This window comes from Prionailurus bengalensis, chromosome B1 (assembly GCF_016509475.1).
Source record: "Prionailurus bengalensis isolate Pbe53 chromosome B1, Fcat_Pben_1.1_paternal_pri, whole genome shotgun sequence".
NCBI classification, from domain to species: domain Eukaryota; kingdom Metazoa; phylum Chordata; class Mammalia; order Carnivora; family Felidae; genus Prionailurus; species Prionailurus bengalensis.
In genome coordinates this window covers 103,175,546-103,247,634 of record NC_057344.1, presented here as the reverse complement: position 1 = coordinate 103,247,634, position 72,089 = coordinate 103,175,546, and the positions used below count along the sequence as shown (strand labels likewise).

Genomic DNA, 72,089 nt, shown 5'->3' with positions numbered 1-72,089 from the left:
CTCTGGTTTTGTCTTAATTAGTGTAACCTAGCTTCTACAAATCTACTGTGTCTCTTAATTCTACTCCTCATTCCACTCTTTGTTCTACTTAACTCTTGTGAGGACAGAGACTTTATGACCATTTTATCCCAGCACTTCTAAATACCTAACACAGATCTGATACTCAATTAATATTTGTTCAATTAACAAATAACTATTTGATGCTATAAATTACTCCTTTGATTTCACCACTCTTCTGGCTTATAATTCTCTTCTATTTCTTGGTCCTCCTCATTTTCTTTATCTGGTTTATACCCACTGAAAGTAGACATTTTCTGGGATTCTGTTTTTTCCTCATCCATATTCTCTATACACAATCATCATTCTCAAGATCTCAGATCTCACATATATTTGAAGAACTCTCAAATTTAGCCTCTCTGAACTTTTCTTTAATTTCCAATCATTATTTCCTACAATGGATGTTGTGTAGGAGACTTAAGCTGAACTTGCCTACACCTAAAGTCATTATCTCCCCTTAGCCAAAACTACCCAGTCTCCCCTACATCCATTACTGCTATCACCACCATTTACCCAGACAGTGGATTCCTTTTTCATATCTCTTGTATCTATACAAACTATAAACCTGGCACTGTAATAGGCACTAAAATGCAAATATGAAAATGATTTGGTGCTGTCTGCCTTCCAAGATTATTGTACTCTATTCAGTAGACCAAAACATAAATGCATAATTTCAATGTGAGATGAAGATGGCAATGAGGGAGGTATGCCCAGAGTACATAGGAGAAGCTGACAGCCTCATATAATAGAGGGAAGAAAGTAGTGTTGAGCAGGACACTCATTGGAAGTTTTCCTACAGGACCTCTGAGGTTTCCTCTGAGTCTTGAAGGAGGAGTACCAATTAGGTAGGCAAATGGTTGGTAGATAGAAAGGACAGTTCAGCAGTGTGTGACAAGGACTTCCATCAGTATAGGTATGCAGGAATCTTGCCTAAGAGGTCAGAACTTGAAATCAAATCTGCTGTACCTAATGTGTCTTGTCCTGTTGTTCTCTGATGGAGAACTTTTACATCCTTCTATCATCACTCATGTACATATCCATTATATAAGGCTATCCAGAGATAGCCTGTAATCATAACAATAGCTAATATTTATTGATTATGTACTATGTGCCAACCATAGGCTCTATGTGCTTTTCTTCTTTTAATTAATTCTCAGGACAACCCTGTAAGATAGGAAATATCATTATTTTCACTTTATTGTTAAGGAAACTGAGATAAGAGAGGTTTAGTAATTTGCCTAAGACACCTCTAACAGACAGTTGGGCTAAGATGTGAACCCAAGCTTTCTAGCTAGGGGCCTGTGCTCTTATTCACTATACTATATTGCCTCCCTTTTGCCTTAGAATACTTTACCTTTACTTCTACCTTGTAGGATTATATAATTTTGGTATTTGTTCATTAGATGGTATGAATATGAAAAAGGCCCAAGAGGTATCCTTTGTGCCAACATATCAAAAACTTCTGGCCCTAATTGGAAATCTAAGGGTTCAAGAGAAGGTTCTATATGCAACATATACCACGTGACCTAAATAAGGATGATCTAAATAAAAAAATAACTACAAAATATATGCAAAAATTAGCATGTTTATCCTCCTATGTCCTCTGATATTGGTCATGGATTGTGGGTTGTTATAATGAGGAAAGAAGGATGAATTTTGAGGGAAACATAATATGGTAAAAAGTGGAAAAGTTTTTTTAAAACTTATATAACTAAATGTACCTTCTTCAATGGTATCAGCAAATATCTTTACATCAAAAAATAAAATAAAATTCTCTACACAAATGCAAATTGTTTTTCTCTTCTTATGCATAAGAAGACAAATAGCCAGAAGTAATGTAAAGGAATAGAGCCTTAGGAACCATTTTTAAAATTCGATTTTACTGGAGTGTCAAGTACAAAAGATGTGGCTGAGAGCAGAAACAGAAAGAGTACCTTCTAAGGTATACAAAGCAGCTTGGGCTCACAAAATTGAGACCAGTTAAATTACTTCTCTAAGATCACACTGGTTAGGGACAGAGCAGGACGTCAATTTCAGTTTTTTTATATTAAGTCCAGTGTTCTGTCTACCATGAATCCTATATCAGAGTCCAGAAGCTGAGAACTGTAAGTCATTTTAGAAATCAAGTTTGCTTCTCCCCTCATTCTGGTTTTTAAAAATATATGTGATGGGGCACCTGGGTGGCTCAGTTGGTTAAGAGACCAACTCTTGATTTCGGCTCAGGTCATGATCTCACTGTTGGTGAGATTAAGCCCCTCGTCAGGCTCTGCACTGACAGCATGGAGCCTGTTTGGGATTCTCTCTTTGCCTATATCTGCCCTCCCCCACTCGTTCGTTCTCTCTCTCTGTCTCTCTCTGATTCTTTCTCTCAAAATAAACAAACATTTAATATATAGATATAAATGATATATAGATATAGATATAGATATAGATATAGATAGATACATGTCAGTAAGGTACAAAAGTGAAATGGCTTACCCAAGGCCTCATTAGTGACAGAAACAGGTTTCTTAGTTCTCCTGACTCCCATGCCAATGTTTTTCTGCAATTGAATACTTGCTAATCTAGGTTCCAATGTAGCAAAACTTGATTGTATGAAAAACTATGGTTATTGTCCTCATCTCTTTTTGTTCCAGAAATTTATGATGTGATTCCTTCAAAACCAAAAAAAGGGACCAATGTCATGATGTGGGGTGAAAGGGAGGATTGCTGGGAGAGGTCAGTCCCAGTGAAGAAAAGTGTTTACTACTGACATTATTTAGAATTGTCAGCATATGGTAATAGTAGAAACAAGATGTTATTTCATCAGTTTTATTATAATTTTTCAACTCAAGACAATACACCAGCTTATTGCCTGCACCTGGGATAACAATTCAAAACAATGTCAGTGGTAGAATACCCTTCCCTGAGCTCTGAAAAATACAAAAGGGGATGAAAAAGCAAATATATCCGTGGAGAAGAGTATACCAAATATGAACTGACCTCCATTTTCCTAAAGAGAAGATCCTCCAAATAAAAGATTTTGGCCACACTGATTATATAATCTTTTAGGGATATAGATGAAATAATTAAACCAATCTATAAAATATAGAATTTAACCATTTTATTACATGCATATTTATAATTGCATGTTACATAAAAATCACCTAAAATGAAAATTAACATGGCAATTTTAAAGCATTGATTTTTCCTTCACCCTTACATTTGCATGAAACTATTCAAGCATTTCACATGCTATCTTTTTTTTTTTTTTTTTTTTTTTTTTTTTTTTTTAATTTTTTTTCAACGTTTATTTATTTTTGGGACAGAGAGAGACAGAGCATGAACGGGGGAGGGGCAGAGAGAGAGGGAGACACAGAATCGGAAACAGGCTCCAGGCTCCGAGCCATCAGCCCAGAGCCTGATGCGGGGCTCGAACTCACAGACCGCGAGATCGTGACCTGGCTGAAGTCGGACGCTTAACCGACTGCGCCACCCAGGCGCCCCTCACATGCTATCTTGATATCAATGTCTTCTTCACCAAAACCACTGAATACGGTTCCTGGAGCATATCGTCTTTATTTCCTTCTAAATTATTTAAGATACATTTTCTTTGAGTACTTTTAAGGTACCAGCCCCAGACACCTTGTACAAAACAGAATTAATCATTCCCAGAAGCTGTGATAGTGGTTTTGTTTTCTTTGATACTGTAGTTGAGTATTTTTTATGGAAAATTTTACTGTGTTTTTTAAAATATTTTTTTGAGAGACAAAGACAGAGACAGAGACATAATGTGAGCAGGGGAGGGGAAGGGAGAGGGCGACAGAATTGGGAACAGGATCCAGGCTCTGAGTTGTCAGCAAAGAGCCTGACACGGGGCTCAGGCCCATAAACTGCAAGACCATGACCTGAGCCCCTCAGACACTTAAATGACTGAGCCACCTAGGCGCCCATACTGCATTGTTTTTCAAAGTGATCTTTAAAAAGCTTATTTTAGGCAATAGCCAACCTTAAAATTGTGAGGTTAGAGCCCGGGAATACTAAATCTTTGAATGTCATTGCCTCCTTTTTAATCCAATCCATAGGTGACCTCACATCAGCTTTGGGCATAGAGTTATATAACTCAGTCTCAAGCTGGTATTGAGAAGAAAGCAGTGACGCCAGTGCCATGCAGAAGGCTGACATTCAGGGTCAGTGCTGACCCTTATAGTCTTTGGCTGCATAGTGCATCTGTGCCCTTGATTGTGCAAGGATGAACTTCCAAAATAAAATTCAACCTCCTGAAGAGATGGTTTTGCAAAAGTGATGACCTGAACACCAATAAATCCACCAACTAAGGCAATCACCAATCAAGGAACATGAGTACCTACTGTCCATCCACTAATATGATAGCCCTGTGATCAGACTCCAGGTGGAGTCTAGGCCATGCCTAGGTATGGGACCAGTAGATCTGTAGAATGTGGTTAGATTCTTCTCTTAGACATTAGTTGTTCAGAACTGTTTTAATGCTGTCACATCCCTTGGCTACACATTTGGGAAGGAGCAAGTAGTTCACATTTGGCCCTCTCTGAACTTGATGGTCTCCATGTTGATGGGGGTACATAAGGCAGGCTGAGGGAAAATACAAGCTATCCCCCCTACCCCACAGGTGGGATATGTGTGACATTCCTCAGGCACTCATGACTGCCCAAAAACAAAGGAAAGGAAAAAAATGGTTAACTGATAGACATCACAGTCGTCCAGGACATGGGTCTCTATCAGTTTACAAATATCTTAGTAAATTATGAGAAAAAGGCACTCTTATCAATAGCTTAATCTCCAGAAATTTACAGACTCAGTTTCCTGGAGTCCCAACATCACCCCTCCATAGCGATATGGGGAACAAAGGAAAGAAGGAAATGGCAGATAAATTTCCTTATAACCTGCTGCCCATTGACAACTATTTGAGGCTAGCAGAGTAAAACGTTTCTCCAGGAACTCTTTACTGTCTTAAAGCTAATGCTTTGCTAGAGGGAAAAGCAATCTTAGCTTGATAATAGCTAGGCCTCCAGTATCCTGTGGGTCTTCTTTAGCATATGAAAATCTCTTTGGGTAAACCCCCCCCCTTGACTTTACCTCCCCCAACTCCCAAGTATATAACCTGTGTCTCCACAGGGTCCAGGGGAGCTCTTCCTGCCCATGGGTCCTGTCCCCATGCTTTAATAAACTCACCTTTTTGCACCAAATACGTCTTCAAGAATTCTTTCTTGGCTGTCAACTCCAGATCACCCCACCATCACTCCAAAACTTCATCAATGTGAGTTCCTCTTAATTATCAATTATTTTTCTGGGTTTTTAGATTTTCATTCTCTGGTGAGTGTTACTAAAGATCCAGTTGCACATTTGTGTAATCCCAATAATGACAAAGAAGGTTAAGTGTCGGTCTATTTTATTTTGAGAAGTGGCAAGGGTTGGGGGTCTGGAAACATTTTGTTGTGAGGATCTGCCTGAGTACAGAGCTAGTTTACAGATCACTTCTCTCTCCAAAGGTTATATATATAAAGCACTATCAAGGACAACAACAAACTACAAAGCTGCTGCTTGAAGCAAATTTTCCCATTTAAGAAAATCTTGCTTCATGCAGTTTATCAAATAAATGAGATTCAAGAGCTATATCTTGGGTTATATTTTTCTTTTTGGGAAAATAGAAGATCTCTCTGCTCTCACTTTAAGAAGATTGATATTCTTTCGGGGCGCCTGGGTGGCGCAGTCGGTTAAGCGTCCGACTTCAGCCAGGTCACGATCTCGCGGTCCGTGAGTTCGAGCCCCGCGTCGGGCTCTGGGCTGATGGCTCAGAGCCTGGAGCCTGTTTCTGATTCTGTGTCTCCCTCTCTCTCTGCCCCTCCCCCGTTCATGCTCTGTCTCTCTCTGTCCCAAAAATAAATAAACGTTGAAAAAAAAAAAAAGAAGATTGAAAGTAAATTTGATAAGAGCCTCAAGATTTGGACTAAATGAATAAAAAAAGAAAACAGATCCATGTATCTGTAGATCTAAGATGGTGTTGTGAAAACTTTCTATGTTGATTAAATTATTTACTTTTCATTTTTAGGACAGGCAGAGCATTAGAGTCAAAATAACAGGAGACAAAATAATCCTAACTCTTATCTCTAGCTCACTATAGCACCTTGGGCAAATCATTTGAAGTTGCTAGGTCTATTTCTTTAAGTGTAAAATGAGATAGTTAAATCCCAGGTTCCTCTTAAATTCTGTGAAGATGACATTTTTAAAAGTTATGTGAAAAAGACATTTGAACTTGACTGTCAAAAGACATATTCAGGATACATAAAAATCGTAAAAAGCAATAAAAAGGAGAAACAACTCACTGTTTTCACAATAGGCGAAAGACTTGAAAAGATGTTTCATTTAAAAAAAAAGACACTCAAATAGTCAATAAGCATATGAAAAGATGCTCATCTTTTATGTTAAGAAATGCAAATTTGGAACTGCAATGTGATAACACTACACCAACTAGGATGACTTCTTTTAATTACTAAGTATTGACAAAGATGTAGAGAAATTGGAACTACTGCTAAGGAGAATGTAAAGTGGTACAGTTACTTTTTTTCTTAATGTTTATTTATTTATTTTGAGACAGAACGCAAGTGGGGGAAAGGCAGAGAGGGAGAGAGAGAGAGAGAGAGAGAGAGAGAGAGAGAGAGAGAATTCCAAACACGGAGCCAAACGGGAGGCTTGATCTCAGGAACCCGTGAGGTCATGACCTGAACCAAACTCCAGAATTGGACACTTAACTGACTGAGCCACTCAGGCACCCCAGTACAACCGCTTTGTAAAACTGTAGTATCTTCTAAAGCTGAACGCATACACAAGATATGGATAAACAGATAGATGATAGATAGATGATCGTCTTATCTAGATATTATGCACACACACACACACACACACATACACACACACACAGATTGAGAGAGAGAGAGAGAGAGAGAGAGAGAGAGAGAAATGTTCACTAAATGCTAATGATGTTTTCCAGAAGATAGAATTGAAAGGAGAGCTTACTTTTTGTCATGGACTTTTCTATGTTGTTTGAGTTTTTTGTAATGGTATATATCATTTGAACAAATATTATACAGCCATTATTCTTTAAGAGGAATGAATAAAACTATATTGGTAACTTGATTAACAACTGGCCCCAGGAAGGATAATCAGTGGGGTTGGGCAATTCAATATTGGCAACAAAACCCATATGCAGCAACATTTTGAAATCCCTGCATCCTTGTCACATTTTGTTACCAGATGCACTGCTGATAATGCCCAAGGATACTGGGCAAGGATGAGCTTCAGCTCATCTCAGGGGAGTATCTGCTCCATGAGCCCATCGGTACCATCTACACCCCTTTGGCTACTCTTTCCCTACTGATCTCACCATTACACTTCTCCCAGTCACCTCTCTGTCAGCTGTGATTATGATGGACTTATTCAGCCCCTTTTGTCACCCACATTGCTTTGGACATTATGCATATCCCCATTATAAAGGCCCTAATGCAAATATTTCTTCTCCACCCCAGGCCAAGCTGAATACATAAAGATTATGGGCAGCTGAAGTGTATGATATTTTCCCCCAACAGAGGACAGCTATTGACACCCCAAATGGTAGATATTTGTCAAAGTTGATGCTATTACTTTTAATTTTGTAGTATCTGATTATCCTTCCTATCTGGGAAAAGGAATCTTCCTTTGCAGATCTTGTCAGGAGACAAGGTCTCACACCCCACTGTGAAAACCAAAAGTCCTTGGCAGCTTCTGGTAGAGCATATAGACTCCACTCTGCTAGTAGGAGCTTCCATACAAGACTTGAAATCCTGAGGGAGTGATGTAAAGAGCAGGGGCATCCAATTATACATAAGGGTAACTGCAGAGTTGAGTGTCCATGGGGTGGTGGCAAGTGTCGTCCAGGGGCAGCACCAGTGGCATTCTACCAGACCTTTCTGAGACATGAATTTGGCCATCCTCAGGTTCCCAGACTTCCTTGTCTCATGACTATTTTCCAAGCCTGATGCTTCTGTAGGCTATTTAACATGTTCCCAATACATATGTTTTCTCTCAAAGCTATCCAGATTTGGTTTCTATTGTTGGCAACTAGTAACTCTAATCCCCTTCTCACTACCTTCTTTTTTCTCTCCAGGTGAAATCTGAAGAAAACTAGTATTTCTCCTTCAACTTACTTCACTGAAGCAAGTAAATTTCAGTCATTCCCATCTCCCCACATTACCCACAACATCTCTAGTATAATTGATTTCTATCACTCCCAGATTCCACATACACTGGGTTTAGTTGAACATTTCCAATTTTTGTCTCTCATGGTCTTCACAAAATCAATTTAGAGAACAAAAGTCTAATTTCATTCTTTTGCATGTTGCTGTACAGTTTTCCCAACACCATTTGTTGAAGAGACTTTTTCCCATTGAATATTCTTTCCTGCTTTGTTGAAGATTAATTAACCATATAGTTGTGTGTTCATTGCTGGATTTTCTATTCTGTTTTATTGATCTATGGGTCTATCTTTGTGCCACTACCATACTGTTTTGATCACCACAGCTTTATAATATTACTTGAAATCTGGAATTGTGATGCCTTCAGCTTTGGTTTTCTATTTCAAGGTCACTTTGTCTATTCAGGGTCTTTTGTGGTTCCATACAAATTTTAGGATTGTTCTAGCTCTGTGAAAAATGCTTATTGCATTTAGATAGGGATTGAATTAAATGTGTAGATTGCTTTCAGTAATATAGACATTTTAATAATATTTGTTCTTCTAATCCATTAACATGAAATGTCTTTCAATTTCTTTGTATCATCTTTAATTTCTTTCATCAGTGTTTTATAGCTTTCAGAATACAGGTCTTTTACCACTTTGGTTAGGTTTATGCAGTAGGTGTCCACTCTTAGCCCCAAACCAATTCTCTAAAACATACAAACACCCATATATAAGTAGCAAACTATTGTGTTAAAATGGAAAATTCTTTAAAACTTGACTTCCTGATTGGCAATTAATGCATTTGTTGAAACTCTTTATTTGTGTGAGATGCCATGACCCAATGCCTCTGCACCAGCAATATTCATGGCCTGTGACATTTTGTTAACCTTTAGTGTTCTTTTCAAAGAACATATGATTCTGCTCTTTTATCCATTGTGTTTGGAATGTAACTTGAGATTCATCCCACTTGTAATTTTATTAGAGGATTTATATTGAGATTTGGGAATACACATATAGAATTTTCTTATATAAACTGTGGCTGAAAAATGTTGCACCAGGGGATATACACATTGTATATGTGTTTGGAATTTGATTAACTAAAAACCAAAAGTCATTCTATTAAGAAAATGTTAACCATGGATGCTGTCTGCAGGATGTGCCTATAATAGCTTGGGCACCACTGATAATTTGTCATAGGGATGATTAATTTCTAGTTGTAATAAATAAATAAATAAATAAATAAATAAATAAACGTCAACCTATATTTTCTACACTACCTTGAGGTTTTATAAAAAGGTAAATTTATAAACATATTAGTATCTGGAAATAATTTTTTTAAGATCTTCCTTCTATATTCCATTGTTTTACCAAATATTTTGTGCCTTGATTACTGCATATTAGGCACATCTATACTTGACATACAAATTCATAATCATAAAGTTAAAATCAATTGATATCACAACATCCAAGAGCCACTACCATTGTTGCATTACTTTTTCACTTCTGAGCTTCCTTAGGAAATATTCTGAATAGGAGGACAAAATGAAATAAGATCAAAGATTCAGAAGGAATTATATTCTGTCTGTGACTAACTGCTTGATTTGCCAGAGGATATAATATAGCAGATGTTTGTCATATGTTGAGGCTGCATAAACTGTGCATATCCTTGCAGTGTATGAGAATTTCCCACTGTAAAAACCCTACCTCACCTATGTAAAAGCCAGAAAATACCTCCCAGGTCTCTTGCAACCAGGAGTTAGGAAGTAAATTAGGGTCCTGCAGATTAACTGTTCAGTGCAAGACTAACAAGAAGGAAGAGCTGGGAGAAATACATTGATCCAAGGGAAACACATGACCAACATTCATGTTTTGAAAGGGTCCCATAAGAATATCATAAGCCAGCCTTAGATGATGGAAGCTGCCACCCCTTAACCTATTAGCAGGAGCACAGGATTTAAACAATGCTCCTGGCTGTTCAGTCTCCAGATCTGTCAGAGATTTCTACAGCTACATAACTCCTATTAATAAATTTATGTTCTGTTTAAACTAGTTAAAGAAGGTTCTTTTTTGACCACTGAGAATCCTGAATGAGATAAAGTTGTAAAATTGCTTACATAATGAGTTCCTTTTATTTCCCTCCTGTAAAATAAAGAAATCTATCATGATATAAAATACTCTTTTAAATCCTAGTATGTGAACTATACCTATTATAAATAATCCTTCCTACATAAAATGCCTCAAAAAAAAGCAAGTATTATTCATGTGGTGATCAATAACCATCTCTCAGACTGCAATTTTAAAAAGGAAAAAACAAATCTCACTGAATGCTGTTTACATTCATCTTCAGAGTAGGGAGCTAGTACCAACTGTTTAATTGAATTGAACTATAAAAAGAAGATTATGTGTTTTGTGTATATATTAAGCCAGTAATTACTTTTCAATAAATATTCAATTACTTTGGCACTGCATCAACTTCGCAGGGGATAATGTTTTATAACACTTAGCATCATATTTTTGTTTATTCGTGTAAATGACATGGAACTAAAGTTTATTTATTGTTAATCATCTTTGTGAGTCTCTTGTACACTGCCAAAGGGCAGATAGACACTTCATTATCTTGCTTTTGGGTTTATTGGATTCTTGAGCCCCACAATATTTAGAATGTTTTTGTAGTATCAGAAACTTATTATATATTTGTATAGATGGAATAGAATAAAAAGAAAGCTCACTCTTTTCTACACTGTCCATATTTCTAAGTCAAGGCAAAGATTCAGTAGTGATCATTTTTCCTTGACAATTTGATTTAGCATAAAAGGGACATATGTGAGCATTATACCTACAAAAAATAAATCCATATAAATAATTAATAATAATCCTATTATATGCTTTCTATCTTTATCCATCTATCAAATTCTACTGCTACCCCCTTAACTTATCCCCCCACTAGTTTGGTCAGGTTTCATAGTCCCAGACCATAGAATCTTCTTTACCTGGTTAATGCAAAAAGGAATTACTAAATGATATGAATCACTCAGAGAATTGTTGGGGGGTGCTAAACAAACTATATGGTGACTTCATTAACTATAACATACATGGAACTGGGCCTCTTAAGTAGTTTCTACTTCTGCTCCCTTTCCACTCTGTGGATTCATGTTTGAATCAGTAGACTGGAACTAGGGCAGTCCCAATAACAATAGTTCTAGCTCCTGGATTGTCACCTCGGCCCATTTTCTATTCCAGCAAAATAGATTTCCATAGTCTGTCTCTCTCTCCTGAAACCCAACTACAGATTAGTTTTGTGTGAGTGCATCGGTACATGGGATGAGCCCTAATTCATATGCAATACTCTAGCTGTAGGGGACTCTGGAAATGTTGGTTTCAGTTTTCCAACCTCTGCATTACAAAAAGAGATGATAGAATGGAGTTCAAAGGAGAATGTATTAAACCTAACCAATGGTATGTCTAATAACAACTTCCTCATGTTTCCACTGTGAAGCTAAAGTGATCTTTGAAATGAAACCCTAATATTGTTACTCCACTACATAAAATTTTTCTGGAATTCTAAAAACATTCAACCTGGGAACTCCTTAACATGGTTTGTAGGACTTTTATGATCTGACTCCTACATAGGTCTCTAGTCTCATCCCTTTATTCTCATATATCACCTTTCTTTCATCACATTGAAGTCATTATGTGGTTTCAGGTATCCCAATCCTTACATATTCTGTTCCCTTTGCCTAGAATGTCTTTCTCTCTCTTCTTTCCCTAGCTAATTACTCCTTGTCCTTCAAATTAGCTTTCATATTATCAGTTGTTCCCAAATATTTCCAGCCCTAATAATTTGTGCAGATATCTATCCACATGATCTCTTTAAATGCCCTGTGCATATTGATTTATAAGTATTCATTTCATAGAACCTTGCCCTGAGCTATTTTTCAGACTTCCATATTAGACCATAACTGAGACAAGGACTAAAATCTATCTGCCTCTATGTCTATCTGATCTCAATACTTTCCACAATGCCTAACATATAATAAGATTTTAAAAGATAAATGGAGAGAGGAACCTGGGTGGATCAGTTGGTTAAGTGTCTGACTCTTGAATTCAGCTCAGGACATGATCTCACAGTCATTGGATTGAGCCCTGTATTGGGCTCTGTGCTCACAGCATGGTGCCTGCTTGGGATTCTCTCTCTCCCTCTCTCTCTCTGCCCCTGCCCTGCTTGTGCTCTCTCTCCCTCTCTCTCTCAAAAATAAATATTTTTTTTAATCTTAAAAGGTAAATGGAGAGATAAATGAATAAGTATAGTTAAATAATAATATCTTTATGGTTGCAGGGCTAAGGAAGGGGATTTCTAAACATGCACTTAGGAATGCAGAGTTAGAGACAACAGTGTTTTCATAAAAACATATGGAAGAAGTGTTACAAATCAGTAATGTTAGTCTCTGTTTTACAGAAGAGGAAATAGAGAAGCATAGAGTTATTTTCTCAAGATCACACAAATAAAATCTGAGTAGGCCACACAAGTATTTCATTCCCACCTTCTTCCTTGAATGATCCTTGAATGATCCTTGAATGTGATGTCAAGCATCACAAAGTGTTGATATAAGCCATTCCAGAATCTAAAGAATTAGACTTTAAAAGACAGACAGGGCCTTAAAAATTTAATTCTATTAAGAATGAACTCATGTATTTTCAAGCAAATTATTTTCATGAAAAAAACTATTTTTTTCAGAGTCCTTTCTTAAAGTGACTTTTAAGTTTTACAACTAACCTTTGTGAAATTTAAACAGAATAAAATAGAGCTGTTAAAAGATCAAGTGATATAATGCATGAGAAAGGAAATATAAGGCATTATTATGATTAAAGAATGTTTCCTGGTATAACAAAGTATCTGCCCTATGCTAGAAAGTACATAAGCAATTTTAAAATAACGAAATTGCAGTTTCATAATGTATTATGAGTCTCCATATATTATGGCTTAAGAGAAAAGGAATGAGGAAAACGTTGTCTATCCTGGTAATGGCTATGATTCAATATTTCTTTTCCTAAGAAATAATTTTGCGAGCCTCCAAAAGGAAGGAAAAAGAATTTTTAAATATAACTAGCTTAATATTACTAAGATACGACACTTTAAATTGCTGTCTTAGAGAAATTTAGAGTGTGTTTAGTATCATCACCATCTGTCCAACTCTGTATTTTGACTCTTAATAAAAAAACTTCTAAAATGTCATTAAAATATCTTAAAACTTACATAAAATTAACAATTCTTAGAAAAATATAATTTACCAGAATTAACTAAAAAGAAACAAAACATGTGAACAGACATAGAACCATTAAAGGAATTGAATTAGTAATTTATAATCTTCCCACAAAGGAAATAATAGGCCCAGAAGATTTCATAGACAGTCAATAAACAGATCATTGTTATTTAATATAATATCTCAATTTCTAGCAGTTTGGTCTAAACCTTATACCAAAGCAAGACAAGGACAATAGGAGAAATAAAAATGTATCAAGCTCATTAACATAGGTGTAGAAATCTTAAACAAAACACTAGAAAACTAGAAAACCAAATCCAATCTATAGCCTATAAAATATGATCAAGTCAGGGCTAAACTGGATTTCAAGGGAAGTTGAACATTAGAAAAAAAATCTATTGTTAGTCACATTAGCAAAATCAAGGAGATAAATCATATAATCATGTCTGTAGATATAAAAAAGCATTCAATGAATTCAACATTTTATTCTTGAAAAAATAGATAGCATTCAGTAAGAGAAGAGAACTTCAATTTGGCAAATATATATAACAAAAAACAATGACAGACCTCATGCTTGGTGACAACACATTAAATTTATTGTCTAAAATTCAGAAAGAAGTGTAAAAGACACTCCATAACCTCTTCTATTCCATATTACTATAGAGATAATAACCAGCAATATATGGCAAGAAAAAGAAATAAAAGTTATTAAAATTGGAAAAGAGGACACCAAACGGTTATTATTTGTAAAGATACAGCTGTCTACAAAGAAAACTTATGTAGACATTAAATTGCTGTCAATTGGTGGAACTGAATAAATGAGAATAGAATATGGAGATAAAAAGTAATAAATAATAAAGCAAGCAGAATGAACTATCACAGATTGAGGGATGTGATTAATTTAATCACCTGGGGTTTTTAAAATATACTGTTATTTGAATAAACAAAAGAACTTAGCAATGAGATAAATTTCAAAATCAATTGCATTCTAGTATACCAATAACAGAAAGATATGCCATATAATTTGCAAAGAAATACTATTTAAAATAGTAATATAAGAATATACTTTAAAATATATATGAGAAAATACAAATTTTTATTGAAAGATATCAAAGAAGACTAAATAAGTGGAAAGAGATATGTTCAATCTTAGGAGAAACTTAGTGTTGTAAAAATGTCAATTCTCCCCAAATTGATATAAATTAAACTTTCGATGAATATTGCACAAGCCTTTTTCATGGAATATAACAAAATGATTATAAAATTTATACTAAGATACAAAATGTCAGCATAAGACAAGACACTTGTAAAGAATAAGCAAAAGGTGGCAGCAATGTATTCTCTCAAATGCCAAAATTTATTTTAAGGTTACGTTAATATAGTGTAGATTTATGTTGGGGATAAAGAGACCAATCAACTAGAGTAGAAAGTCAGGAAGATATTCACACATACATGTGAACTTAACCCATGACAGAGTTGGCATTGCAAGTCATTGAAAGAGGATGGATATTCAATAAATGGTGTTTGGACAACTGATTATCCATATGGAAAAAGATAAAGTTGGATTGCCCACACATAAAGTAATAACGAATTCTCAATGAAATTATTTTAAAAAGCAAAACTTAAAGCTTTTAGAAGAAAACACAGGTGACTATTGGTTACCTTAGTGAGAAAGAATTTCCTAACCAAGAAAGAAAAGTGCTTCCCAAAACACAAACCTACCATAATTGAATTGAGAAGAAATAGAAAGCCTGCAAAACAATAAAAAAAAGGAGTTTGAAGGAGTAATCAAAAAGCTCCCAACAACAACAACAACAACAAAAAACCCAGGACTAGATGGCTTCACAGATGAGTTCTTTTTTTTTAAAATTTTTTTTAACATTTACTCATTTTTTAGTGGAGGAGGGGCAGAAAGAGAGGGAGACACAGAATCTGAAGCAGACTTTAGGCTCTGAGCTGGGAGCACAGACCCCAATGAGGGGCTTGAACTCACTGACCACGAGATCATGACTTGAGCTGAAGTTAGACACTTAACCAACTGAGCCACCCAGGTGCCCCACAGATGAATTCTAACAAACATTTAAAAATGAATTAATTATTCTTAAACTATTCCAAAAAATAGAAGATAAGGAAACCCTTCCAAACTTATTCTATGAGGCCAGAATCCAGACAAAGACACCACAAGAAAAGAACACTACAAAACAATATATCTCTGATGAACAGAGATGTAAAAATCCTCAACAACAACAACAACAAAACCTAACAAACCAAATACAACAGCACATTAAAAGACTCATATATGATGACTAAGTAGGATTTACCCTTGGGATACCAGATGGTTCAACAGACACAAATCACTGAATACATTACATTAATAGAATACAGGATAGAAATCATGATCATCTCAATAGATGGAGAAAAACCATTTGACAAAATTTAACACCCTTTCATGATAAAAATTCTCAACAAATTTGATACAGAAGAAATTTACCTCAAAACAATAAAAGCTATCTATGAACAGCCTGTGAGCAAACTCCAAGGCAAGGATGCCCACTCTCACCACTTCTATTCAATATAGTACTGGAAGTACTAGTCAGAGCAATTAGGCAATAAAAAGGAAGAAAAGTCACCCAAATCAGATATAAAGAAGTAACTTTTTCTCTGATATATGACAGCTTATATCTAGAAAACACACACACACACACACACACACACACACACACACACACAAGAAAAAAAAAAAACCTGTGAGAACTAATCAGCAAATTCAGTAAAGTTTCAGGATACAAAATCAACATATGAAGATCACTTGTGTTTTTATACATTAACAAAGACCTATCCAAAAAGGAAATTAAGGAAATAATCCCATCTATAATAGCATCCAAAAAACAAACAAACAAACAAAAAACCTTAAATAAACATTTACCAAACAGGTAAAAAACTTGTACACCAAAAACTATAAGACATTAACGAAAGAAATTTCAAAAGACAGAAATAAATGGAAAGATATCCCATGATCACAGATTGAAAGAATAATGTTAAAATGTTCATGCTTCCCAAAGTGACCTACAGATTCAATGCAATCCATATCAAAAACCTACTGAAATTTTTTAAAGAAATAGAAAAAGCAATCCTAAAATTCACTTGGAACCACAAAGGACCCTGACTAGCCAGAGCAATTTTGAGCAAGAAAAACAAACCTGAAAGTTTCACACTTATTTTTTTTTCAAAAAAATATTACAAATCCACAGTAATCAAAACAGTATGACATCAGCATAAAAATAGATATATAGACCAATGGAACAAAATAGAAAGCCTAGAAATAAAACCATGCATATATGGTCAATGGATCTTTGACAAGAGTGCTAAGAATACACAATGGGGAAAAAATGCTCTCTTCAATAAATGGTGCATGAAAATTGGATATCTGCATGCAAAAGAATGAAATTGAATCCATATCTTTCAACATATAGAAAAATAAAACAAAATGCACTACTCAACATAAAAACTGAAACAATGCATTTCTTAGAAGGAAACATAGGGGAAAATCTTCTAGACATTGCACTGGGCAATAATTTCTTAGGCGTGACACCAAAAACAACAAAAGGAAAAATAGACAAGTGGGATTACATGAAACTAAAAATGTCTGCACAGCAAAAGAAATAATTAATAAAATGAAAAGGCAACCTACATAATGGGAAAAAAATTTTGCACACCATATCTGTGATAAGGGGCTTAGTATCCAAATTATATAAGGTATTCCTACAACTCAATAAAAAAAATAATAATAAACAAACCAAAAACAAACAAACAAACAATTCAAGTAAAACACAAGCAAAGGACCTGAATAAAGATTTCTCCAAAGAAGACATACAAAGGACCAATAGGTACCTGAAAAAAATGTTGAAAATCACTAATCATCAGGGAAATGGAAATTGAAACCACAATGAAATGTCACCTCACACCTATTTCGATGGCTATTATCAAAAAACAAGGGACAAGTGGTGAAGATGTGAAAAAAAGAGAACTCCTGTATGCTGATAGTGGGAATGTTAAGTGGTATATCTACTTTATTATATACAGAAATATATTTTATTTATTATAAATATAAATATATATTTATCAAATGTATAATATTTATTATAAACCTATATAGAAATATATATTGTGTATTATAGAAAAAATATGGAGTTTCCTCAAAAAATTAAAAATAGAATTATCATTTGATCTGGCAGTTACATTTATGAATATATATCCAAAGGAATTAAAATCTTTATCTCAGAGAAGTATCTGTACTACCATGTTTATTGCAACACTATTCACAATAGCCAAAATGTTACAAAAACCTAGAAGTCTATCATCAAATAAATGGGGTAGGAAAATGTGGTGTGTAAACTAGATATAGATATCTACACTCACACATACACACACACACACACACACACACACACACACAATGGATTATTGCTCAACCTCTAAAAAGAAGGAAATCATGCCATTTGCAACTACATGGATAGACATGCTAAGTAAAATAAGCCAGACACAGACACATACTGCATGATCTCACTTATATGTGAAATCTAACATAGTCAAATACATAAAAGAGTAGAATGTGTTTTCAAGGGACTAGGAGGAGGGAGAAATGGAGACATGTTAAAAGGGTACAAAGTTTCAGTTATGCAAAATAAGTACATCCTAGAGACCTACTGTGCAATACTAAGCCTATGACGAACAATACTGTATTGTATAATTTAAAATTTGCTAAGAGGCTACATCTTATGCTAAGTACTTTTACCACAAGAGTTAAAAAAGGAGGTGGGAAGAAACTTGTGGAGGCGATGGATAAATTTATGTCAATGATAGTGATGATGGTTTCACAGGTGTATACTTATTTCCAAACACATCAATGTATATTCATTAAAAAACTACAGTTTTTTCTATATCAATAATTATTCAATAAAGCAGCTTTAAAAAAGAAAAGAAAAAAAGTCTACCAAAAAGAAATAATTGTTAAATGTGACTATATGAAAATCAAGAACTTTTCTTTATTAAAAAACAACAAAAAAAGAGTTTTTAAAATAAACTATGAAGAGACAACTTTTAAAGCATGTATTATCTATGGAGGAATATTATCAAGATTTTATTATCAATATTATAAAGAAACTTAATAAAATTTAACTATCAAGAAACTTAATAAAAACACAAAAGGCCTATAATTTAACATGAACACATACTCAAATTCATTACTAATCAGGAAAGTGCAAATTACACTTCCCAGATTACTTAAATATGAAGTATCAGCTACAGTGGGAGGAACAGTAACTGTCACATGCAGATGGTGAGTGTAGAATTGGTATAACAATTTGGAAATTGACCCTCCTAATGACCCTCCAAAAAATTCTTAGGTAATTTTCTATTTTCTAGGAAAACTCTTGTAGATGTACATAAGGAAACACAAGAATGTTTGCAGCATCTGTAGCTGTCAACTCTCTCTTCTACAAAAAGCCTGTCTTGCCAGAATGATAAACAGATGTAAGGCAAAAAAAAGCAACGGAAAAATTTTAGCATAATCTCAAGGGTGCAGCATTATGCTAAAAATTGAGCAATCTTAGCAGACCCTGGCAATGAATAAAGGCAGACAAAGATTCTGTCAACATAATAAGGCACTAAGGTCATGCAGTAAGAGAGTTTGTGTTAGCAGAACAGCTTATTCTCCTTGTATGCTTGTCACCCTGGAGTTGGATGAGGAAGTTGTCTCTTTCTTTGTTCTCCTCTCCTACCTGCTACATCTGAAGCACCCTTGTCCCAGGTGCTCCATGGAAAAAAACAAGATGAACTGAACAACTGATGGCTCAAACCAAAGCTTGAGAAAATGAAGAAGCAGAACTGTGTGAGTGTGTGTGCATACAGAGGCGGGGTGGGGAGGTGGATGAAAACATCCAGGGCTGGGTTGGTGGCTGGAAGGAGAGAGCAGCATCTGCCCATGTGCAACTATAGGAAAGAAGCAAAGAACTCTCACACCTCTTCCTGTTTTTCTCTTATGTGTTGGATTCTTTAATAGGGAGGGTTTTCAAAAATCCTCTAAATTTTTTCACCCTTCTGAAAGTGAAAGGCATACTAAGGGGCCTTATAAACATTTCCTTTGTGGATTACATAAGCAGGCCATCACGGCTTTATGGTGCTACAAAGAGGAAATGATGCCACCTCACTGTTTTGCCTTTTACAAGATAAGGCTAGAAATAACTTCCTACTTATTTTCTCTTGATTTTTTTTTCCTACCACTTTCAGATCAATAAAATGAATGGTGGTGGTTCACAAATTTCCTATGGGAGTTTCCATCAGGTAATACTTTAGGAATGACCTCATTCTAAATAAGTGAACTTTCACCTTTGTACTTCATCTGCTCATTAGATTCCTGTTTGCTCATTCAATCAATCATTCAATTGATAATCTGCTATGTGTCATGCTCTGTGCTAGGATCATGTCCAAAGTCTCTATTCGTTCAGTACTTCAGAAACTGGCATAGCATGATATTTGTTAAAATGAACTTTAGAAAAAAATATGAGCTGAGTCTTTGTGCTATTATTGCTTCTCTGCAGAAATACCCTTATGCTCTAAATTAAAACTGATAAAAATGAATTCTATAATTCTGTGGTGTTTATTTTACCTTTCATCATTCCCCATTCCCGGCTCTCTATTGTTTTTGTAAATCTTCTATTATTATTAATGAGAAAAATCCTACTGATATCTCTTATATCACAACCAAAATTTATTTTACCCACCCCTTTCATTCTAGAGGCCCTCACATCATCATATGTGATTAAGAATGCTCCAAAGGCTCTCATCTGCCTTATGAAGGCAATTCAGTAGCAACAACTAAACTCTCATTTTGAATTTTGAAAGTTGAACCTGAGTAACATTAGATGGTAACTCATGGAAGCAGAAAATAAAGAGCAATATTTCTAGGCTACTATATAGAATTTAAAAAAAAAACCAGAAAACAACTCTGCCTACATTAATAAGTGAATTTGTCCTAAGGATATGGATATCAAGGATCAAGGCAAAAATTGAAGAACCAGCCTCAGAAAAAAATCTGAAAGTAGGCATCTCAGGAGAGTCCCAGTAGCAGGAAAGAACGGACAGGCACCCTCTAGGATGAATCGGCTCTAGCTATCCTTAGACCTTTTTGCCTCTGCTTGTAATTCATGCTTGGGGTAGGAGTTGGGTAGCAGGGAACATCCAACTGCTTCAGCTGAGTGCTTTAAATAATGTTCACCAGACTGATTCCAGTGTGGCACAGGCAGAGCATTCTATCCCTGCAGCTGCTGTAACAAATCACCACAAACTAGGTGGCTTAACACAACATAAATCCATTCTCTGGTTCTGGAGGCCAAAAGTCCATTATCAGTTTCACTGGGCTGAAAGCAAGATCTAAGCAGAGTCACACTCCCTCTGGAGGCTGTACGGAGAATTGGTCCCTGCCTCTCCCAGTAGTGTCTGGTGGCTTGCCGGCATTCCTGGGCTTGTAATCACCCCACTCCAATCTCTGCCTCCACTGTCTCATCACCTTATCTTCCCATTAAATCTCCTCTTGCATCCTTCTTATAAGGACACATGTGATTTCATTTAGTATAATCCAGGCTAAACTGCCATATCAAGATCTTTAATTTATTGCCATCTGCAAAGTCCTTTTTTACCATAAAGTAACATTCACAAGATCCAGAGATTAGGACTTGGATATCTTTGGGAGGACACTTTTTAGGGAAAAGTGTGGGTGCTGGCATCGAAAGAATAAGATAGACAAAAACTAGAATCGATCAAGATGCCCTTCAATAGGACAATGGATAAACTGTGGTACATCCTTACAATGGAATATTATCCCCAGTAAAAAGAAATGAGCTCTTAAGCCACAAAAAGACATTGAGGAAACTTATATGTAAATTCCTAAGTGAAAGAAGCCAGTCTGAAAAGGCTACATAGTGTATATTTTTAACAGCTGGACATTCTAGAAAAGGCAAAACTATACAGTCAGTAAAATCGTCTTGGTTGCCAGGGGCTCAATGAGGAGGGTGGGAGCTGGAGAGATGAGTTAGGTAAAAGCACAAGAGATTTTTAAGGCAGTAAATCCATTCTGTATGATACAATAGTGGTGGGTACATGATGTTATACATTTATCAAAACTCACAGAACTGTCCAACACAGAGTGAACCCTAGTGTAAACTCTGAACTTTAGTTAATAATGATGTATTAATATTGGTTCAGGAATTGTAACAAATGTACTGCACCAGTAAAAGATGTTAATAATAGGGGATACAGCTAAAAGACAGCAAGGGGAGGAATAATATATGGGAACTCTCTGTACTTTTTGTTCAATTTTTCTGTAAACCTAAACCTAAAACTGCTATTATTTTTTTTAATTAATTCATTTTTAAAAACATATATTGAGCAGCAAGAATAATAACAATAATAAACAGTCATAAAATCAAATCATTACAGCAGTCAATCCAGGTCTTTCCCTGATTCTGATGAGACACTGAATAAATCAGTGAATTTGTCATTGAATATCATGAGAAGATATTATGAATACCCACAGACTATAACTAATCAAAAAAGTATTATTATTTAGAAACTATTAAAGCATTTAAATAGTAAACAAGCTGTCCTCTCCTGAGTCTGATCTCATCCTCTAAAACACAATGTTAATAAAATATCATGCAGATAAAAAAAAACTCATGCAAATATCATATTCTTTCCATTCCCCAACCTACCTGCTAGAGAAGTGTTGAAAATGAAAAGAGAATTAAAGAGTTGAATGTAAGATCTGAAACCATAAAATCTGTAAGAGGTGATAAGCTCCTTGACACAGATCTGGGCAAAGGCTTTTTTGGATTTGACACCAAAGCACAAAAAAACAAAAGCAAAAATAAACACATGGGAATACATCAAACTAAAAAGTTTCTGCATGGCAAAGGAAACCATCAACAAAATGAAAAGGCAGCATATTGAATGGGAGAAAATATTTGCAAATCATATATCTGGTAAAGGATTCGTGTGCAAATATATAAAGAATATATAAAGAAATCCTACAGCTCAACAGCAAAAACAAACAAACAATCAGATTTGCAAATGGGCAGAGGATCAAAATAGATGTTTCCCAAAGAAGGCATACAAATGGTATATGTAAAGGTACTCAAAATGACTAATTATCAGGGAAATACAAATCAAAAACTACAATGAGATATCACCTTACACATATTGGAATGGTTATCATCAAAAAAATAAGAAATAAGTGTTAGAGAAAAGGAAACCCTAATGCACTGTTGGTGGGAATGCAAATTGGTGCAGCCACTATGGAAAACAGTATGGAGTTTCCTCAAAAAATTAAAAATAGAACTACCATACTATTCAGCAATTCCACTACTGGGTATTTACCTGAAGAAAATGAAAACAGCAATTCAAACAGGTATTTGCACCCCACATTCATTGCAGCATTATTTACAATAGCCAAGATATGGAAACAACCTAAATGTCCATCAATGAATGAATAAAGAAAATTTGATGGGTGTGTGTGTAATGGAATATTATTCAGCCACAAAGAGAATGAAATCTTGCCATTTATGACAACACAGATGGACTTCGATGGCATTATGCTAAATGAAATAAGTCATACAGAAAAATATAAATACCATATGACCTCGCTTATGTGCAGAATCTAAAAAACAAACAAAAACAAACAAAACAATGAGCTCATAGATATAGAGAACAGATTAGTGGTTGCCTGAAGTGGGGGGTGAGGTGGGCAAAATGGGTGAAGAAGGTCAAAAGGTACAAATTTCTATTTTAAAATAAATAAGCAATGGGGATGTAATAGACAGCATAGTAACTATAGTTAATATACTGTCTTGCATATTTGAAAGTAACCAGGATGGTGAATATTGAAAGCATTCACCATTAGGAAAAAGAATTTTTTGCTACTATGTACTATAAGAGATGTTAGCTAGACTTACCGTGGCGATCATTTTGCAATATATACAAATATGAAAACATTATGTTGTACACCTGATACTAATAGAATGTTATGTCAATCATACCTTAATTAAAAGCAAAATAAAAGAAAAAGACATAATGCCAAAAGGGAGACAAAAACAATGAATGAAATAATGGATATAAAAAATGGGCTTGAGAAATTTATAAATCGTACCCTCATTTCCAAAGTTAATTATCCTTTAACAACCCCCTTGCCCCATTCTAATATCAGAGGACTGAAGGGGAAAAAAAATAGCCTTTCAGTTAGTACATGAATCTCTAACCCAGAAATGCATGAACAGCAATATGATATTGCATGACGTAATTAGTTCACTCCCACGGTCGGGTCACTCTGATAGTCCTTCATCAGAAGCCAGAGAAGATGGGAAGAAAAAGAGTTACTGAAAAGCACCAGAAAATAAATTCTTGAAATTAGGATAATTCTGTCCAGTAAAAATTGATTGAGTAAATCATTTCTAATGATTGAATTGTCCTGGCACATTTGTGTTACTGAAATTTAAGCAAACACTAATTCTAAGCCTCTGACATGCTCACTTCTTTTAAAATGAAATTAGAGTTCCATATGCTTCGGAAAACTGTTGTATCAGTCATTTCTGTGGCCTCTGAATTATACTTTACCAATTCAGGTAAAGTATAATTAATCACCTGGGAGTATTTTTAGAGGGATAATAGTTGCCCAAAACTCATTCCAAAAGGAGACATTCATTCTTGACCTTCTCTATACAAAGTATTTTATGTACAAGTGAGATCCAGCACATTTCCTCCACAGTCCAGGCCAGATTTAAATCTGAGTGGTTACACTCTGCTATTTCATTAAAATCCTGCCAATTCAAGTGAAGTAGCACTTTCTCAAGGGAAGAAAAACAAGTACAGGGTTCCTACAGCAGACTATTTTGACATTCAATCTCCTGTGCCTGCAGTGTATTATGAAGAATACATTTTCAGAATTACATACCAAGAAATACTATTTTCAGTTCCCTCTCTTAATTCTCTGGAGTTATTATGTACATCTCTTGAAGATTGCCTCCCCCTTAATCTGCCTCACTCATAGGCAGATGCAAGAACCATTAGCCCCTAATTCCATCACTTGCCCCAGAGACATAATTAATCAACTTCTTGGTTATTTTACATTTCATGCTGTGTTAATTTATAGATATCTATTTTTAAAGCTCTCATTTCCCATCATCATTGTTCTAGCATGCCTGAGAGTATCTGAAATGCCAGAAAAAAAAAATTCTTTCTACATGGTGTATCAGAAAACACATCAGATTACATATTTCAAATGCTGTATGTCACTTGTTTATGAACACAGAGATTTCCTGGGCCACCATAGACTTTGAAAGCCTGGGCACCTCAAACACAGGCAAAAATGTGAGGTGCTGCTTTGTGATTCTAGACACAGCTGTGGTATTACTGGATGTGTGGACTCTGGTTCTCTCCATGGTAGTGAATGAATATCAGTGAACTAGAAAAAAGGTTCACGTGAAGGTCCAGTTTTTCTTCACTCTGGACCAGTAATGATATTTAATAAGCATGATTAGGGGGACACTGAGCTTCATTCTGTGGATCCTGCTCTCTGCACTGAGGGCATCTATTTCTCGCTTCACTTTCTCCATTGCTACAATTTTAGTCTTCGGTTATACCCATATGCTAAATATTTGGGTAGCCAGCACTTTTCCATTGATTTTCTGCAAAAGGCTTTGCTTCCTCTAATTCCACATTTAGAAGTATTTATTGCCTACTACATGCCTGTTCTAGACAGTGAGGATACACCAGTAAACAAAACAGGCCTAACTTTCGTCCAGTATGTTCTGAAAAATAGATGCTTCTTGCTTCCCACATTATTGCTGGTTTCGGAATCTTCCTTAAACCTGTCCTACGTCTGCACTCTCTTTCCCAGCTAAATTCCTTCCTGCATAATCCCTGTCACTGTGGAAATGTAACTGGATTTAAACTCTTTTTAGCAGGGATTTGGAGGTTTGTAATCTACACTGAAAGGAGACCTCCCTCCTTCTGCAATCATGTATGCCCCAACATTTTGTATTCATGCTATTACATGCTTCTCTTCTCTTCAAGCACTGATCCACCTCAGGAGGTGTTTCTGTCCAGCCATTGTCGGCCAACTTTCCCTACTGGCCACCCAACTGGGTTTTTCAGTTTCAAGGAGGTCTTAATATAGATTCTTGATTTAAATGATCAAATTTTGCTACATGGATAAGACATGCTTTCCCTAATTTACAGAATGGAAGTAATCCCCATGTTTTAGTCATTTCTCCATCTTCATATAGTTTGGTTTGGCAGTGCTTAAATTGGGATACATATTTGGGGTAAAGGAAGGGAGAATTTTACAAGATATCTAATCCATGCTGTTTTGCCATCAACAATACTGCCAGGTAATAATAACACACACAATTTCTGTCATTTGTTCTTAAGACTTAGGGCACTTTATCACATAAAGACAATACATCTTTGAAGATAGACTACTGTTAAATTCAAACAACCAATAGTTTAGTACCACTTAAGTGGACCAAAAATAAATAAATAAATAAAAAGCCCAACTTTCCATTTACAGTAGATGCATGAATAAATTGTGGATTTCTGTAGTGGTAAACTATACAGCAACGAGAAGGAGCAAACTATAAGTATACTCTACAATATGGATCAATTTCACAAACAAAATGTTGAGCAACAGAAGTCAGAACCAAAAAGAATATATGCTGTAACAATTCCATTTACACAAAGTTCAAATATTGACAGAACCCATCTATAGTGTTAGAAGTTAGAATAGTGGCTACTATGGTTGGGGGTTCGGGGCAGTAACTAGAAGGGTATGAGGGAACTTTTAAGCCTGCTGGTTATGTTCTGTTTCTTGACCTGAAAACTGGTTACAGAGTGTTCTTTTCCTGAAAAATCACTGATTTGTAAACTTAAAACATGTATTTCCCCACATGCATTTCATACTTCAGTAAAGTTTACAAAAATAAAACCCTCATTAAATAACCTAAACAAATTTTCTAATCTAAGGTGATATAATGATCAGCTATAGATGAGAAACAACAGATGCTACTTTAAAGATTTCTCACAACAATCCAAATAACTTGGGACATCTGCAGCAGTGAAACTAAACCTTAGCTAATGATTGAAAATCAGTGACTGTGAAGTAATTCATCCACCAAAAGCCTTTATAATAATAGTCAAGAAAACAGAAAAGTTGGATGGTGTGAAAATTAATATAAAAATGGAGGCAATTTTCACTGCCTTTTTATATTTGAAAACTAATTCTAAAATTTATAGATTAATAATTTAAGTAGCTATAGGTCTTATAATGGCATTGATCATCAGACTTAGATTAACTGTCATACATTACCCATTAACTCTAACATTAAGAATAAACTTGAAGAATGGCTGTTTTGGTGTGCAATATTATAAAAGAGAATTTAGTCAAATTCTACAGCTAAAATAAAAAAGGCTTCCAGAAAGAACATTGCTAGTACAAGGAGAAGAAACTAGAAGAACAGAGTGAGAGACGAAGAGATGATAGGAGAACAGAAGACACCAGGATTCTAGCACTCAGAGACCATGCTCAGCCTCCTCTCTTGCCACATTTCCCCTTCCACCAAGTGCACTTGATGCTCCAAATCTACCTGGGCAAATTCATTTTCCTAAACTTACTATGCTGTTTTGGCACAAAAACAGACACATAGACCAATGGAATAGAATAGAAACCCCAGAACTAGACCCACAAACGTATGGCCAACTCATCTTTGACAAAGCAGGAAAGAACATCCAATGGAAAAAAGACAGCCTCTTTAACAAATGGTGCTGGGAGAACTGGACAACAACATGCAGAAGGTTGAAACTAGACCACTTTCTCACACCATTCACAAAAATAAACTCAAAATGGATAAAGGACCTAAATGTGAGACAGGAAACCATCAAAACCTTAGAGGAGAAAGCAGGAAAAGACCTCTCTGACCTCAGCCGTAGCAATCTCTTACTCGACACATCCCCAAAGGCAAGGGAATTAAAACCAAACTTACTATGCTGTTTGATGTCAAGTGACCCCTCTTTATTACGTTTATCTCCCATTCCTAGCTACCTGACAAACATTTGCTTTTTAAAAAATTTTTTTAATGTTTATTTATTCCTTCATCTCTCTCAAGAATAAACATTTAAAAAAATTTTTTTAATTAAAAGAGAGAGAGAGATTAAAATTAAAAGAGAGAGAGAGAGAGAGTGCAAGCAGCGGAGGGGCAGAGTGAGGGAGACAGAGGATTCCAAGCGGACTCTGTGCTGACTGTAGAGAGCCTGATGCAGGGCTTGAACTCACGAATGGTGAGATCACGAACTGAGCATAAGTCAGATAACTGACTGCGTCACCCAGACGCCCTTAAACATTTGCTTTAAATTCTGACTCCACGTGGCTTTTCCGAAGGTTTTTTCAAACCTCTACATTTCTCTTCTTACTTTGCTGGAATGCACAACTCTTCCTTCTGTGCCTGCCCACACACCACTCTATGAGCATTATTGTCACCACACCCTTCACTATACCTATGGCACTTATTTTTATACTTGCTTTGTCCCAGGTCATTAAAGTGTTACAGTAATAGTTAGCAGGCACCTCTGATTCATCTTTGCATCCATTACCACTGAGCACAGTGTCCATGTCACCTAGTCATAGACAGTGTTGAGCAAATATTTCTTGAATTCATGAACTGGTTATCAGAACACTATTCAACTGAAAATCTAACATGCTAAAATTAAATCTACTATGCCAGAGAACATGATTTTAGTAAGATTTAGCACAAAGTTTTAAAAGACTCTGGGTTTTTAAGAACTCATTCCAGAGTTATGAGTGTTAAGGAATTCTTTCTGACACACATCTGTCAATTAAGGATGGTGAGCTGGATAGGGGGCTGAATCTTCACAAGCAAACAATGTCACCTGTCACATCAAAATTTATACCTGAAGAGATTTGAATGCATCACAGAATACAAAACAGCTCTGAGTTCTCTGAACCATCCTGGGATGTAGCTTAGAACCAAAAAACATCTAATTTTTCTTTCTCTTTTAAGCCTGTTTCCCAATGCAATCCTTCAGCTCCAACCACAATCATTCTCTTTTTTTTATGCTAAAAATTATAAATTATATTTGTACAGTAAATAAATATCAATAGTCAACACAAGTTCAAAACCAGCCACCGGTCCCTGAGACTGAGAAAATGTCTGGGTGACACCCCACCACCACCACCACCACAGAGCCCATCAGGAGGGAACATGATGACATATGTATTACATGTGTGGCAGCAGCCGACAATCATTCTTTTAAGTTTAAAGTATAACTGTGTGCTCTTGACATAGGTATGAGCTTATTTCATGTGCATTTGTTTTTATTTCACTAAATGAGATACATCTATATCCACAAATAGAGGTATACACATGCATATATATATATATATATATATATATATATGTTTCTTTTTTCACTCTACATGTGTTTTAAGGTCCATCTATGTTACATTTAACAACAAAACAAATGGCTGCATAGCACTCCATGGTTGCATCTACTATATTCTACCTATCCCCTCTATCTGCTGTTATCAACCAGTTTCCACTAACACTCCAACACCACAAATAGTCCTGCAATGAACATCCTCATACATGTCCCCTATCACATGTATTTAGAAATTTAAGATATATACCCGCGAAAATTGCTACATCATAAGGTAGGTATACATATATAATATATATTTAATGTGATTAAGGGTAGCCTTTTGCTTCCAAGAATGCACGTCCCAGTCTACACTGCCACTATCAGTGCATAAAGATTCCTATATCCCCACATCGCTGTCAATGTTGGCACTACCCAACTTTATTTTTTAACAGCTTTATTGGGATATAAATGATGTATAATAAAATGTGTGCTTGAGGTATACAATTTATTAAGTTTAAAAATATGTATTCACATGTGAAATTATCATAATCAACTACAAATTAGTAATTATAAATTAATCTTAAAAGTATTCTCATTAAAAAAAAGTATTGTCATGAAATTTTGTTGCCTTTTTGCTTTCTATCTCATGGATTTCTGCCCTGAACCTTATTTTTCTTTTGCTCTTTTTATAGCTTCTAAATCCAAAACTGAGGTTTTTGCCTGGAGTCCTTTTTTTACCCCTAATATAGGCACTTAGAACATTAAATTTCATCTAAGTGCTACTTTAAATATAGCCCACGAATTATGATATACTGAGTTTCCATTGAAAATGTATTATTTAGTTTCTAAATATTTGGAGATTTTTTCAGATATCTTTCTGTGATTGATTACTGATTAATCAGTAACACTGTGGTTAGAGAATATACTGGGTATATCTTGGATCTTTTTTTTTAAATTTATTAAGACTTGTATTATGGCCCAGTGTATACTCTACCTTGATAATTGTTCTTTATGCACTTGAAAAGGATGTGGTTTCTGTTAGCTTGAGTATTCTATAAATGTCCATTAGGTCAAATTGGTTGATAAAATGATTTAAATGGTTCATTTCCGTATTGATTTTCTATTTGTTCTAGCAATTACTGAAAGACAGATACTGAAATTTACAACTATAGTTATTGTTTTGTCTATTTCTCCTTGCATTTCTGTTTCTTGTTTCATGTATTTTGAAACTCCGTTACTAGCTGTATAACCATTCAGGATTGTTCCGTCCTCTTGATGAAGTGACACCTTTATCATTCTGAAAAGGCCTTCTTTATCCCTGATAATGAGTTAATCTCAAATCTACTTTATCTGATAGGAATATGTCAAGTCCAGCTTTCTTTGGATTAGAGTTAGCATGGCTTCTCTATCTCATCCTTTAATCTATTTTTGTCTGTATATTTCAAGTGGGTTTCCTGTAGGTAGCATATAGCTGGGTCTCCTATTTTTCCAATCTGATAGCTTTACCTTTAATTTGGGTGCTCAGACCACTTATGTTTAAGGTGATTATCAATATGGTTGGATTTAAATCTATCATCTTCCAGTTTGTTTTCTATTTGTATCAAGTCTGCCTCCATGAGATACTATCCTTCATTGTGCATGCTATAAGAATCTCATAATAATATATTTCTCTGTTGTTGGGATTTCACTTTGTTGTCATACACTTTCCTTCTACATGTCTCATCAATCCCAAAATACATTGTATCACTTCCGCTTTAATCAGTCAATTATCCTTTAAAGAGATTTAAATAACAAGAAAAATGTTATATTTACCCACATTGTTACTATATCTGTATACTCCATTTATTTGTGTAGCTCCAAATTTCTATCTGGTATTATTCTCCTTCTGCCTCAAAGGTTTTCTTTAACATTTTTATTCTGTAGATCTACTCCTGATAAATTCTTTCAGTTTTTGTATGTTTGAAAAGGTCTTTACTCTGTTGTCATTTTTTGAAAGATATTTTCACAAGTATCTAAATCTAAGTTGGCAATGTTTTGTTTTAGCCTCTAAAGTTTTGCTCCACTTCTAGCTTGCATTGTTTCTGATGAAGAATCTGCTGTGGGGGCACCTGGGTTAGTCAGTTGAGTGCCAACTTCGGCTTAGGTCATGATCTCACGATTTCTGAGTTTGAGCCCCACATTCTGTGTGGGGCTCTGTCAGATCAGAGCCCAGTTTGGATCCTCTGTCCCCCTCTTCCACTCTGCCCCTCCCCACTTGTGCTGTCTCTTTCTCTCTCAAAAATAAACAAACATTTAAAAAAAAAGAAAAGAAAATCTGCTACGAACTTATTGTTTCTCTGTACATAAGGAGTCTTTTTCTTTGGCTGCTTTTTAAAGATTTTCTCTTTATTGTTTTTAAGCCATTCGATTCTAATGTGTCTTGCTGTGGTTTCCTTTATGTTTCTTGTGCTGAGGGTGAGCACCTTGGATCTCCTCAGCTTAGGGTTCCCCCTGGGGAGCTTTCCCTGCATGGTGGCCTGGAAACTCTACCTAGTAGAATGGAGAAATATTGGGGGCTTGCCTCTTGTTTCCTGCCTTCCCAGGATTACTGGTTTTTGTTTCAAAGTTTTGTATCTTAACATACTGTATATGTTTCAAAGTGTCTTGAAACAAAGTTTTGAAAATCTTTTTCTCATATATTTTATCCCAACTGTTAGTTGTTTCAGGGGAAAAAAAGGTAAATCTAGTACCTGCTACCCCACCTGGTTGCAAGCAAAAGTCCCATCTTTATGGTTTATAGCAGCATAATGACATGTCATTTCAGAGTCAGATGCTTAACCAACTGAGCCACCCAGGTGCCGAGCTTCTAATATTTTAGATATTAATTCCTAATCAATTTTATATATCCAAAACATTACTCTCGTTCCATCATCTCTTCTCTAACTATACATTTATTAATAACTATTCCTTTCTTCAACTGTTTAACAACTGTTCTTCATCATTGAAAAACTCTTAATTTTTATTTAATTAAAATCATAAATTTGTTGCACAATTCACTTTTAAGGGTTTAACAAATTCTCTGATTTGTCCCTAGTTTACAAAGAATCCCCACCATATTCTCCTGTTAACTCTAATTCTGTCTTAACATGTAAGTCTTTAATCTACCTTGAATTTGTTATATGTGGTGTCAGATATTTTATTCCATATAGTGCTTCCTATACCATTTATTTAATGTATGTCTCCTTTCCCCATTTAGTTCTGATGCCATGTTTTTGTATCTTAACTTACTGTAAATGCGTGCACTTTTGTTTTAAGAAGTCTTTGTAGGTTGTTTTTTTGTTTGTTTGTTTGTTTTTTGGTCTACTGGTCAGTTGCTGAGCCAATACCTCACTATTGCTATTATGCTGGCTTTGTAGTTTTTCAGTCACAATGGCTAATAGGTATCAAGAACCTCAAATAAATCCAAGTGGAATTCAGAATGTGGAGATTTTACTTCTTTATGTTGTTGAACCATCCCTTTAAAGACCACGTTTCCCTCTATTCAGATCACCTTTGTGTCTGTTATTAGTGTTTTAACACTTTACTCAGAATTTTACATCTTCTTGATTAAATAAATTCTTTGATATATTATTTTTTATTATGATGTTATTTCAGCTTTATTGCATTTTTATTTGGTTCCAATTGGTATAGAGAAATTCTGTTGGCTCTGGGGGTGGGGAGAAGGGTAACTTTTTATTTTGAAATAATTCTAGATTCACAGGTTATAGCCAGTCTCATGCAGCCGTTCTGCCATCTTTCCCAATGTTAGCACCTTACCCAACTATAGTACAATATCTAAGCTAAGAAACCGACATTGGTATAATCCATATGGCTTATTTACACTTTATTGGTTATACCTAAACTCATGGTGTATGTACCTCCACTAAACATTATCACCTTACACAACTAAAAGACTGTAAGTATAATATTTGCTATAAGGTTTTAACATATAATTTTTACCATGTTAAGGAAGTTCCCTTCTCTTCCTAGCTTACTTGTAAAATTTTATTTTAAGGGCACCTGGGTGGTTCAGTCGGTTAAGCATCCGACTTCAGCACAGGTCATGATCTAACAGCTGGTAAGTTTGAGCCCTGCATCAGGCTCTGTGCGGACACCTCGGAACCTGGAGCCTGCTTTGGATTCTGTGTCTCCCTCTCTCTCTACACCTCCTCACTCGCTCTCTCTCAAAAATAAACATTTAAAAAATTTTTAATTTATTTTAAATAACTCTTTCCATATTGAGTGCATTTTTTTCTGTATCAACTGAGGTATTTATTTTTCTATATTAATGTGGCGAATTACATTGATAGATTTTCTGATGAAAATCCTCCTTGCTTAACTAATAGAAAGCTACTTGATCATGTATTCTGGTTCACACAGTTGGATTCAGTACCACAAGACTGCCTTGCATTACCTTTTTAAGCCACAACCATTCCCTCCCCTGACAAAAACTAATATGTTCTCCATTTCTATAATTTTGCCAGAAGGATATATAAATGGACTATAGTCCATTTTAGTATGTGACTTTTCGAATTTTTTTTTTTTTACTTAGCATAATACCCTTTAGAGCCATCCAAATTTTTACATGTGTTAGTAATTTAATCCTTTAAGTTGTGGTGTAGAATTCTGTGGTATAGATGCACCATAGTTTGTTTTTAACTATTCAGAGTTTTGTTGTTGTTGTTTTAATTTGTGAGTAGTTTCCAGTTTGAGGATCCTATGAATAAAACTGCTATAAACATTCGTGTACATGGTCCTGACTGAAAATAAACCTTAATTTCTATGAAATAAATGCCCAAGAGTACAATCACTGGGTCTTCTAGTAAACCCATTTTTAGTTTTAAAAATTATTGCCAAACTAACTTCCAGCACGGCTATACTATTTTACATTCTCCTTTGTAATGTATGAGAGATGCCATCTCTCCACATGCTTGACAGCATTTGGTATTATCGTTGTTTATTATAGACATCCTGATAGATGTGTAGGGATATTTCACGGCAGTTTTAATTTTCATTTCTCTAATGGCTAATGATGTTGAACATCTTTTCACTTGTTTATTTGGCATCTGTATATCCTCTTTGGTGAAAAAAACTGTTTCTGGTCTTGTGCCCATTTTCTAATTGGATTATTTGTCTTCTTAATGTTGGGTTTTGAGAGTGTAATATATTCTAGATATTAGATCTCTGCTGGGTATGTGACTTAGAAATATTTCCTCCCTGCAGTTTGTCTTTTTATCCTTTTAACAGGGTTATCCACAGAGCAAAAGTCTTTATATTTTTGATGAGGTACAACTTGTCAACTTTTCCTCTTCTGGATCATGCTTTTGGTGTCAAGCCTAAAAACTCTTCCTAGTTCTTGGTCTTGAATATTTTTATCCTATAGTCTTTTCTAGAAGTTGTGTAATTTACATTTTGAGTCCTTGATCTATCTTGAGTTAATTTTTGTGGAAGGTGTGAGTTCAGATTGAGGTGTGTTTTTTTTGTTTGTTGGTTTTTGTTTTTGTTCATTTGCCTATGGATGTACAATTGCCTATTGGCTTTTTAAGTTGATCATATATATCTGGCAAACTTATTGAATTCTGTTATTAGTAATAAAAGTTTATTGTTAATTCTGATGCTTTTCTATGTAACATTATAGTCTGTAAATCAGAAGCTTAGCTTCTGCCAATTTTTACTTATTTTTTTCCCTTGTAGCATTAGCCAAGACCTATCCTTCAATATTAAACTGCTACAATGAGAACAAGCAGATTTTTCTTATCCCTGATCCTAAAGAGACAGTATATACATTTCTCCCTTAAGTATAATATTTGCTGTAAGGTTTTGATAAGTAACTTTTACCACATCAAGGAAACTACCTTCCATTTCTAACTCACTTCTAATTTTATTATAAATAACTGTTGTACCACAGCAAGTGTGTTTTCTGTATCAGCCGAGATAATTACTTTTCTATGTCAATATTTTAATATCATAAATTACATTGATAAATTTCTGATGCAAAATTATCCTTGCATAACTAGGATAGAGCCTTTTTATAATGTTTTTTGGTTCACACAATTGGATTCCTTTAACTAATATTTTATTTAAGATTTTTTTCTCTATATAAGTGATAAGGGCCCATAATTTTCTTGCATTTTTGGAATTATGATTTTATTTACCTCATATTATAAAGCAAGAAACTTAGCTCCTTTTTTTTATTTTCTAGAATAATTTAAATAAGAAAATAACTACTTTTACTTGCAAAATCAGTAGAATACATCTGTAAAACATTTGGGTTTGAGGTATTTTTATTATAATCTCAACTTAAAACTTATTGGTCATCTCAAGTCTTTTTTTGGCACCAATTTTGGCAACACTGTGTCTGCAAGAACCTTCCTTGGATTCAGCCTGGTATGCAAATATAATGGATCAATAATAAAGTCCACTCTTCCAGGTTTCCATGAAGATTACCGAAAGTATGAGAAAAATGTGTCCCCATTTACTCTGCCAAGACTCTGGACTCATCACCAGGGACATTCTCAAGGGTTTTGGTTGGACCAGGCAAACCCAAAGACCTGCAGGATTTTACTGGTCCCTAGCTGTTGAGGCATGTAGCTAACTGGCTATAAGCATGACATGTGCTTTTATGTTACTGTTCTAGTGTAGTGTGCTCAATATTTTATTCCCCCCACTTAGAATTAGTTTCTAAATCTCTTTCCTGTTTTTGACAACTTTTTTATCCTGGATGCTTTAATATTTACCTTCTCCTAATTTACTTTTCATAGATTATTTACTGCCAGCAATCAATAACTTCCCTCAAGACCAAAATGTCTTCGCCCTCTAATTATATCTGGACAGTGGCTATAAGAAGTTCCCAATTGGAGAAGGTATGCAACTTAGTGTGATTGCCTCAGATTCTCATCTGTCTACCCTGATCATTGCCTATTCTCCAATTCCACTCACTTATCTACAAATTATGTATACACACACACACACACACACACACACAGAAAGAGAGAGAGAAATTTGAAGGAATGGTTTTGTTCAAAGTAAATTACTTCTCTTCAATTCTCATTTTTCTGGTAGCATAATTGAATACCATAGCAACTTGCCCATACAGTAGCTTGTCTTTACCTTATTATTTATAATCTGAAATCAGGTTAAAGCACCATATTTCTCCCTGGAATTCCCTCAAATAAAAAGCCATGTGTAGTACAAAATGGAATTTGGGGTATACACATTTACTTGGCCTGTTTTATAGTAAAGAAAACACAATTTAAAATATAGTACTGTCAAATTGCACCTTATAAGTAAATTTGCATGCATTAAGCACTATCAAATTGCAGTTGGACTCCTAGCACATGGTAAAATTCTCCTGACTGCCACTCGATGCATTAGATTATTCATAAAATAATGATAAATAAAATAGAAGGTGTCTGAAGCTGAGTAGAGAAGAAAATAAACTGGAATCCTTGTGATCTTTTTTTTTCTGCTCTTTGACCTCTGGAATACAGCTTCCTTGAATACACATTAAGAAAAAAACTAATTTTGGATAGATAACATTATCCATTGATTCAAAATTTTAAAATATTTTTTATCAGTTAATAAAATATATTATAAAATCTTCAATCCTGCTGATAATTACTCATTCAACATTATATTAAATGTCAACTATTAGGCACTGTTCTCCATTTTAGAAAAAGTTCAAAGATGAACACATCATTATTCTGCCTCTAATGAGTTTACAGGCTAATTAAGGAACAAGGCTAAGGAAAAAACACTTCTGATAGTGTGATGTGTTTCCAAAATAGAATGCAGTGACAAAGTAAATTTCATTTCCTGATGGAAAATACAAATTCAAGATGATCATAACTAGACAACTATACATCGTAGCAAATTGGCAAAAAATATGCAGAGAATTTGTCTCCCATTACAGCAAATGCAAAAAACAAGATCATGGTCCATATGCAAAGCTGCAATTGAGGGGCTCCAAATCCACAGGTAATCCATAGGTAATAATGAATACCTATCAATTCCATGTAGCTTGCTTCCTGGAGTTACTCAAATTCATTCAGAAAAATAGAAAAGCTGCACAAAATCCTTCTGAAAACAGTATCAAAACCACAGACAGTCATTCAGATAAGCTGCTGGGCTGATAGTGTATATGAGGAATGATAGCATTTGCTGAACACAGTAATGAGGAAGTCAAAATTGGTATTCAGAAATAAGAAAGGATTGCAAGGTAGTCAGGATCTAGGAGAACTTGTCTGCTGAAGACTGAGGACCACTACTGCCCACTTGCCCAAGTTCAGCTTATCTGGGGAATTTTGAAAGAGGATTAGCATTAACCTTAGTCACTAACTTTATTAGTCAAGGTTCTCCAGAGAAACAGACCAATATGAGAGATAAAGATAGAGAGATAGACAGACATAGAGATGAGAGAGAGAGAATTTTACTTTAAGGAATTGTCTCATGCAGTTGCAGGAGTGGGCAAGTCTGAAATTTGTAGGGCAAGTCAGTGGGCTAGAAATTCAGGTAACAATTGATATTACAGTCTTGAGTCCAATTTACTCAGAGCAGTAGGCTATCGGGTTTCTATGCTATAGTCTAGAGGAAAATTTTTTCTACTCTGGGAAACCTCAGTCTTTTTTCTCTTAAGGGTTGGATGAGGTTCACCCACATTATGGAGGATAGTCTGGTTTATTCAATCTACTGATTTAAATGCTAATCATATCTAAAAAATACCTTTACAATAACACCTAGACTGGTATTTTACCAAACACTTGAACACCATAGCTTAGGCAAATTGACACATAAATTAGCCATCACACTAACTCATATACATTAAAACCTTGGGTTGCAAGGAACTTGTTCTGCTAGTGTTCTGCAAGATGAGCAAACATTTCTAATAAATATTAACTTGATAAACAAGTGATGTCTTGCAATATAAGCAGTACCTGATGCCAAATGTCACATGATCACAACTGAGCCAATTGTTCTTGAAATTCACTTCTATCTATGAGTGCTTTGGATTAAAAGCATGTTTCCAGAATGAATTATGCTCACAAACTTAGGTTTTACTGTATTTGGTTTATATGGTATTTGGGTTTTAGATGCCCTGGCTACTTCTTACGCATGGAACCATTTCACAGTATTTAATTAGTGCCTCAAATTTACCTGCAAGGGAAAGAATTAGATTTTTTTAAATGTAGATTTGATATTTAGCCAGTATTCACCCTTCCATCCTGTCATTCCATCAATTATTGTTAATATTTGTTAAATATTTTGAATGTCAATCCTGTCTTACAAGATACTTGCAGAGATATTTGTGTTAACATTTAAATTCTTCTTTTAAAAATGGTAATTGCGTAAACTGTTATTAAAATGAAGAATTTTAGGGGTGCCTGTGTAGCTCAGTCGGTTGAGCCTCGACTTTGGCTCAGGTCATGATCTCGCAGTTCGTGGGTTCGACCCCTGCATCAGGCTCTGTGCTGACAGCTCAGGGCCTGGAGCCTGCTTCAGATTCTGTGTTTCCCTCTCTCACTGCCCCTCTCCCATTCACAATCTGTCTCTCAAAAATAAACATTAAAACAAAATTTTCTAATGGAGAGTTTTAAGTATTCCTCCAGTTTGATAGTGATGAAGTTTTGATGTACACAGAAGGATTGGACTTGTACTAAACTTCCAATTATATAAGATAGCATTTCTTTCTTCTGTTAAAAACAAAACCACAGTCCAAAATAATATCACTTAAGTTAAGGCCTCAAGTCGATAAACCAAGACTTAATACCTACCTTCACTACAGTTTCAACACTCGCCTTCCAGAAATGTAACCTTTAACCAGTCAACATGGGAATTTCCTGGTCAGCACAAGGAATTTACCAATGGACCCCTACTGCTCCCCTCATGAGGGCAACCTTGCCTAAATTCATGGATTCTTTGCTAATAATTTCCTTTTTTCTACTTTCTCTCTACCTTCAAAATCCTTTCCTTTTCTGTAGTCCTCTGAAGCTCCCTTCTGCTTGCTGCCAAATTGACAAATTGATTAATATAAATAATTAGATATTATAGTGTACTCAGTTGAATTTTTGTTATTTAACAGTTCTTTTTATTTTTCTGTTTTTTTTTTGGTGAATTCCTTTGAACTAGAATATATTTCATTTTTATTCAGAAAGAAGTCCATTTCTATTCGAGGAAAAGGTCATCAGAAAAAGTTGAAGAAAATAAAGAAGGTACAGAAGCAGATGAGTTGAGAAATATTTCCAAGTATAAGAAATTAGATGGTAAAACAGAAAAATAAAAGAGGTCAAAAAATCAGTATTGCAGCTCTACATTCTCTATTAACATTTTGAGATATTCTAACAATCATTTCTAAGAACCATAGTTTCCATAAAGAACAATGTTTTGGAGACTTCTAAGACTGGGTAACATCTAAACAAGATTAGAACTGACACAGAATTACAAAATAAATATAATTATGACTTGGTTCTTGTTAACAGAAGAAACACTAGTCAGCAAGATTTCTTGCATACTTTTTTTGCATACTTCCTGAGTGTTATATTCTTACCCAACAAATGATGAGGCTTATAGAATAACTATAAAGTAATTTTAGTGACCTTGAACCACACAGTGTACCCATTTATAAACATTTTATAATTTGCTTCATTTCTTTGTGCAAGAAATGTTACTGAATTACCAATATGTAGTTTGCTTCTAATGGCAAGATTTAATATGGAGAGAAAGATGTGGCAAATGATGAACAATGGCAAATCATGAGCTAATTTTAAAAGAACAGAGATCTCAGCCCAGAGTCCAGGTGTTTGCAACACATATAGACCTTCCAATGGCTGGTCACTAAAAACTTAGGCACATGATTAAGGCTAAAACTTTGTCTTCAAGAGGAAGCTCCAGCCACATCTTCAGACAAGATGAAAAGAAACTCCTATACTGAACTATTTTCAAGTTCTAATTCATAACCACACATTCTGGAACAACCCAAACAGGAAGCAGAACTGATCCAGTGTTATTACTGTAGAGCAATGCTTCTTCAAAGATAACCCTGGAGCACTAAGTCAGTGTGGAACACAGACCTTCCTGTCAAGCAGCTCCTGACATCTTGTTCCAATAGGATTTCCAGACAGCCCACCATACTGCTCCTTAATGAATAAATAATTCCCTTTCAGGGGTTCTTGGGAAAGTAGAAAAATTTTTTTAAAAGCCCTGAAAATCAGAGATTGATTGTGCCTTTTACCAGAGAGTGGTTCTATTCAAATGAAATGACTACTTCTCCCTCTAGGCCACAGATCTGAACAGTCCAACCATCAGCAACTTGCAACCATACAAGGAACCCACCCACAAGGAAGAGTAATGGAAATATCTATGAAGCAGAAAGGTGAATGTATCTTACTTGGCCACAGGTAAAAAAAAAAAAAAAAAAAAAAAAGAAGAAGAAGAAGAAGATGATTTATCCAGGGGCAATCTGGTGAGGCTGCAATAAACAATCCATGATTCAGCAAGTTCACCCTCACTGTGCTCATTAAATTCTGCAGCAAAGTATAAAACACGATGACACATCTTGAGATATAAACGGTGGTAATGAGGTCTTGTACTTTATGCTTATACTGCTTAAATTGGACTCATAGTATATTTCCCACATAGAAACACCAAGAAAAATTAACTGACACCTGTACTTTGAAAGTGCTATGACAACATAAGGGACAGTGGGATTGAATGAAATTGAGTGAAAAGCACCAACTACTAGAGAAGGAAACAAGCTCAAGTTCTCATCCAACATATTCTATTCAAAGGAACCTCAGTGTTGTGTGTGTAGTAGGAGGAGAGGGGGAAATGGCTTTATCGAATATTTGGCTGTTGGCCTTAATAGTGCTTCATCTTCAAGCTGGGACCACTTCAAACCCATCTACAGATACAATCCTATTCTATCCTCCAGAATCAATGCCTGCCATAGGGAAGAAAGAAGGAGAAGGAGAAGAATAAGGAAGAAGGAAGAAGGAAGAAGGAAGGAAGGAAGGAAGGAAGAAAACCAAAAAGAAATTATGTATCATCACCTATGGTTCCACTCAGATCTTCTTTAGCAGAAAGAATTAATGAAGATGGAGCCTAACACTGAATCTCTGACCTAGTTGTGCTATCATGGACAAGGTGACTTTGGAACAAACATCCCTTTGTTTCCCTTTGCTATATTTTTCATCATATATGAACTAGGAAAAACATACACAATTTTATGACACAAATGATTTATGAGGTAAATGAAAATAATGCATAAATTTCCAGCAAATTTTCTACTTATTCACTAATATAAAATTCTCCATTATATCTGATATTCAAATGTCTCTGGAATTAGGATTCAAAATCAATACTAACAGGAAAAGTCTTTCTTCCCTGCCCTTTGTCTACCTGGGTTTCACCACCAGAGACTTTCTTCAATATTCCTCCTCTGACTGAGTCTTTCCCCATGACCTGCTTCTGGACTCTCATGAACATCTGCTTAAATTCTGTGGGAATCAATGTTCCCTGATTCTGGATTTCCCCAATCCCATTAGCCAAGAGTCAAAGTATCTTTGACTCTCATTTTATTTACACAGCAGGATCTACAGCACTGCTCAAGCCGAATGAGTTCTAAAGATTTCCTGGACTCTGATTACTAACTTCTTCTTCCTCTCTGACCTTAAGCATGCTCAGGGAAGGGGGAATTCTTCCCAAGATTCAATAATTTTACTTAGAGATGTAACAAAGGAAAAATGAGGCCCAGTATGTACCTTTTGATATCATGCTACTATAAGTCCATAGGCCTCAATAATAGAGTGATTAAGCTCTCAAAATCCCAGATGGATGCATGACTTCTTCTGCCATTTTCTTCACTGATTGAAGATGTAACAAGAAGCAAATACTATTGAAAAGAATGTGCAATAAAACTTCCTGCAGGATCCACTGCCTGCCCACAGGAACCAAAGGAATTTGTCAGGAAGAATCACACAACGGAGAAGTTTAGGATTATATATAACAACTTTAAAATTAAGAGATAAATGGGGAGCCTGGATGGCTGAGTGGGTTAAGTATCCGACCTCGGCTCAGATCATGATCTCACAGTTTGTGAGTTCAAGCCCCGCATCGGGCTCTGTGCTGACAGCTTAGAGCCTGGAGCCTGCTTCGAATTCTGTGTCTCCCTCTCTCTCTGCTCCTCCCCTGCTCATGTTCTCTCTCCTTCCAAGATAAAAAAAACATTAACAACTTTTTATAATTAAGAGATAAATTGGACATCCATATGTATCATGGGCAAAATTGTGAACGAATTATAGATCTAGGGGCACCTGAGTGGCTCAGTTGGTTAAGTATCCAGCTCTTGATTTCGGCTCAGGTCACTATCTCACATTTCATGAGATTGAGCCTGGCATCGGGCTCTATGCCTACAGCTAGAGTCTGCTTGGGATCCACTCTCTCCCTCTCTTTCTGAACCTCCCTCACTCATGTTTTCTCTCTCTCTCAAAATAAAAAAGTAAATTTAAAAAATAAATAAAATGAATTATAGATCTAAATATAAAGTCTAAAACCATAAAACTTCTAGAAGAAAACATAGGAGAAATTCTTTGTGACCTTGGATTAGGCAGAGTTCATTGCCTTTCTAGGCAAAAGAACATGAAACATAAAAGAAAAAAATTCATAAATTAGACTTTATCAAAAGACACTGACTTTATCAACAGATATTTTAATCAAAAAGGAAAATACAAACCAAGAAAATATTTGAAAAACACATTCCTGATAAAGGACTGGTATGCAAAATTAATATTTAAAAACTCTCAAATCCCAGCAACAAGAACTCTAGCTTTGTGAGTAAACTGTTTGTTCAGCTATTTTGCCTATTAAAAAAAAAAAAAAGTTCTGTGGCACCTGGGTGGTTCAGTCAGTTAAGGACTGACTTCAGCTAAGGTCATGATATCATGGTTTGTGGCTTCAGATCCAGCATCAGGCTCTGCACTGATAGCTCAGAGCCTGGGCTCTGCTTCAGATTCTATATCTCCCTCTCTCTCTCTCTGCCCCTCCTCTCCTGTGTGCTTGCTTGCTCTCTGTCTCAAAAATAAGTAAATAAACATTTTTTAAAATATATTTTTTAAAAGTTCCTTAAAATAAATATTACTATATGTTAACTAAGTGGAATTTAAATAAAAACTTAAAAGGGGGGAGATGCTATATGGTGGGGGTTTCTGAAGATGGTGGAATAGGAGGATCCCAAGCTCATCTTATCTCATGGGTGCACCAAGATAATAGCTACATTAGTACAACTAACTCTGAAAATTACCTGAATGCTTGCAGAACAGCCTTTCCACAGTTAATTGTAGGAGGAGGCCAAATTGAAAAAGGGTAAGAAGGTTGGGAGACAAGGTTGGAAATCAAACTCCCACTAAGACCAACCACAAAGAGGAAGGACACAGTAAAAATCAACAGTCTTGGGGCATCTGAGAGTTTCAGTCAGTTAAGCATCTGTCTATTGGTTTCAGCTCAAGTCATGATCTCCCGGTTCATGGGTTCAAGCCCCACATCAGGATCTATGCTGAAAGTGTGGAGTCTGCTCAAGATTCTCTCTCTCTCTCTCTCTCTCTCTCTCTCTCTCTCTCTCCCTCTGTCTCTGCCTCTCCCCCAATATCCCTCCCTCCTTCCCTCTCTCTCTAAATATATATTATATACATATATAATTTATAATTTTAATATATATGTATAAATTATAATATTTAAAATTTATATATATATTATTTATAACATATATATAATAAATTATTTTTTAATTAAAATTAGAGGAGGAGCCAAGCTGGAGGAACAGCATGAAAGTTTTTGTGTGTCTTGTGCCCATGAAATACAGCCAGACCAACATTCAACCATCCTAGAAAACTGATCTGAGGATTAACACAACAATCTGCACAACCTGAACCACAGAATTCAGCAGGTATGGAGCATGAAGAGGTGACCTTGGGGAGAGAGAAGCTGTGGAGGGCAGGGAGCCACTTTTGCATGTGGAGAGAGGACAGAGATGGTAGAGGGTGGGGGGAAGAGTACAGATAAAGCACTCCTTCCCAAAAGCAGCTAAAGAGAAAGTGGAAACTTGGAAACAGCCACAGGGACTGAACTAAAATGGGAGAAAGGAGAAAGGAGAGGGTTTAAATTCCATTAAGACTGTAAACAGTGGGAGTGCAGAGACTGAAACTCCACAGCTCGATACCTCTCAGTGCTCTGGTGGGAAGGGCAAATCCCCAGGAGCAGAGTGGGGTCTGGAGATTCTCGAGCCACACAGGGAGAAGCAGTTCCACTGCTGGAAGGACATTTGGTAGATGCTGTGAAGCCACCTGGGCCCAGCAGACCCAAGAGAATGGCCACAATCCCTGGTGCTGCAACAAGGTAGTTGTGGGTGAAGCCTGGTGCCCGATGTGTGTTGTGATTTTCCATAATCCCTGAGGCACCGCTACTACACTGTCTCATAAACTTTTTCTGAGGCTGGCACCTGGCTGCAGTCTCTGGGCATCAACAGCAGCACAGTCCTGCAAGTGCTCCTGGGTGTGGCCAACACCCGGCCATTGATCAGTGAGACCCTCTGCAGAGGAGCGGAATGAGTCAAAGCTGCAGTCCCTCAGAAGTGAGGGGCCAGGGAAGGCAGCCGCATCTGAGACAAAACTCAGCAGGGAGGTGCTTTCTGGGGCTTGGTCATGGACAGTGTGGAAGCAGGGAGTGGACAGAAGTCCAAGACGAAGGACAGGTGTGTGATTGCTGATCAGGAACAGAGTTCCGATGCTAGAGACAGGGTAGCTGGGTGATGCCATTTTCACTGCTCCCACACATGCACGTAAGCATCTACAAGTGCCCCAACAATCCACCCCAGTAGGCTAGCAGCACCATCTAGTGGAGATTGGAGCCATTACACTAAGACCACCCAACTGGACAAACTTGCTCTTTAAGAACACAAGTCTCACTGCCGCTTAGTATATGGACTACAGAGCACTTCATAGTTTGACTTCTAGGGAGAAATGAAGTAATTTCAGTCATATTTCAGTCTGTTAGCTGGCCCATCTATTCAATTTTCTTTCTTTTTTTTTCCTTTTTCATTTCTTTTCTTTTTCTTAAATACAGAAAGAGAAAAAATTCATATTTATTTTCAATTTTTACTAAAAATACTTTCAATTTTTTTCTACTACATTCTTTACTTTTGTGTAAATTTTTCCAAATTCTATTTTACTTCCATCATTTCATTTTAGTCTATTTCAGTTTATTCATTTTTTCTAATTTTCAAATGATTTCCTTTTTTCCTCCTTTTTTTCCCTAATCTATCAAGCTACTTTCAACACCCAGACCAAAACACACCTAGGATCTAGCATCATTTGTTCAATGTGTGTGTGTGTGTGTGTGTGTGTGTGTGTTTAATTTTAGTATTATTTTAGTTTTACTTTTTTTATTTTATTTTTTTCTATCTCATTAACTCCTTTTCTCCCTTCAAAATGATGGAACAAAGGAATTCACCCCAAAAGAAAGAGCAGGAAGAAATGATAGCCAGGGAGTTAACCAACACAGATACAAGCAAGATGTCTGAACCAGAATTTAGAATCACGACGATAAGAATACTAGCTGGAGTTGAAAATGATTAGAATCCCTTTTTGTGAAGATAAAAGAAGTAAAAGCTAGTCAGGATGAAATAAAAAATGCTATAACTGAGCTGCAATCTCGAAGGGATGCCATGGCAGCAAGGATGGATGAGGCAGAACACAGAATCAGCAATATAGAGGACAAACTTTGGAGAATAGTGAAGCAGAAAAAAAGAGGGAGATTAAGGCAAAAGAGCATGATTTAAGAATTAGAGAAATCAGTGACTCATTAAAAAGGAACATCAGAATCATAGGAGTCCCAGAAGAGGAAGAGAGAGAAATAGGGGTAGAAGGGTTATGTGGGCAAATCATAGCAGAAAACTTTCCTAACCTGGGGAAAGACACAGACATCAAAATCCAGGAAGCACAGAGGACTCCCATTAGATTCAACAAAACTGACTATCAACAAGGCATATCATAGTCAAATTCACAAAATACTCAGGCAAGGAGAGAATCATGAAAGCAGCATAGGAAAAAAGTCCTTAACCTACAAGGGAAGACAGATCAGGTTTGCAGCAGACCTCTCCACAGAAACTTGGCAGGCCATAAAGGAGTGGCAGGATATATTCAATGTGATGAATCATAAAAATATGCAGCCAGGAATTCTTTATCCACCAAGGCTATCATTCAAAATATAAGGAGAGATAAAGAGTTTCCCACACAAACTAAAACTAAAGGAGTTTGTACCACTAAACCAGCCCTGAAAGAAATTTTAAGGGGGACTCTCTGAGGGGATAAAATATGAACATATAAGTGAATAAATAAATACCCAATGCAACAAAGATTAGAAAGGACCAGAGAACACCACCAGAAACTCCAACTCTACAAGCAACATAATGGCAATAAATTCATATCGTTCAGTACTCACTCTAAACATCAATGAACTCAGTGTTCCAACCAAAAGACATAGGATAACAGAATGGATAATAAAACAAGACCCATCTATATGATGTTTACAAGAGACCCACCTTAGACCTAAAGACACCTTCAGATAGAAAGTAAAGGGATGGAGAACCACCTATCATGCTAATAGTCAACAAAAGAAAGCCAGAGTAGCCATACTTATATCACACAATCTAGACTTTAAAATAAAGACTTATCAAGACATGAATAAGGGCATTATATCATCATTAAGGGATCTATACACCAAGAAGACCTAACAATTGTAACCATTTATGCACCAAATGTGGAAGTACACAAATATATAAATCAATTAATCACAAACATAAAGAAACTCATTGATAGTAATACCATAATAGTAGACTTCAACACCCCACTTACAGCAATGGATAGATCGTGTAAACAGAAAATCAACAAGGAAACAATGGCTTTGAATGACACACTGGACCAGATGGACTTAACAGATATATTCAGAACATTTCATCCTAAAGCAGTGGAATATATATTCTCCAGTGCACATGGAACATTCTCCAGAATAGACCACATACTGGGACACAAATCAACCCTCAGCAAGTAAAAAAGATAGAGATCATACCGTGCATATTTTCAGGCCACAACGCTATGAAACTCAAAATCAACCACAAGGAAAAATTTGGAAAGGTAACAAATACTTGGAGACTGAAGAACATCCTACTGAAGAATGAATGAGCTAACCAAGAAGTTAAAGAGGAAATTAAAAAGTATATGGAAGTCAATGAAAATGATAACACCACAACCCAAAACCTCTGGGATGCAGCAAAGGTGGTCACAAGAGGAAAGTATATAGCAATCCAGGCCTTTCTAAAGAAGGAAGAAAGATCTCAGATACACAACCTAACCTTACACCTTAAAGAGCTGGAAAAATAACAGCAAATCAAACCCAAAAACAGTAGAAGACAGGAAATAATAAAGATAAGAGCAGAAATCAATGCTATTGAAACAAACAAACAACAGTAGAACATATCAATGAAACCAGAAGTGGGTTCTTTGAAAGAATTAACAAAATTGATAGGCCATTAGCAAGTCTGATCAAAAAGAAAAAGGAAAGGACCAAATAAATAAAATCAAGAATGAAAGTGGAGAGATTACAACCAACACAGCAGAAATAAGAACAATAATAAGAGAATATTATGAGCAATTATATACCAATAAAGTGGGAAGGCTGGAAGAAATGGACAAATTCCAGAAACATATACGCTACCAAAACGGAAACAGGAAGAAATAGAAAATTTGAACAGACCCATAGCCAGTAAAGAAATCGAATTAGTAATAAAAAATGTTCCAAACAAGAGATCAGGGCCAGATGGCTTTCCAGGGGAATTCTACCAAACATGTAAGGAAGAGTTAACACCTATTTTCTTGAAGGTGTTCCAAAAAATAGAAATGGAAGGAAAACTTCCAAACTCTTTCTATGAGGCCAACATTACCTTTATTTCAAAACCAGACAGAGACCCCACTAGAAAGGGGAACTAGAGACCAATTTTCCTGATGAACATGGATGCAAAAAATCCTCAACAAGATATTAGCCAACCGGATCCAACAACACATTAAGAAAATTATTCACCACGACCAAGTGGGATTTATACCTGGGATGCAGGGCTGGTTTAATATCCACCAAACAATTAACGTGATTGATCACATCAATAAAAAAAAAGGACAAGAATCATAAAATCCTCTCAATAGATGCAGAGAAAGCATTTGACAAAATACAGCATCCTTTCTTGATAAAAACCCTCAAGAAAGTAGGGATAGAAGGATAATACCTCAAGATCATAAAAGCCATATATGAATGACCCAACGCTAATATCTGCCTCAATGGGGAGAATCTGAGAGCTTTCCCCCTAAGGTCAGGGACAAGACAGGGATGTCCATTCTCACCACTGTCATTCAACATAGTATTGGAAGTCTTAGCTTCTGAAACCAGACAACACAAAGAAATAAAAGGCATCCAAATCAGCTAGGAGGAGGTCAAACTCTCACCTTTTGCAGATGACATGACACTTTATGTGGAAAACCCTAAAGATTCCACCAAAAAACTGCTAGAACTGATTCACAAATTCAGCAAAGTTGCAGGATATAAAATCAATACACAGAAATTGGTTGTATTCCTATACAACAACAATGAAGCAACAGAAGAAATCAAGGAATCAATCCCATTTACAGTTGCACAAAAAACCATAAAATACCTAGGAATCAATCTAACCAAAGAGGTGAAAAATCTATACAATGAAAACTATAGAAAGCTTATGAAAGAAATTGAAGAAGACACAGAAAAATGAAAAAAGATTCCATGCTCCTGGATATAAAGAACAAATATTGTTAAAATGTCTATACTACCCAAAGCAATCTACATATTCAGTGCAATCCCTATGAAAATAACATGAGCATTCTTCACAGAGCTAGAACAAGAAATTCTAAAATTTGTATGGAACCAGAAAAGACCCCGAATAGCCAAAGCAATCTTGAAAAAGAAAACCAAAGCAGGAGGCATCACAATCCCAGACTTCAAGCTACACTACAAAGCTGTAATCATCAAGACAGTATGGTACTGGCACAAGAACAGACACTCAGATCAATAGAACAGAATAGAGAACCCAGAAATGGACCCACAAATATATGGCCAACTAATCTTTGACAAAGCAGGAAAGAATATCCAGTGGGATAAAGACAGTCTCTTCAGCAAGTGGTGCTGGGAAAGCTGGACAGCAACATGTAGAAGAATGAACCTGGACCATTTTCTTACACCATACACAAAACTAAACTCAAAATGGATGAAATACCTAAATGTAAGACAGAAAGCCATCAAAATCCTCAAGGAGAAGCAGGCAAAAATCTCTTTCATCTTGGCTGCAGCAACTTCTTATTCAACACACCTCTGGAGGCAAGGGAAACAAAAGCAAAAATGAACTACTGGTACCTCATCAAAATAAAAAGCTTCTGCACAACAAAGGAAACAATCAGCAAAACTAAAAGGCAACCGACAGAATGGGAGAAGATACTTGCAAACAACATATCAGATAAAGGGTTAATATCCAAAATCTATAAAGAACTCATCAAACTCAACACCCAAAAAACAATTAATCCAGTGAAGAAATGGGAAAAAGACATGAATAGACAGTTCTCCAAAGAAGACATCCAGATGGCTAACTGACACATGAAAAAATGCTCAACATCACTCGTCATGAGGGAAATACAAATCAAAACCACAATGAGATACCACCTTACACCTGTCAGAATGGCTGACATTGATAACTCAGAGCACAACATATATTGGCGAGGATGCAGAGAAAGAGGATCTCTTTGGCATTGCTGGTGGGAATGCAAGCTGGTGCAGCCACCCTGGAAAACAGTATGGAGGTTCCTCAAAAAATTAAAAATAGAACTACCCCACGACCCAGCATATGCACTACTAGGCATTTATCCAAGGGATACAGGTGTGCTGTTTCAAAGGGACACATGCACCCCAATATTTATAGCAGCACTATCAACAATAGCCAAAGTATGGAAAAAGCCCAAATGGCCATCGATGGATGAATGGATAAAGAAGACGTGGTGTGTGTGTGTGTACACAATGGAGTATTACTTGGCAATCAAAAAGAATGAAATCTTGCCATTTGCAATGACATGGATGGAACTGGAGGGTATTATGCAAGCGAAATTAGTCAGAGAAAGACAAAAATCATATGACTTCACTCATATGAGGACTTTAAGAGACAAAACAGATGAACATAAGGGAAGGGAAACAAAAATAATATAAAAACAGGGAGGGGGACAAAACATAAGAGAGTCTTAAAATATGGAGAAAAAACAGGGTTACTGGAGGGGCTGTGGGAGGGGAGATGGGCTAAATGGGTAAGGGGCATTAAGGAATATACTCCTGAAACCATTGTTGCACTATATGCTAACTAATTTGGATGTAAATTTTTAAAAAATTAAATTAAAAAAATAATAAATATAAAAAGTTAAAATTAAAATTAAAAAAATCAGCAAGCCTAGCTCCAGAAGAGCTGGAGGATGATAGGAAACTGAGCCCCCACCCTTAAAGAGACAGCATAACAATCCCACCAAAATATTAGGAACAACAATTTGAAAAGTGTCTGGGATACATGGGAAAGAGATTTATTTACAAATCTCAGAACATGCACTGAAGGGTCATGGATATTAAGAAGACTTCTCCAAAAACAAAAGATCTGGTGGGCACTATTTCTTGCTCCAAAGGATACAGGTATGCTGGTTCAAAGAGGCACATGCACCCTAATATTTGTAGCAATGCTATTGACATTAGCCAAATTATGGAAAGAGCCCAAATGTTCATCGACTAATGAATTGATAAAGATGTAGTATATATATACAATAGAGTATTACTTGGCAATCAAAAAGAATGAAATCTTTGAAACAACATGGATGGAACTAGAGGGTATTATAGTAAGAGAAATAAGTCAGTCAGAGAAAGACAAGTATCCTGTGGTCTCACCCAGATGAGGAATTAAGATACAAAACAGATGAACATATGGGAAGAGAAGAAAAAGAATATAAAAAGGAGGGGGACAAAACATAAGAGACTCTTAAATATAGAGAACATACTGAGGGTTGCTGGAGGGGTTGTGGGTGGGGGGATGGGCTAAATGGGTAAGGCACATTAAGGAAGACACTTGTTGGGATGAGCATTGGGTGTTATACATAGGGGATGAATAGTTGAATACTATTCCTGAAATCATTATTGCACTATATGTTAACTAACTTTGATATAAATTCAAAAATAAATAAATAGACAAATTAATCAATTAATCAATTAAATTAAAAATAAACAATAAAAAAATAGAAAAAATAAAAATTTGTGGCATTTCTATAAACTAATAATGAATTATCAGGAAGATAAATTAAGAAAACAATCCCATTTACAATTGTATCAAAAAGAATAAAATATCTAGGAATAAATTTAACCAAGAGGTAAAAGACATGTACACTGAACTAGAAAAACTTGATGAAAGAAATGGAAGATGACACAAATAAATGGAAAGATAGTCAATGCTCAGAGATTGAAAAAATTAATATTGTTCAAAAGTCCATATTACCCAAAAACAATATAAGGAGTCAGTCCAAGCCCTTTAAAAATTCCAATGGCATTTTTCACAGAACTAGAACAAATAATCCTAAAATTTACATGAAACCACAAAAGACCTTGACTAGCCAAAACCATCTTAAGACAGAAGAACAAAGCTGGAGTTATCATGCTCCCTGGTTTAAAAGCACACCAGAAAGTTATATTAATTTTCAACTTATGGTATTGATATTTTAAAAAGACACAGATTGACAGAACAAAATTTGAAGCCCAGAATTAACCCCACACATATATGGATAATTAATTTGCGACAAAGGAACCAACAACATACGATGGGGAAAGGATAGTCTACTCAATAAGTGCTGATAAAACTGAACATCATGGAAAAGAAAGAAACAAGACCACTACTTTATACCATATATGAAAACTAACTTAAAATGGATTAAAAACTTTAATGGAAGACCTAAAACCATAAAATTCCTAGAAGAAAATATAGGCAGTAAGCTTCTTGACATCTGTCTTGGTAATAGTTTCATGGATCAGACCCCAAGGGCAAGGGAAACAAAAGCAAAAGTGAACAAATGGGATCAAAATGAAAAGGCAACTTCCTGAATGGGAGGAGATTTTTGAAAAACATATCTGACAAGGGATTAATACCTAAACTTAACAAAAGACCATTGGGGAAGGGAAGGGGGAAAAATAGTTTCAAACAGAGAGGGAGGCAAACCACATCTCTCTTAAACACAGAGAATAAACTGAGGGTTGATGGGGGGTGGGCAGGGAGACAGGGGAAATGGATAATGGGCATTGAGGAGGGCACTTATTGGGATGAGCACTAGGTATTTTATGTAAGCGATGAATCATGGAATCTACCCCCAAAACCAAAAGCACACTGTATGCACTGTGTATTAGCTACCTTGGCAATAAATTATTAATATATATATTTATATATTATAAATAATGCTTCTAAATATACTTATAAATATATAAAATATGTATGTGTGTGTATATATATATGTATGTATATTTATACAGATGGCCAACAGGTATAGGAAAAGATATTCAATATCACTAATTATTAGAGAAATGTAAACTCAAACCATAATGAGCTATCACCTCATATCCATTAGAACGACTTTTTAAAAATTATTTGACACAGAGAGAGAGGCCAAGAGGGGCAGAGAGAGAACAAAAATCTTAAGCAGGCTCCACGTGAAGCGTGGAGGCTGACGCAGGGCTCAATCTCATGAGCCTGAGATCATGACCTCAACCAAAATCAGGAGTCGAAAGCTGAACCGAGTCACTCAGGTGATCCTAGAATGGGCTATTATCAAAATAAAAATAGTGGTGGAGAGTATATGGAGAAAAGGTAATCCTTGTTTATTGCTGGTGGGAATATAAATTGGTGCAGCTACTATTGAAAACAATATAGACATTCCTGTATGAGCACAGAACTATCATGTAATCCATTTATTCCACACCTGGATAATTATATGAAGAATACAAACATTCAGATTTGAAAAGATATATGTGCTCCTATGTTCATTGCAACATTGTTTACCATAGAAAAGAAATTGAAACAACCTAAATGTACATCAGTAGATGAATGGATAGAGATGACTGTATACACACACACACACACACACACACACACACACACAATGGAATACTTCCCATCATCTATAAAAAATAAAATCTTACCATTTACAATAGCATGGGTGTACTTTGAAAGTATGCTAACTGAAATAAGACAGATGAAGACAGACAAATGCCATATGATTTCACTCATATGCAGAATCTAAAAGAAACAATATATGCAAACAAAACAAAAACAAAGTTAAAGATACAGAGAACAGATTGGTGGTAACTAGAGGTGACAGGGGTGGGAGGTAGGCACAGTGCATGAAGGGGATCAATTGTATACTGATGGATGGTACCTAGACTTTTAGTAGTCATCACTGTGTAGTGCATACAAATGTTGAATTATCATGCTTTCCACCAAAAACAATATAATGTTACATGCCAATTTTGTCTCATTAGAAAAAAAGGAGGAGTAAAAGGAGGAAATCCTGGTGACAATGTGGATGATCCCTGGAGCAAGTATGCTAGGTGAGATAAGCTGTCACAGACAGAGGCTGCATGATACCACTTATATGAGGTGTATAAAATAATCAAATGTATAGATGCAGAGAGTAGGATGGTAGTTGCCAGAGGCTTAGAGGAGGGAAAGTTAGGGAGTTGCTATTCAAGGTGTATAAAGTTTTAATTATGCAAGATGGCTAATTTCTAGATATCTGGCATATAACATCATGCATGCAGTTTATAATACTCTATTGCATGTTTAAAATTTTGCTGAGACGGTAGATCTCATGTTCAGTGTTCTTACCACAAGAAAAAATAAATTTAAACTACTAATTACTTATTCTTTTATTGTAGAGAGTGGGGGAGAAGGAGAGAGACAGAGACAGAGAGAATGTTAAGCAGGCTTCATGCTCAGTGCAGAACACAACATGCAGTTCGATCCCAAAAATTTGGGATTATGACCCGTGCTGAAATGAAGAGTCGGACACAACCAACTGAGCCACCCAGGCGCCTAGAACATAATTTTTTTTTTAAAGGAATATGTTTGAGTCCTTGCAGAGTCAGTTTCAATATGTGAAAGTGCTTCAGAGATTGAGAAGACAAACAAGAGTTAGAAAAATAGATTAGGGTGAAGGAATTCTTACAAAAGACCTTGTTATGTTATGACCTATTTACCAAGATAATTAAAACATAATAGAAAAGAGATGTAAACACCCTGGAAGAGAAAAAGGTAAAATTGAGAAAAATCTTAAAAGAGCCAAAAAATTAGGAAACCTATCTAAATGTAGTACACCTTCACTTTAATCCATTTTCTTCATTCCACATGAAGTTAAAGGTGAAAACAAAGCAAAACAAACAAACAAAATAACAATAGCTAACTGATCTTAAAGATAACCACAATCATGAAATCACAATGGCAGTTTCGCTCAGGGCTCTGACCTAGCAATATACTGAGGAAAAAGAAAAACCTCTTAATATAAACACACAATACTTTAAACATCCAGCAAAACCAAATGCATGTAGTTCATACGAAAATCAAGTCAAAGATAATTTCATCACAGATATAATTTAAGAAAATCAGAGAGTAAGAGGAGGGAAGAGTTAAGATGGCAGAGAAGTAGGGAGACCCTGGGCTTTCCTTATCCCTCAGACACCGTTGTGTTGAGGTCTGACCACTAGGAACCCCAGGGAAATGAATCTGTGGACTGGCAGAAGGATCTCCACAGTTGGAAGGAGACAACTTGGCAGGTATGAGGTGCATGGGTGTGAACTGGGGAGAGAAAAATGGTGGTGCTGGGAAGGAAAGAGAAACTTTTCTGACGAGAGACAAAAAGAAAAGAGAGAAGAGTTGAGAAAGTGTAGCATTGAGTTAGCACAAGAGGAAAACCTCTCTACACCACAGACTAGGGAGCAAGAAGTACGGAGTGTCCCAGTTCTTTTGCAAACAGCCTTTGGAGCTCAAATCCTGACGTTGTGAAAGTGTGTGACTTTCTCCAGAGTGGAGCGGTGGCACACACTCCTGGGGAGTAAGGAGCTGGTCCCAGAGTGCATAGTATTGTGTAGGGATCTCTGGGGCTCACTGGGAGATAAGAGTCCCCTTTTTGGAGTACTTTTGGAAGAGGGTTTATTGCCTCCAAGAACAAAAGACCAAAGGTTCCAGCCAAAGGCATTTCATCAGCAGGGGACAGGTGCACACAGAGGGAATATAATCTTTGCTGCCTTTGGTGGTGCTACACCATAGATTCCATTCACTGTGCAGGTGTGGGACTGTTTCTCAGGGACAGAGGACTTCACACAGTGGAGAGGCTCTACTCTGGAAGAGGGGAGTGGATCCATATGGGCCAAGTCCTTTAAGACTTTGGGTTTTAAATGCCAGCTGTACGCCAAAGAAAAAATTCAGGAGAGTTGTGGCACATTGTGAGCTGACTGCCCTTGCTATTCTGTGAAGGCTGCCTGAACAGTGGGGGAATGCCAGATCTCCAGCCCAGGGACAAGAGATTGGGGTGGTGCCATTTCCCCAACACCAACACTGTGAGACTTCAGGGAGCAACACAGCAGCCCCCAATGGAGGCAGGACCCATTTACACCAAACCCTGACCCCCATGCCTGGCAACTGCTTATTTACTGGGGAAATACTGACTCTGAGCCAAAGCAACAGACCTCTCCTCCAGAACGAGCACATCGAACATGTCCCATGTACCAAATGCAACAAAAACTATAAGATACCTAGGAATAAACCAAACAAAAGAGGTAAAATATCTGTACACTGAAAACTATAGAAATGTTATGAAAGAAATGGAAGAAGACAGAAAAAAATGGAAACACATTCCATGCTTATGGATTGGAAGGAAAAAATATCGTTAAACACCAATACTACCCAAAGCAATCTACACATTCAATGCAATCGCAAAAAAATAACACCAGTATCTTTCACAGAGCTAGAACAAACAATCCTAAAATTTGTATGGAACCACAAAAGACCCTAAAGAGCCCAAGCAATCCTGAAAAACAAAACAGAAGCTGGAAGTATCACAATCCCAGACTTCAAGATGTATTGCAAAGATGTAATCATCAAGACAGTATGGTATTGGCATAAAAACACACACTTAGATCAATGGAACAGAATAGAGAACCCAGAAATGGATCCACAAATGTATGGCCAACTAATCTTTGACAAAACAGGAAAGAGTATCCAATAGAAAAAAGACAGTCTCTTCATCAAATAATGTTGGGAAAACTGGACAGCGACATGCAGAAGAATGAACCTGGACCATTTTCTTACCCCAGACACAAAAATAAATTCAAAATGGATCAAAGACCTAAATGTGAGACAGGAAACCATCAAATTCCTAGAGGAGAAAACAGGCAGCAATATCTTTAACCTCAGCTGGAGCAACTTCTTATTAGACATGTCTCCAGAGGCAAGAGAAATAAAACCAAAAATGAACTATTGGGACCTCATCAAGATAAAAAGCTTCTGCACAGGAATGAAAACAATCAACAAAATTAAAAGGCAACCAAGGAAATTGGAGAAGATATTTGCAAATGACACATCGGAAAAAAGGTTAGCATTCAAAATCTATAAAGAACTTATCAAACTCCACACCCAAAAAAAACCCTCAAATAACCCAATGAATATATGGGTGGAAAACATGAATAGACATTTCTCCAAAGACGACATCCAGATGGCTAACAGACACATGAAAAGATGCTCAACATCACTCATCATCAGGGAAATACAAATCAAAACCACAGTGAGATACCACCTCATACCAGTCAGGGTGGCTAAAATTAACACCACAGGAAATGACAGATGTTGGTGAGGATGCAGAGAAAGGGGAACCCTTTTGCACTGTTGTCGGGAATGCAAACTGGTGCAGCCACTCTGGAAAACAGTATGGAGATTCCTCAAAAAATTAAAAATAAAATTACCCTATGACCCAGCAATTGCACTACTAGGTATTTATCCAAAGGATACAAAAATGCTGATTTGAAGGGGCACATGTGCCCCATTGTTTAAAGCAGCACTATAAACAATAGCCAAATTATGGAAAGGGCCCATATGTCCATTGACTGATGAATGGATAAAGAAGATACGGCATATGTGCACGTGCGCGCGCACACACACACACACACACACACACTAAAATACTACTCGGCAATCAAAAAGAATGAAATCTTGACATTTGCCACAATGTGGATAGAATTAGAATGCACTAGGCTAAGCAAAATAAGTCAGTCAGAGAAAGACAAATATATGATTTCACTCATATGTGGACTTTAAGAAAGAAAAGAAATGAACACAGGGGAAGGGAAGGAAAATAACATAAAAACAGAGAGGGAGCCAAACCATAAGACTCTTAAATACAGAGAACAAACTGAAGGTTGCTGGAGGCAAGGTGGGTTGGAGGATGGGCTAAATGGGTGATGGGCATTAAAAGGGCACTGGTTGGGATGAGCACTGGGTGTTATATGAAAGTGATGAATCACTGGGTTCTACTCCTGAAGTCAATATTACACTTTATGTTAACTTGAATTTAAAAAAAAAATGTTAAGAAAAAGAAAATCAGATAGTAAGAATTGAGCACAATGAGTTCAAAGAAACAAAGGCAGAAATTCAAGTCAGACAATGAAAGACAGTAACTCAGTATATGAGACAGAGAAGTAATGGTCTAAGAGCTCTTTCTAGGAATCTGGTAAGCAAAGTATTTGCTCCAGATGTAAAGGAACAGTCACAGGGTACCATATAAAGAGTGGAGTTTGGGGCGCCTGGGTGGCTTGGTCGGTTAAGCGTCCGACTTCAGCTCAGGTCACGATCTCGCGGTCCGTGAGTTCGAGCCCCGCGACGGGCTCTGGGCTGATGGCTCAGAGCCTGGAGCCTGTTTCCATTTCTGTGTCTCCCTCTCTCTCTGCCCCTCCCCCGTTCATGCTCTGTCTCTCTCTGTCCCCAAAAAATAAATAAATGTTGAAAAAAAATTTAAAAAAAAAAAACCAAAAAAAACAAAAAAAAATAAAGAGTGGAGTTTGATGCTATGACCAAGACCTTCTGAGTAGGGTACTTGTGTCATTCTTGCCCAGGACTAGAACTTTTCATATTAGAACTGACCTGAGTGTATTAGTGCAAATGAATAGGCACAGTGAACTGGACAGAGTGCTGAGGAAGAGGAAAATGAGCCTTTTTTGAGCCACTGTTTAGACTTCTGCCAAACTTGAAAGGATAAAAAGAAATGTCTGCTTTCTGAGCCTTAACGGATATTTAAAATAAAGAGGTAATTCTATTCTTGGAATTCACTATTCTTACTTTTTTACACTGAGTTGTAGTTCTTATAGACTTTACATTTTGGGCACATGAGAACCTCATCAACCTGCATTTAGTTGGCCAACCTAGAGAATTCAGGATTGATTTAGGAATGATTAAAGATAAAGGGAAAACAAAAAAACAATTGAGTGACCTACATATCATTTCAACTGGGGAAAAAAATAAAGAAAATTGATTTTAAGGACAACCTGTATATTGTGCATTGTAGTCTAAAATGTAGAAATTGATTAGAAAATGACAATTTGATAACAAAAGAGAAGGGAAGTAATGTTCTTGCAATGAGGCCAGAGAAATGAATAGGAAAGCTGAAATGACATTAATCTCTGTCCAGGAGGTATTAAAAAAAAATCCTGCTAATTGCCTATCCACTATTGATTCTCCCTTTCTTACAAGGGAACCACTGTATTGTTGGGGTGACGTAGCAGAAAATAGACTGCACTATTATTTTCAGACATGTTATTTGAGGCTTATCACAAATGGCTGAAAGAAATAACCTTGTTTGGTGAGAGGCTTCCAGAAAGCTATCAAATATCCTTTCATGTAAATAAATAAATAAATAAATAAATAAATCAAAAGCATATAAATAATAATTTGGGAATCAAATTTTATACAAAGCACCAGAAAATGTCTGTAACAACAGCAATAAGCTTGGCTAAAAATTAATTACTGTCCCAAAATCCCAGAATCCCTTGCTAATATGGTCTGTGGTATATAAACACAGGTCATTGGGTGTGGCTTCTAGAAAAGTTCATTAAGCAGGCCTGACTCATCTAGAAGGCATGCATCTTTTCTTTTACCCTTTAATCCTTCTACAGTTCAGATTTAATAGCTAGAGCCCCTTTGTGGTCATGGAATGATTTTTTTTTTTAAGTATTCTCTACACCCAATGCAGGGTTCAAACTCACAACCACATCAAGAGCCACATGCTCTACCAACTAACTGAGCCAGCCAGGCACCCTGATCATGGAATGATCTTAAAAATGAAGCTACAAATCAATACAGAGAAACAAGAAGGTTGTTGATGAAATCATGGAGTCACCCATCCAGTCCAAGACTGGCTAATTACAGCCTTCATACCACGTGAGAAGAAAGCAAGCTCTTATCTTCTTTAAACCATTGGTTTTCAAGATTTCTTCTATTAGCAGATGTTTGAAATTCCCAATTGGCTGACAGAGTTTGGTGAGGCTAATTGAACTAAGTAAGAGCATGGTTAGATTCTCATTCTTGCATATATTATAATAGGCCAAGTCACAAGCAAATGTCCTTTATAATGAAAAAGAAGTTGAAAGAACCCACCTGAACATGTGGAAGTTTTCCTTTTATTTAAGTCAAGGTAATTATATTAATAAAGTGTACCGAATTTTTTCTGTCAATATAAACATATACTGCCAAATCCCCTCCTATACTTGAAAATGGGATTTGAGTGGCGGTCTGAGTTTTAGAATAAGCCGACCCAGCTTCAAAACCTGGCTTTAGACACCAGACAACAAAAGAAAAGCTACATAAATTGGATTTCACCAAAATTAAAACTTCTGTATAACAAAGGATACTATCAAAAGAATGAAAAGACAACCCACAGAGTAGGAAAAAAATAATTGCAATCATATACCTTCCTGTACCCTTACAGATGGAGCCTTTGAAAGCTCCTACCCAAACTCAAAATGAGAATTTTGAAGCCTCAGCCCAACAGTGATGAGGAGACTGGAATAGTCTATGTTATGGGGTGAACTAGGAGTCAGCCACAGTCATGGGTTCCACTACTGCCATCCTGTGGGCCTGGTTTGTATACTTATCACCATGTAGGCTTTGGTTCTCTTGTTTTTGTTGTTATTGTTGTTTGGTTTTTGTTTTTTGTTTTTTTTTAACAATGCTGACTAAGGTAAAGTAAATATAGTATATGAAAACTTTGTTCTGGAGTTTCAAACAACAGAGTTCAGTTAGCCTGACTTCTCAGAAGCAATTTATACGTTGTTTTATTCTATTTGTTCTAAAAGATCAAAAACAAAGTTCAGCAATGTTAGATAATGTGTTTCTTGCTTGATCTAAGTCAGCATATGGCCAACTCTAATTCAGTTCATTTTGAATTATTTCATTTGGAAAATCTGAAAGGTTAAACAGAACAGACTTCAGACCAACAGTATCAATTAAAATTTCTTTTGCTTGGAAACCAGGTGATAATGAAAAGCACATGTCTCCAAATCACTAACAAAAGAAAGATGCATGTACAGATAATATCAAATGGTTTATGAGGAACATAAATTCACAAAGACTAGTCAATTAAGGTTTCTGAATTTTTAAAAAAGTCTACTCTGTTAAAATCAGTGAATATAGTACAGGCATACTTTGGACATGTTACAAGTTTGGTTCAGACCATTGCAATAAAGTGAATAACACAATAAAGTGAGTCGAATGAGTTTTTGGTTTCTCAGCACATATAAATGTTTATACTATACTTTAGTTTACTAAGCATGAAATATCATTATGTCTAAAATAAAACAATGCACATACCTTAATTTAAGGATACTTTATGGGTAAGAAATGTTAACCTTCAACTGAGCTTTCAGCAAGTTGTAATCTTTTTGCTGGTGGAGATTCCTGCCTGGATGCTGATGGCTGATGACTGATCAGAGTAGTGGTTGCTGAAGGCTAGGGTGGCTGTGGCAATTTCTTTTTTTTTTTTTTAAATATATGAATTTTTTTGTCAAATTGGTTTCTATACAACACCCAGTGCTCATCCCAAAAGATGCCCTCTTCAATACCCATCACCCACCCTCCCCTCCCCTCCCTCCCACCCCCATCAGCCCTCAGTTTGTTCTCATTTTTTAAGAGTCTCTTTTGCTTTGGCTATCTCCCACTCTAACCTCTCTGGTTTTTTTTTTCTTCCCCTCCCCCATGGGTTTCTGTTAAGTTTCTCAGGATCCACATAAGAGTGAATCCATATGGTATCTGTCTTTCTCTGTATGGCTTATTTCACTTAGCATCATACTCTCCAGTTCAATCCACATTGCTACAAAGGGCCATATTTCATTCTGTCTCATTGCCACATAGTACTCCATTGTGTATATAAACCACAATTTCTTTATCCATTCATCAATTGATGGACATTTAGGCTCTTTCCATAATTTGGCTATTGTTGAGAGTGCTGCTGTAAACATTGGGGTACAAGTGCCCCTATGCATCAGTACTCCTGTATCCCTTGGGTAAATTACTAGCAGTGCTACTGCTGGGTCATAGGGTAGGTCTATTTTTAATTTTTTGAGGAACCTCCACAATGTTAAATACAAATCAAAACCACTCTCAGATATCTCCTCACGCCAGTCAGAGTGGCCAAAATGAACAAATCAGGAGACTATAGATGCTGGAGAGGATGTGGAGAAACAGGAACCCTCTTACACTGTTGGTGGGAATGCAAACTGGTGCAGTCACTCTGTGGCAATTTCTTAAAGACATCAATGAAGTCTGCTGCATTGATCAACTCTTTTATATATATATATATATATATATATATATATATATATATATATATATATATATATTTATATATAAAAGATGTGCCATGTGATACTGTTTGATAGTATTTTACCCACAGTAGAACTTCTTTCAAAATTAGGAGTCAGTCCTCCAAAACACTGCCACTCTTTTATCAATTAAGTTTATATAATATTCTGCATCCTTTGTTGTCATTTCAACAATCTGCACAGCAACTTCCCCAGGAGTACATTCCACCAAGAAAGGACTTTCTTTGTTCATCCATAAAAAGCAACTCCTAATCCATTCAAGTTTTATCATGAGATTACAGCAAGTCAGTCACATCTTCAGGCTACACTTTTTTGTTTGTTTGTTTTCAATAATTTATTTTTTATAATTTACATCCAAGTCAGTTATTACATGGTGCAACAATGATTTCAGTAGATACCTTAAGCCCCTTATCCATTTAGCCTATCTCCCCCTCCCACAACCCCTCCAGCAACCCTCCATTTGTTCTCTATATTTAAGAGTCTCTTATGTTTTGTCCCCTTCCCTGTTTTTATATTATTTTTTATTCCCTTCCCTTATGTTCTCTGTTTTGTATCTTAAAGTCCTCATATGAGTGAAGTCATATGATATTTGTCTTTCTCTGACTAATTTCGCTTAGCATAATACCCTTTAGTTCCATCCACGTAGTTGCAAATGGCAAGATTTCATTCTTTTGAATTGCCAAGTAATACTCCATTGTATATATACACCACATGTTCTTTATCCAATCATCCATCAATGGACATTTGGGCTCTTTCCATACTTTGGGTATTGTTGATAGTGCTGCTATAAACATTGGGGTACATGTGTCTCTTCGAAACACTCAGGCTCCACTTCTAATTCTAGTCCTCCTGCTGTTTGCACCACATCTGCACTTACTTCCTTCACTGAGATATCAAACCTGTCAAAGTCATCAGTGAAAGTCACATTCAACCTCTTCCAAGCTCTTGTTTCTTTTGATATTTTGACTTCCTCTCATGAATTGAAAATGTCCTTAATAGTGTCTAGAATGGTGATTCCATTGCAGAGGTTTCCCATTTACTTTTTTAGATCAATCAGAGGAATCACTACCTATGGCAGGTATAGCCTTACAAAATGTATTTTTTAAATAATAAGACCTGAAAGTTTACATCACTACTTGATCTGTGGAGTGCAGGTTGGATGTTCTGTTAACAGGCCTGAAAACAACATGAATCTCATCGTACATTTCCATCAGAGCCCCTGGGTGATGAGGTGCATTGTCAATGAGAAGAATGATTTTGAAAGGCTTCTTTTTTTCTGAGAAGTAGGTCTCAACAGTGGGCTTCAAATAATCAGTAAACCATGTTATATACAAATGAGCCGTCATTCTGGCTTGGTCGTTCCATTTTTAGATCAAAGGCAGAGAAGATTTAGCATAATTCTTAAGGACCCTGGGATTTTTGGAATGGTAAATAAGCACTGGCTTCAATTTAAAGCCACTGCCTACATTAGTCCCTAATAAGAGTCAGCCTGTCCTTTGAAGCCAGACATCTCCTCTCTGGCTATGACAGCCCTAGATGGCATCCTCTTCCAATAGAAGGCTGTTTCACTGACACTGAAAATTTGTTGTTTAAGTGTAGCTACCTCCATGAGTTACCTTAGCTAGATTTTCTGCATAACTTGCTGCTGCTTCCACATCAGCACTTGCTGATTCACTTCACATTTTTATGTTATGGAGAAAGCTTCTCTCCTTGAACTTCATGAACCAACCTCTACTAGCTTCATACTTTTTTTCTGCAGCTTTCTCACCCTTCTCAGCCTTCACAGAATTGAAGAGAGTTAGGGACTTACTCTGGATTAGCCTTTGGCTTTCAGGGAATGTTGTGGCTGTTTTGATCTTCTATCCAGACCACTCAAACTTTCTCCATATCAGCAATAAGGCTACTTCACTTTCTTATCATTCATGTGTTTATGTGTTTACTGGAGTAGTACTTTTAATTTCCTTCAAGAACTTTTTCTTTGCATTCACAACTTGGCTAACTGGTGCAAGAGGCCTAGTTTTAAACCCATCTTCGCTTTCAACATGCCTTCCTCACTAAGCTGAATCATTTCTAGCTTTCAAGTTAAAATGAGAGACATGTGACTCTACCTTTTATTTGAACACTTACAAGCCATTATAGGACTATTAACTGGCCTATTTTTTTTTTTTTGAGAGAGAGAACATACAAGTTGGGTAGGGAGAAAGGGGGAGGGAGAGAATGAATCGTAAGCAGGCTCCATGCTCAGTACAGAACCCAACTCGTTGGCTTGATCTCACAACCATGAGGTAATGACCTGAGCTGAAATCAAGAATCAGATGCTTAATCAACTGAGCCATCCAGGCACCCCTGGCCCAATTTTATTACAACAGTAACATTAATAATCACTAATCACAGTTTGCCACAACAAACTTAATAATTTAAGTTTGAAATATTGGGAGAATTACCCAAATGTGATACAAAGTAAACAAATCCTGTTGGAAAAATGACACTGACAAACTTGCCTAATGTAGGATTGCCACAAACTCTCAATCCTTAAAAAGAAAAAGAATAAGCAATGACTGCAAAGCACAATAAAGCAAGTATGCCTCTATTGTTTTCATATACTGATCTTTGTTAGGAGACAAAAAAAAATATTACTTATGTTATTTTAATAGAAAGGGTTTAATATAAAGAATTAAATGAGGTAATAGATTTTTCTTTTTTTAATTTTTTTTAATGTTTGTTTATTTTTGACAGAGAGAGAGAGACAGAGCATGAGTGGGGGAGGGGCAGAGAAAGAGGGTGACACAGAATCTGAAGCAGGCTCCAGGCTCTGGGCTGTCAGCACAGAGCCCAATGCAGGGCTAAAACTCACAGACTGCGTAATCATGACCTGAGCCAAAGTTGGATGCTCAACTGACTGAGCCACCCAGGAGCCCCAGTAATAGATTTTTCTTAACTGGAGAACTGAAAACAAAAAAATTAAAAGAACAGTAAGGTATCATGGGGCACCTGAGTGGCTCAGTCAGTTAAGTGTCTGACTTTGGTTCAGGTCATGGTCTCACAGTTTGTGGGTTCAAGCCCCACGTCAGGCTCAGTGCTGACAGCTCAGAGCCTGAAGCCTGCTTCTGATTCTGTGTCTCCCTGTCTCTCTGTCCCTCCCCTGCTCATGCTCTGTCTCTCTCTGTCTCTCAAAAGTGAATAAATATTAAAAAAAATTTTTTAAACAATAAGGTGTCACAAAACTAGCAACTGCAGGAAGCATCTACCACCACTAGTGTTAGGAAAATAAAGAGAAGAGGTTGGAACTATTAAAATTAGAACTTTGAACAAAAGGCCCCATAGAGCAGATACTCAGAAAAGGGAATATTCCTTAGCTGGAGCAGGTGTCTCTGAATTTGGCAGAGGAAGCCCAAAGGGCATAGAATCAGACTTCTCAGAAGGGATGTTTAATGGCAGCTTTGGTGTCCCTGAGAGACATGGTGAGACCTGGTTCTTCAAAGGTTGGAAAATCTGCAAACTGGATTCAATTGCTTCTCTAAAAATAAAGTCTCGGGGCGCCTGGGTGGCGCAGTCGGTTAAGCGTCCGACTTCAGCCAGGTCACGATCTCGCAGTCCGGGAGTTCGAGCCCCGCGTCGGGCTCTGGGCTGATGGCTCAGAGCCTGGAGCCTGTTTCCGATTCTGTGTCTCCCTCTCTCTCTGCCCCTCCCCCGTTCATGCTCTGTCTCTCTCTGTCCCAAAAATAAATAAAACGTTGAAAAAAAAAATTTTTAAATAAAAAATAAAAAATAAAGTCTCACTGACAGATTGAAGAAATGAGACTGTCGTGATACTAACAAGAACCCAATTTGACAGCAAATAGGATGGACCTTTTTCTTCTTTCTCCTTCAGCTTGCAGTTACCTCTAGTGCCTCCTTTTGTCAGAGTCTCAGAGCCAACTAGCAAAGAAATCCTCTTGGCAGAATCCAGCCTTGATATCACAAAGCAGGGATTAAATGTGAATTTGGACCTGAGACATAATTGCTGAATAACTGCTGTCATCTCCCCCTTTGGCCACTCAGCATCTATTCACACTCTTTCTACATATATTTGAACTTTCATGCAACAACAAAAGCAAACTCCCTATTTGCACCTAACATCATGGAACTATCCCTTAGACACATGATATCATTTTCATCCTCTCCCCAAAATAATGAGATTCAAAGTTCCATCAGTCATTGTATTCCTCTCTGAGCTATGTTAATTACACTTCAAATTCAGTCACAGCCACATGTAAACATTCTATATAAAGACTAAATTGTAAATTTTACCTCCAAAAAAACTTACATACAATTCTAAAGAAAAGGAAAATAAAGGAAAGTGTGTATGTAACACACACAAGAAGATATATATAGCTGCTGCAGTCTTCATTTCTGTAATGGTCATGCAGCTCTCGTTGATATTTATAACCCCTTTCTTCTACATCTCATTCATGTTCCTTTGTCCCCATCAGGGCCTCGGCTGGTCAGGATCAAACCTTCATTTATCAAGATTCTCAATCTCTATTTGTCCTATCTTTTTTAAATTTCTGTAGTTTGCTATCAACTTAACCTTTTACTCTTGGACAGGAAGTACCAATAAAACTCCAAAGAATTTCCTTGGTTCCATATGCCTCTGCCATAGTCTGAATTTTTATTTCACACTACAAAATTCACACACTGAAAACCTGATACCCAAGGTGATGATATTGAGGGGGCGGGAGGCCTTTGGGTGTGATTAAGTCAAGAGGGCAGAACCCTCACAAATGAGATTAGTGCTTTTATAAGAGATATTCCTTGCTTTTCTGCCTTGTGAGAACACAAGAAGTCTGCAGTTCTAAAGAGGACTTTCACCTGCCCACGCAGACACCCTAATTTCAGACCTCCAGCCTCCAGAAATGTGAGAAATAAATTTCTGCTATTCATAAGCACCCCAGTACTTGGTATTTTGTTATAGCAGCACAGAAAGACTAAGAAATGTTCATTGTCCCTCTTGTGTAGCAAGAACCCAATTTTCCATTGAAAATCAGGATTAGTGTCCCCCAAACAGCAGAGTAACCTCCTTCTTGGCCTGTTATTTCAATGACAAGGACCCAAGCAGCTAAGTGACAGTCTCAACTTTTAGTTTAATAGAACCATTGTTGGGTCCCCCTTGGGAATCAAGACCACCAAACCATCTGTAAACCAGGCCCAAGGTTTTCTCCTCCTCAGACATAAATTCATAAGGAATTCTCCATGAATCCATAGGTATGAAGAAAAAAAAGACAATACAACAGCAGTTAGTGTTGAAGAGTCAGGTATCTGCTCACACAACTTCCTTGTGCCTTTTGGCATAAGCTCAAACTCAATTTCTTATTTACCATTTCTATTTAATAATTGATTTCTGTGGCTAATCATGCCTAAATTTATGGCTTGGTAGCTCAGAGAACACCAAGTTTATAATGGGAATCTTAGGGCACCAATCACTTGATATCCAATGATTAGACATTCAGTTTCTATGGAGGCCTGGTAGCAAACCTGGGGCTATTCCCCAAAAGAATAGTTATCCATAAAAGAAAGCACAGATTTTCTCAAAACTCTAGACTTTTGCCCTATAATTCTCCTAATAGTACTTGCCAAAGACTCCATAGTGTATCCCTATACTCCACAGGCTTTTCAAGTATCATCAGATCTGCTTCATAAAGCTTAAGCGGAAAAGAAGTTCTCATTGCAGCCTGGACTTGTTGCAGAGCCTTTTTCTGCACTCCCCATTCAAAACCAACAACCTCCAGGTTATTCATTAGGAGGTATCATAAATACTCAAACATGTATATGTTGCCTCCAAAATCCAAAATATTCTATCCAGCATTGTGCCTCTTTTTGTTGGTTGCTGGTACAAGATGCAGTAACTTGTCATTTACCCTTGAGATGGTTTATCTCAGAAATTTCACTGAGCTGGTGAGTCTCTGAATTTTCATGGGGTTTATAACATATTCTGTTTCTCAGGTGTCTTACTAAGGCATCTAAAGAACTTGCTATTTCCTACTCATCAGAGACAATGATCTCACCAATGTAGTGGAGAAATGTTAGGTTGTTTAAAATGTCAAGACAATCACTGTAGAAGATACTGTAACAGAAAGCAAGAAAATTAACATAGTCCTGAGATAGGAAAGTATATTGTTTTTCCTACCATTTAAAATCAAACTACTTTTTTGTGTGGTTCTTGCAAATTAATATGGAAAGAAAAGAGCATTTTTCAGGTCAATAGCTTCCCACCAATGTTGATTTGCTTCAGTTAAAGACACCACATCTCAAGCAACAGCTGCAATTGAGCTGATTAAATATATGATATTTCAAGGTCACTTTCCAAGATCCACCATACTTCTACAGAGTCTAAACAAGAAAATTAGAAATCTGATTTGTTTCATTACACCGGCATGTTCCAAGTCTTTGCTAGTGGTAATAATGCCTGAAATTTCTGCAGAGATGTATTACTTTTGTTTACCATCCTGTCAGGGAGGGGCAATTCTAGAGGAATCCATTTGATTCTTCCTACCTAATGTCTTTACTTCATGAGTCAGAGAACCTTTGTAATGATTCTTCCAGTTGATAAATGTATCTATCCAAATTATACATTCAGTAACTTAGGAAAGAACCATAGGACTCTGTGGGTCTATTGACAAGAAAGTAATTCAAACTTAGGCCAAAATTATAGAGATAGAGATATATCACTTGACCACCATGAGCCCTACCTTGACTAGTGGACCACAGTGGCATTTTGTTTCCCTTGGATTTAGCATCAATTCAGAGCCAGTATATAACAACCTCTTCAAAAGTCTGGGTATTTCTTTTTTCCTAGTGTCCATTCACTCTAATAAAATGCTACAATTCCCTTTAGAGAAAGCTTAGAGGAAGATTCACACTACCTATCTGAAAATTTTTCTGAAGTGATTTTATAGCTCAAAAATATGTGGATTTTTTTTGTAAAAGCACTTATGGTAGAGCAAAAAGATGACAAAATGTTCATTTTCTTTCATTGAAAATGTATTTGTTGAGTGCCCCCTGTGTACCAGGCCTTGTTAAAGTTGATGGATATAAAGAAATATCCTCATTGATCTCATGTTTCAGTAAGCAGAAAAAATATCTCAGATAATTTTAGATTATGATAGGTTCACCAAAAGGAATAAACAAGATGATATGATAGAGATATCAAAGGGAGATTTGCGGGGAGACACATCAGATAAAATGGTTGGCAAAGGCCAATCTGAAAATGTAAAATTGAGGTTAAAATGTGAAGGAAACAATGGAACCAGTCATGAGAAGAACTGAAAGAGGAGGTTCCCAGGCAGAAAGACCAAGTCTCTCAGAGACCCTGAGTGGGGAATGTGTCTGGGTCCCTCAAGCACGGTGAGCCAGAAGAGTAGTATGAGGTGAGGTAAGACAAGCTGAGGGCAACATGTAGGTCCTTGTAAGTAAGAAACTTATGTAGTTAATTCTGGTATAATAAGACATATGCATTTCTAAAAACCACTCTGCAATGCAAATCAGACAAAAAAAACCATGGGAAAATATGGGGCAAGAGGTAAAATATTTAAAATTTTTGTGACACGTTAAAAACTGATTAAAACCTAATAATAACAGCACATTTTTGCACACTTGTAATGATTAACTACATAAATACTACAGTAACCATAGCATACTACCTTATAAAAGACCTGAAGCTTGTTCATGGAAGCGGGCATCGGAAGCATTGCAGCGCTGAATTTTGGGTAGCGGAAGGAGGGTCATCTGAAATCCAACGGCAAACAGTAACACCTGATGTGGACAGATGTGGCCTATAACACACAGTGAACTGAGGAAGCTGGTGGGGGGTGATGAGCTTGCATGCGTGCTCCATTCACCGAGTGCAGCATCTGCTTTGTCTGGTGTTTTTCAAACATTAGCAAATGTGAAACTCACAATGCTCAAATTGTTCCTTAATATATCTGTCACTTTTTCAAAACAAGCATTATAGCAGAACGAACTGTATTTTACTCTAATTGTGGGAGACACCACTGAAAGGTTTTAAATAGCAAAGTGGCTTCCTGAGAAACTTAACAGAAGACCATGGGGGAGAGGAAGGGGAAAAAAAAAGAGGTTAGAGAGGGAGGGAGCCAAAACATAAGAGACTCTTAAAAACTGAGAACAAACTGAGAGTTGATGGCGGGTGGAAGGAAGGGGAGGGTGGTTGATGGGTACTGAGGAGGGCACCTGTTGGGATGAGCACTGGGTGCTGTATGGAAACCAATTTGACAATAAATTTCATATTTATAAATAAATAAATAAATAAATAAATAAATAAATAGCAAAGTGGCATGATGTGATTGTGTTTTTAAAAGATCACTGGCTGATCCCTGGAGAATGATTACACACCAGGATGAATGGCACTTTTGCTGAATTGGAAAAGACTGAGAGAAGAGCAGACTTCAAGTGAAAGGGTAGTGAGAATAAGTCGGCAGGTGGATCTGCCTCCAACCTCACTGCAAAAGTCAGAGCTAGAAATGTAAACTGCATCTGTAGAGTATCTAATGTAATGGGACCACCTGAGATAATCTGGGGGCGGAGGATGTAAAAGGCCCAGGGCCTTTCTCGTAGCCACAAGTATGAATTAGAGATGCTATGTAGTTCTACTTTTCTTATTGTGTTTGGGTGTCCAGTTTCTACATATGGTCACACCAAAACACAGAAAAAAGAGAGAAGGAAAGACTGAAGGGGACAGAAGTAGGGAAAAGACGAGAAAGAGAGAGAACACTGTATGAACCAGGTCCCTGATGTATAATACAGTTTATAGAATAAAGCTGCAGCAATGGCATAACAACATTAATTGTTAATGGTCAATGCATCTACTATGCCTTCCTTCTATACACAGTTCTTTAACCCATTATTCAGTCTGGGATATTTTGTGGGGTTTTGAGAGAAATAAATACTGTTGTAGAATAGATAAATATATATGTATATATAATATGATATATAAATATATATATTTTTAGTGAACATAGGTGAATTTTTTGCCTTGAAACCTTTTCTTACACATTTGCTTATTCCTAAAGTAATCAGTATTAAAAGTTTCTGAAAAAATAAAGCAGTCACCTCAAAAAGTTTGTAAAATGAAACACTCTCTCCTGAGATAAGAGCTTAATAAAATAACAATATACCAATTTCATAAATTGTTTCAGAACACTTATTTTGTCACTGATGATGTTGCAAACAGCCTCCATTTTTGACAACCATTATCATGACTACAACCACCCAGATAAGCCTGTTGCCCAGTTCATGCACTGATACATCTGCTCTATCTCCAGCCCTCTCCCTAATACTGGTTTCATCCCATCCCAACTTGCTCTTCTTCTCCCATTCCTATGATACTTGACATTTTTTAATCTTTTATTTGTTTTTACTAACTTTTTATCTTAGAATAGTTCTAGAGTTTCAGAAAAATTGCTAAGATAGTTCAGAGAGTTCCCATATTTACCATATATTCCAGCTCCCCATTTATCAATATTTTGCATTGGTTTGGTATCTATGATGTAATTAACAAACTAATATTGATATGTTATTAGTAACTAGTGCCAGTTCTTTATTCAGACTTCCTTAGCATTCACCTATTAACCTTTATCTCTTCCAGAATTCCACCAAGGATACCACATTACATTTAGTTGTCATGTCTTCCTGGCAAATTTGAGGATTATTGATCAGGTATTTTATAAGATGCCCCTTCACTGAAATCTATCTAATGTTTTTGTCATGACTGGAGTTATGGATTTTGAAAAGGAAGAGCACAAAGGGAAAATTCCATTTTCATCCCATCCCATCACGAGTATATACTATCAACATGACTTACTGCTGTTAATGTTGACTTTGATCACCTGGATAAAGCAGTGTGTGTCAGATTTCTTCACTCTATTTTTTTTTTCCTTTTTTCCATACTGTACTCTTTGGAAGGAAGTCACTCTGTGCAGCTCATACTTAAGAAATGGGGGATTATGCTCCAC

At 36.4% G+C, this 72,089-nt stretch overlaps 1 pseudogene; it reads right to left on the bottom strand.

Moving 5' to 3' along the window:
- Positions 1-61,105: 61,105 nt before the first annotated feature.
- On the bottom strand, positions 61,106-64,216 carry LOC122469051 (annotated as a pseudogene).
- Between the last annotated feature and the right edge of the window lie 7,873 nt (positions 64,217-72,089).